The sequence below is a fragment of the Giraffa tippelskirchi genome, chromosome 11 (genome assembly GCF_054371585.1).
Source record: "Giraffa tippelskirchi isolate mGirTip1 chromosome 11, T2T-mGirTip1v1.2.pri, whole genome shotgun sequence".
In the NCBI taxonomy this organism is placed as follows: domain Eukaryota; kingdom Metazoa; phylum Chordata; class Mammalia; order Artiodactyla; family Giraffidae; genus Giraffa; species Giraffa tippelskirchi.
Window position 1 is genome coordinate 17,798,717 of NC_137285.1, and position 71,296 is coordinate 17,870,012.

Consider the following 71,296-nt stretch of genomic DNA (forward strand, 5'->3'; position numbering starts at 1 on the left):
CAAGGAATGGATCCCCCCACTCCCACCCCCACCCCCACCCCCACCCCAGCTCAAGTTTTCATAAGAAATACAACCCAGCCCTGCCAACACCTTGACCGGCCTGGACCTCTGACCTCCAGTGCTTTGCTGTTTTAAGTGTTATTTTTGTGTTATGTTAAGCCACTAGGTTTGTGGTAACTTGTTACAGTGGCCACAGAAACCTACTAACAGTACAACTCCAGGGAATTGTGACTGCCCCCACCCACCACCACCAACTAAACCAGGAGCAGGGAGGTGTGTAGAAGACAGATGCCTTCAGGTCTTGGATGTTTGGGACCAGTGATACTTTGGGGGAAGACGGAGGCTAACGGAGTAACTGAGAACCATCCCAGAAAGAAGGTCTGGACAGAGTGCTGGGGAAGCCTGGGAGAGGGAGGGCCGGCAGGGGAGGAATGGTGCAGCTGTGCCTGGGGGTGAGCACTAGTCACAGAGTAAGAGTGCGCTCTGCCTCCAGGCCGGAAGGCTCCTCCCTCTTGTCAATACCAGCACCCCCACTTCACTTCCAGCCTTATCCAGTCCAGGGGCTTTCTGACAGCTTCGAAGTTGGCCACCCGCTTAGGGCATTCTACCCACCTTCCACCCCCTGCCTACAGATCCTGTTCAGGGGACACTCAGATCACGCTTAAGTAATCAGGAATTGGGGAAGGGAGATTAGAGGGAGCGAACCGGGGCCAGCGGGGCTTCACCAAGTGTGTGGTGGGGAGGGGGTGGACCCGCGGGCAATATATCCCTGTCGGAGGAAGGAAATGGCTCCCTCCTCCTGCCCCTCCCCTTAGGGTCTCCTGGGCCAGGATTCTCGTGATTCACGATTGGCTCCCACGGGCGGGACCTTTGTCCGTCTGCGGGATTGCAGGAGGCCCAAGCCAGGCTCGGGCCTGAGGAGCGGGAGGGGGCCAGGTGGGGAGAGGCCAGAGACCAGCAGGAAGATTGACAGACACGCAAGAACGAGGGCAAGGGGGCCGAGAACCGGGCCGGAGCTCCCCGCCAGCCGCGGACTGAGAGGGCGGGCTGCCGGAGGGGGCGGGAGGAAGGAGCGGGCGGGGCGGCCCTGCAGACGCCGAGCTCGCAGTTGCTGCGGTGGCCGCGGGCAGGCCGGGCGCAGGGTAAGTGCTCCGGGGCTGGCCCGGGGCTGGCCCGGGGCGCGTGGCCCTTTTTCGAGTCCTCCCAGCCCGAGCCGAGCCTGCCGGGGACGCCCCGCGGGATCCCAAGGATCCCCGGTTGCCCGCGGTTCTAGCTTTCCCAGCTCAGGGCAACACGGGCGGGCAGTGATAACCCAGGGCCCCCCTGTAGAGGGGAAGGACAGGAGACAACGCGTGCACCGCACCTTGAAAACGAGGGTTTGGACGAAAGCTACCCTTTTGTATGGAGTGATTCCCTGGGCCAGGTGCCTTCACTTCCTCACATGCCATGAAGCAGCAGCAACAGGTGAGCTAGGTACCATCCTTGTCTCCCTCTTACAGGTGAAGATACCAAGACTCAAGGAGGCCAAGCCACTCACCAGGGGTCACACCACCCACAGAGGCAGAGCCGGAACTCACCCAGGTCGGTGTGAACACCTAATCCCTCTTACTCATCAGGCCTGCTCTGCCTCGGTCTTACACCCTTGGGAGACGGCACGGAGAGACCTGTGCTGGGAATAGGGGAAGAGGCCAGGGTGAGCCTACCTGCTCATCACTGCAAAAAGAACCTTGTGGACAGCAAATCCTTCACCTGGGTAGGGAGTGCCAAGGAATAAGAACAGTGCTTTGGGGCCAGGTTAGACTCCAGGACAGAGAGGAGCCCCCTGGTCCAGAAACTCCCAGGCCTGTATTAGCACCTGCGCTGGGCACAGGACTCTTAGCGGGTTTAGAGATGGGACTTCAATTTTCCATGCCTCAGTTTCCTTGTCTTTTTCCTTTGCTTATCCTTAACCTCGGGATTAAGCATGGTACCTGCCTCGGAGTCTTGCTGAGGAGACTAAATGAGATGGTTGGTGTGAAGGCCTAGCCCAGTGCCTGACTCAGGCTGGGCCCCATCTCCACCCATCCCTGCCCATCTGAGAACACTTCTCTGTCCTTCAACCTCAAGTCGCTCAGAGCTATCTGAGGTCTGCAGTATTTTCGGCAGCCCCACTAGCAGCTGAAAGCTTCTTGAGTAAGACCGAGGCTGGGAGACACAACACAAGGCCAGCAGGGACAGGGTTTTGAAAATCTTCAGGCTGAGGCTTGCACAATTCCAGAACTGCCCTGTAGCCCCTGATCCCGCCCTCAGCACCAGTTTAGCAAGGAGGAGGAAGGCCTACTGTATTCTTGCTCCAAAACCTGCTCTTTTCATCCCCTCCATCTCAGCCAGACGCAGGTCCTACGCCTCAGCATATTGTGCATCTGGTCACTCCTCTGCATCCCCACCTTGACCCACAGACCCTTGGCACTGTCTTCTGAAATCTCTGCACAGCCGGGCCTTGATTTATTCCTGACTCTTCTCCTCCCATGCTCATTCCTCTGCTTACTGCAGCCATACTGGTGTCCTCTTCCTTCCTTGGACATACGAAAAGCTCTCTCAGGGTCTATGCACAGGCCCTTCCTTCTCCCGGTAACACTCATCCTTTCCATCTTCTTGTGACATACCTCCTTGCAATTCAGAGGCCACCATGAAAGTCACCTACTTGGAAGCCTTCCCTGCCCACCCCAACCTGCAGGAGCCACTCTTTGCCTGCCCTTTGTTGCATTACTGTTCTTCCTTCCAAGTGATGTTACCTTGCTTATGTGTTTCTTGGCTAAAATGTCAGTCTACCAGGGCCCAGACCTTTTTCTTGTCTCTTCACTTTGGATTCCCTAGAAGCCAGGGCCATGCCTTGCACTGAGTTGTCATTGTTGTTTAGTTGCTAAGTCGTGTTTGACTCTGTGACTCCATGGACTGTAGCCCACCAGGGTCCTCTGTCCATGGATTTCTCCAGGCAAAAATACTGGAGTGGGTTGCCATTCCTTTCTGCGGGGGATCTTCCTGACCCAGGGATCAAACCTGTGTCTCCTGCATTGGCAGGCAGATTCTTTACCATTGAGCCACCCAGAAAGCCCCTTGCACTGAGTAAAAGTTTTGATAACTTTGTACAATTGCAGGCAGTGTGTGCAACCATTACAGTTCTGCTTCTCATTGCTTAACAACCTTCTTTCTACATTTCTACACAAACCTCAGAATTGTCATTCCTCCCACTGCCTTCTTCAGCTTTTCCCTACCATGGGACCTAGCCACTGTTTCCAGGTTCTAGCCATTATCCAACTTTGCTTAAAACAGTGTGATCCAAATTGCACTTTTTTTTCTTGCTTTCGAATTTCTTTTTAACTTTATTTTATGTTGGAGTATAGCCAGTTAATAATGTTGTGATAATTTCAGGTTCAAATGATTTTTGAGTCACAGTCTCCAAACTGGTGTGTTCCAGTCAAGAGTCATCCTAAAGGCGAACACCGCTTATTACCAGGTGGCTGTTTAGAAAATTATCCCCAGCAGTGTATGCAAGTTTCCCTACAGTCCCATGAGCATGGGGCTTTTTTTTTTTCTCATTTTTATTTTGTCTAGTATAATGGGGAGGTCATGGCACGTTTAAATTTTCCGTTGCTTGAATGAGTGAATCTGGGTGTTTTTCTATGCATGCGCTAGTTCTGTTTCCTGTCCTGTGAAGGAAGGAAATCTCCAGGGCACCTGAATTTTTCCCTTCACCTTCACTTGTGGTGGTGGTTCCACTTGAGCCCCATCTCGTGAGAGCAGGGTAAGGGCCCCGAGGGGCTGGAACAGGAACACACCCAGGTGAGCTGTGCTTGTTGCAGCGGCTGCTCTGCCAGTCAACCAGCAAGAAACTGAGAGTCCCTTGTGCCCTGAGCATGCTATTGTGGGGAGAGAAAGAACTCTTTTTTTTATTTTATTTTTTTAAGTCTTCGTGATTTTTTTCAAAATGTTAATTTTTTTAAGTTATAAAAGTAGTACATGACATATAGGCGCTTCCCTGGTGGCTCAGATGGTAAAGAATCCGCCTGCCAATGCTGGAGACCAGGGTTTGATCCCTGGGTTGGGAAGATCCCTCGGAGAAGAAAGTGGCAACCCACTCCAGTATTCTTGCCTGGAGAATCCCATGGACAGAGGAGCCTGGTGGGCTACAGTCCATGGGGTTGCAAAGAGTCAGACACAACGTATAAGTTTATTCATTGAAACACTAAGGCAGCAAAAGATTGGGAAGCAATCTAAATGTTGGTTGCTAGTGGGAACTACACACCCCCTCAGGGGAATCCCACGCAGTCACCCAAAGAGTGCATTTGCTCTAGAACATCCTGCGAAAGACAGTTTCTGGCTCACTGTGTTAGTCTCCTGTGGCCACTGTGACAAAGGATTGAAAATCTGATGACTTAAAAGAACAGAAACTTATTATCTTAAAGTTCTAGGGGTCTCCCATCGAAAATCAGTCACGGTATGGCGAGATCAAGGTCTTGGCAGAGCTCTGTTGCTTCTGGAGATTCCCTAGAGGGGAATCTGTTTCCTTGCCTTTACCAACTTCTAGAGGCTGCCCTTACTTATTTTTTAAATTTTTAATTGGAGTATAATTGCTTTGCACTGTTTGCATTGTTAGTGTCTGCTGTACAACCACACGAATCAGCTATATGTATACACATACCCGCCAATTTCACTCTTCTAGGTCATCACAGAGCCCCGACCTGAGCTCCCTGTGCTACACAGCAGCTTCCCACGAGCTATCAGTTATATCTTATTTTTTTTTTACTCATAACCCCACTCCCTCAATCTTCAACACAGCATAACATCAAATCTCACTCTGACTCCAGTCCCTGCTTCTGTCATCACATCTCCTCTTCTTCAGGTTCTCTCATTCTACTTGTGAAGACCCTTCTGATCACACTGGGTCCACCTGGATAATGCCCCATCTTGACGTCCTTCATCTCATCACACTTGCAGAGTTCCTTCTGCTACGTAAATGGGCACATTTACAGGTTCTGGGAATTTGGACCGTGCATCTTTGGGCAGGGCATCTTTCAGCGTCCCACACCCTAAAGGGAAATAAGCAAGATTGAGAGCAGTGTGAGGGCTCACATTTAAAGGGAAAAAAAGAATAAATAAGACTGTGCTTGGGAAGACATAGAATACCTCCAAAGGCTACATGGGAAACTGATAGGAGAGAATGTTTCTGGGAAGACCAGAACTTATCATAGTGTATCTTTTTGTGTCTAATTTTGTGTCTAATTTTTTTTTTTACTGTATATGTCACCTACATTAAAAATAAGCTTTAAGAAGTCACACATAGTCATTGTAAAAGTTCAGACCTTTCAGAAAGAAGCCAAGAGAGAGAAAATACCCACCACACCCTCAAATCTCCAGCAGTAACCACTGTGAAGAATTTGGCTCTATCCTTAACAGATTTTTTTTTTTAATGCATATATCATCTTTTCACATGGATGGGATCATATTACGCTATAAAGTGATGGGAGACTTGTTATATTCCTCAGATCTTTCCTCATTCACCTATGGACATTTAACAGTACTGGATGTACCATGGATGTACCATGACTGACTTGACCAGACCCTCAGTGGTGAACATTTAGTTAGATTCCTTGCTGCTTTCCAGAGCAGTCTCAACACTAACATATGTCTGCCTGATTCCTAATTGGAGTGAAATGCACATCAAGTTAAATTTTTTAAAAATTAAGTTTTAAAGTGAGCAGTTCAGTATCCTTTAATACATTCCTGATGTAGTACACCTACCACCTCCATCTAGTTCCAGAATATTCTCATCACCTCAAAGGGAAACTGTGTCCCCATTAGGCAGTCACTCTCCTATTCCCCTCTCCCCCAGTTCCGGGCCACCACCAGTCTGCCTTCTGTCTGTATAGATTTGCATATTCTGGATATTACACATCAGTGGAACCATGTAATATGTGACATTTTGTGTCTGGCTTCTTTTACTTAACATAATGTTCTAGAAGTTCATTCATGTTGTAGCATGTGTCAGTACTTCACATCTTCTTTCTTTTTTATTAAAATATAATTGACATACAGCGTTAGTTTCAGGAGTACAACAGAATGATTTGATCAATTGTATGTATTGCAAAAGTACTTCATTTCTTTTTATGGCTGGATAACATTCCATTGTATAGATATAACATCTTTTACTTATCCATTCATGTGATGATGGGCATGGATTGTTTCCATCTTTTGGCTGTGAATATTTGTGTGCATGTATTTGAGTGCCTGTTTTCAGTTCTTTGTGTATATACTCAGGAGGTCATCCTTCTACATACGGCTTGAACTTTACTATTTACTGTTTTCAGACACCATTAACTTAAGAAAGTTAAAAATAATTTGTAAGAAAGTGTCGGAAAACACATACCAAGGTAAATGCTGGCAGGATGACAGATCTGGACAAATGTTTTCTTATTTTCCAGATCCTGAGAAGACAGGAAAATGGCCACCTGGAATGAAAAGGTAAATCAATTCAGGTGGACTAGTAGAGTTAATGGACCTCCCAGCCTTGAGAAGATAATTGTTTGATGTTTCTAACAGGATGGAGGGAAAACACGTGTTAAGCACCATACCAAATTGTTTAAAGTCACAGAGGTGAAAGCTATGGGAGGAACCTCAAGATAGCCTCAAAATCAGAAACAGACTGTTCAAAGCCCAGGTCTGCATTTTAATAGCCCTCTATCCTTTGGTCATGTGCTTTACTTCCCTGAGCCTCGGTTTCCTTATCTGGAAAATGGGGCCAAGTTACCACCCTGGTTCCTGAAGGCTCGTCCAGAGAAGTTGAGGAGACGATGGTCTCAGAATGCTAGGCCAATACTGAGCTCATCACGACTCCTCCTGACCACTTATTTTACAGGTAGAGATACTTGGGAACAGAGAAGGAAAGCTACTTGCTCAAGATCACACAGGAAGTGGCAGAAATGGGCTTCCAACCTAGCCTGATGGCAAAGTGAATGCTCTGCCTCCTGTATTGTGTGGCTGTCCAGAGTAGGACTAATAAATTCTGTCCTTGATATCTGGGGCGCAGGCTTGTTGGATTTGAAGAGACATTGGTTGTGAAGGTAGGGCAAGGTAGAAAGGAGATGTTGGCTTCCATTTCAGCTGTTCTCTTGGAGTTTCTAGAGGCCTGGTCAGGTGGACTTGTCAGGGCAGTGCCAGAGGCTCAGGGTAGCAGCAGAGTAATGGGGCAGAGGACCATGGGACAATGATGATGATCTTGCATTTTGTCAAATCGGTGGCCCCTTTAATTGTAAGAGTATTTCAGATTTAAAGCTGTTTACAGTGTGGGAGGGGAAGTGACCAATGGCGCTTACAACATGCTACCAATTCTGATTTCAGAAATGTTGAAATAAAGGGAAAATGCCCATCTTTGCATTAATGAAATTCGGTGGCATTTCCAGTAGAGGATGACAATCACCCTTTGTATTGTTGTGGCAATTCCTGGTAAGATACCATAAGCTTAGTGCCTGCCACCCAGTAACAGGTGCTCCCTGAGTTTCAGCTATGATTACTACTCACAGAAAGGCAAATGGAACAGTTTCCTTCATTTATCGCTCCCTACTAGGCAAAACAAAAAAGCAAGCGGAAATTCTCAATGATGGTTATGCTGTGGTGAAACCGGCTCACTGCTGCATCTCACGAGGGGCTGGATCAACCCACACAACTGCTGGAAAAAAATTTGACTGGGTGTATCAGGAGTCATGAAAATGGTCATAATCAAACCTGGTCATCTCACTTACAGGACAGGAAACTACCCACAGAAAGGCAAAAGTATCATTTATAGCACAATTTAGAAATGTATGTGTTTCTTAGTCCATAAGATGCCCTTGACTGTAAATGCACCATTATTTCATGTGCTATGAAGAAGAAAAGGGCCAGCCTGTTTACTGTGATCTAATGTGACACAACACTGACACTGGGCAATTGTAGGACAGATTTCAGAAATGTTAACGTGTAAAAGTGTGGCCTTTGAATTGGTGATAAAGATGCTGAAAATGAACAATCAGAAAATACAATAATGAGAGCACTTCTGTGGTTCAAAAACCTTGGCCATTAAAAAGGCATAAGTCTGATGCATATAAGTAGTGGGAGAAAAAAAAGATACAAAGTTGTCTGCAGCCTTTGATTATAATTGTAAAAGACAGAGTGAGATGGGTGGATAAGTAGATGATAAATTTGGTGTGTTGGAATTATGAATTTGTTTTTCCTCATGTTTTTGCAAGAGTAATACTAAAAGAAATAGATGTGGAGTGAAGGTCTGCTCATTGGGGTGAATGACAGCAGGTAAAACTTGGGAGTCTGGGTGGGTCAGGAGGTCTGGCTGCAGGGACAGGTCACAGGAGTGGGGGTGAAGACATAGGAACATCAGGGCAGGCAGAGTGTTGGAATGCAGAATTAGGGACACACCTTAGGGGAACCCTGGGGGTGGGAGCCTGTCTCTCATTGCACAGAGGCCAAAACAAGGGGTGGTCCCAGCCGCATTGTTGGGCAGCTGGGGAAGATTGGACCAGGACCACTTGTAGCAAATAAGCCTCTTACTGGTTCTAAAACACGTTCCTTTTAATAATTTACCCCAATGAAGTTAATTATGTTTTTAAAAAATTGTTTTAATAGGATTGCATTTAGGAGCTATTTAATCATCCAGCCCCTCTAGCTTTAGGGAGCAAAATAGCGCTGTTGTAGGAGAAACCGGTTGGATTTTTAGCCATGGTTCAGACCTGATTTGCTGTAGCTGGCTCTAACCAGAGGGGCCCCCAGCAAGCTCTGGACACCTGCCCTCCTGAGAGGCCGTCCCTGCCCCTGCCCACCTCTCTGAGCCTCCCTTTTCCTTTTTTGTAAAATGGGAACAGTGAGGATCAAACAAGACAGCGCCTGGAGAGCATGTAGCAGCATGCCGTCCTAATACACAGGAGCTGCTGACGCCGTCATGAGGATCAAGTGGGTTTTCGGCCCATCAGCTGACCTAGTCCTCAGCTCAGACAGTCACCTGTCACCAGCCACATTTGGGTAACCTGGTTGCCAGGTGTGCTTAGAAATCCTTGTGGCCCTTTGGCACCTTTGGCACCTTTCTCATAAGGTGTTTGGAGGCACCAGGTTCATTCATGATGCTGGTTCTTGAACTTGAATGCACACTGGAGATTCCAACCACCCAGGCCATTCCCAGGCCAACTGAATCACAGTGTTGGGGCCTGGGAGCCAGGCACTGGGGTTTGTTTGTTTTTAAAGCATCCAAGTGGTTCCAATGTGCAGCAGGTCTGAGAGCCATTGGGTAAACTGCAGCTGCACTGGCCTCCTTCCAAGGACTGAGCCACAGTGGGGCAAGAATGAGGGGCGCCCGGAACCCTTGTTTATCTCGTCTTTTCCACAGCTGAAGCGTCACTAAGATGTTGGGGGATGGGGTGGCCCAGATGATTCAGTCATACTGGTGATAGGTCCTAATTTCTAGCTGGGTAACTATATATTTTTCCTTCTATGCTTTCATTTCTTTCTATGCTTTCAAAACACAAATAGCAGCCTGACTTATGCTTCCCAGTTAACATGGCCAAATCACAAACTTGGGGCAGGACTGCCAGCTTTCCAACAGCTATCCTCTCCCTCCCCCAGGGAAACAGACAGGATACGTCCTACTGTACCAATGTGTTTCAAACTCAACCCATTGGTGATTCCTGAAATCCATTAATGGGCTTCAGTCAGCCTTTTAAGAAATAGAACAAAGTGGAGAACTGAAGTCTCTCACATGTTAACTTTAAAGTTGATTATAGAATGTATATATGTTAGCGTGTCCTAAGTGGCAGGGTATAAAATGTGTTTCTTATTGAATAACACCGGGTTGAACTCCCGACTCAATGTTGGCCTTCTTCACCAGCAGTGAGCTGAGTCCAGAGCAGCGTTCGTAGAGGTCATGGAGGAGGGAGGGGATTCCGGGCCAGGCAGCCTGGCTCGGAATCTGAATTCTGCATCTCACTGGCTGTGTGACCTGGAGCAGGTTACTTGGCCTCTCTGTTCTCAGTCTCCGCACCTGTAAGTGAAGAGGATTCTGTCTCTACCTCATAGAGTTATTGCTGTGTGTTGCCACGGGCTTCGCACAGAGCTCAGAAAATGGCAGGTGCTTTGGTGATAGTTCCAATCTCGACAGTTTGCACTACCTTAATAACTCCCACATCGCCTCCACCCAGCCTCATGATCATCTTGCCAGGTCAACACACTCTTCCATCAAGGCAGGAGAGATTCTGACCCACAGGAAATGGAGAGGAAAGTTGGAGAATGCATCTCTGGGGGCACATGGGCTGCTGGTCAGGCTTCTCAGTCTGCAAGCAGCACCCCCCACCCCACAATCTAGTCAGCCGTCACAGTGGTTATTTTCATGAACCTCAAACTTCCTCCCCACCCTAGAGAAGGAAAAGCTGCTACGCTTATTTAAAGACTTCCCCGATTTTAAAAATAGGCATTCCTCAGAACACAAATCCCTGGGGACTAGGGGGTGGGGAGGTGGTGGTAAGAGAATGTGAGCTGCTGGGGTGCAGGAGTCCACCAGGAGGAGAGATTTGCTCGAGGGATTCGTTCCACCTTCCAGGTATGTTTAGTGGGAACCTGCAGTCTTCCAGGCATGAGGGCTGTGGAGAATGTAGCATGAGCAGGAGCCCACCCACCCAGCCCACTAACAAGTCGCGGGGGAAGGAAGCAGACTCCATTACACAAATGAGTGCATCCGTCTCTATTGCGGGAGGTGTGGGCCATGCGTGAGTGCAACAGGGGAGGTATATGGTCAGCTTCCTGGAGCTGGGGTGCTTGAGAGAGACCTCCTGCAGGAGGCAAAGAAAAATGATAAGATGGCATTCCTGACAGAGAAAATCACATGTGCAAAGGGCCTGTGGTTGAAGGAACCTGTTGAGTATGAAGGGCTAATGGAGACCATGTGGCCAGAACAGAGACTAGTGACAGGTGAGATCAGATAAGCAGCCAGAGGTCATAGCCTGTGCAATGGCTGTAGGTCTCTGGAAGGCACTTTGGTCTTTTTTTTTTTTTTTCTCCTTACCATGCCACATAACTTGTGGGATTTTAGTTCCCTGACCAGGGATTGAACCCTGGGCCCTCAGCAGTGAAAGCATAGAGTCCTGACCATTGGAGTATCAGGGAATTCCCTGTGTCTTTAAGATCAGTGGGAATCCCAAGGAGAGTTTCAAATGAGGGAGTACATTTGGGCCCTAAGATCACTCCAGGTTCAGTGATTCACTGGGAGGGCTCATAGGACTCAGCACACAGTTCCACTTATGGCTAAGATTTTTACAAGGGAAAAGGGAAAAGGTACATAAGGTGAAGTCCAGGGGAGATCAGGCACAAGCTTTCAGATCCTCTCCCATGGGAGTCACACAGGACTTACTTAATTCCTCCAGCAACAAGTTGTGACAAGACATGTGAAATGTTATCTGCTGGGAGAGCTTGTTAAGAGACTCAACACTCAAGGTTTTTATTTGAGAGGTGGTCACATGAGTGCCTTCCAAACTCCAGAAGTTCCGGACTACCCTGAGGAAAGCAGGTATTCAACATAAACCACAGTGTCTTTTACAAACAGTCCAGGCACAGTGAGCTGTTCTTACCAGATGAGAACCCTCCCGAAATACAAGTTCCCAGATTCCAGCCAGGGGCCGGGCAGACTTTTCTAAGGCCACAGCCCCAGGCCTTTTCTGCATAGGGAGTGACATAATTATGTTTCAAGGAGTGCTCTCAAGCTGTTGACAGGAGTGTAAGAACGATGGGGAGAACAGTGAGGGGCTGGTACATCTTCCAAGTAAAATGTGCAGGCTGGGGCAGGGAAGTGGCAGAAGATGAGAGAAGTAGGTGATGGATTCAAGGATTATTTAGATGCTAAAATGCACAGGACTTAGTGATTAGGTGAGCTTTGCGGGAGAGGGAGGGAAGACAGGGATCAGGGCAAAGTCTCTGACCCTGCCTGGGTGGGTGTTAAGACCCCTGGACCCAGAAGGTAAGAGATGCAAATCCATCGACTGTCCACTGGGTGGTGGTGATTGCCATGTGGCAAGTCCTCATTTTCCCCTACTAAGGGAAGGAGGATTGCATCTCAGAACTTTGATTCCACTTCTTTCAATATCATCATTCTTGTTGCTTTAAAAACCAGCTCTTCTGGCATGTTTTCCTCTCATTGACACAGCGTCTCGGAAAGAACAAAGCTGGTAGAATTGAGTTCTTGTGCCAAGTTTACTACTTATGTTTGTTTTCAAAAACTGTATGTGAACAAGTTCTCAGTGTAAGAAATTAAAACAACAAACAGGTAGATATTAGGTTGAACCACATAATTGTTGGTTTCTACCAGTTTTGACCTGCAAAAGTGGTAATTTAAAGAAGTCTTGTTTCAGTAAAGTTTTCTTGAATTATATCTTGAACCATTCTGTTCCATCGTTTTGGTTCTCTTATTTAGGGATTCCAGTTACGTATATATTGGATATATTTGTGTGTGTGTGTGTACATATATTTTTTTAAAAATTCTTCCTCACTTCTCCCCTCACCCAAATGCATCATTCTCTGTAGGTTAGATCTGACTCCAAAAATGGCTATTTCTTACTGTTAAACCTAACAGAGGAAAAAAAAAGTTTCTCTTCAGCTTCCTACCCAGTCCCAATTCCTTTTGCTTCACAGAAGTAACAGTTTGATTTGGGTTGTTCATTTTGTTTTTAACAAACATGAAATTATACACTGTGGTCTGGTTAGGGTTAAAGTTAGTACTGTGCCAATTTTCACTTGACCATAGTTGAGAGACACATTTCTGTGCCAGTCCCGAAGCCTCACTGACGTAGGGCATTCTTAACAGCTGTGTGGTATTCCATAGTGTGGGTCTACCACAGCATATTTAATCATGGACCTTAAGGTTGTAACAGGACCACAGTGAGTACATGTGTGTGTCTTTGTGCTCGTGCGTGAGTCCCTTGTGTCAGGTCAAACAATACGGACATTTAAAATTTTGTAGAAACGAGTTTAAGGCTGATCCTTTCTTTGCTCCCACACCTGGCACATTGGGGAGACTCAAATATCCTTTGAAAAGATGAAAGAAACAGCCTCATTGCCCTCCTAAGAAGGACGTACCCATTTCCATGCCCACCAGGTGGTACAGAGACGTGCCTTCCTTCCTCCACTTCTGTCACCCTGCTACACCAGGTGACTCTGGGCAGTAGATCTCTCCTCCCTGAACCTCAGTTTCCCCTTCTGTAGAATGGAGACACTGCTCCTCCCTGCCGAGCCAACTTCTCAGGATTATTGTCAGCATCCAGTGAGAGCAAGAGGAGATGGAGGTGGCCGATACACTGCAAGCTAAAAGAAATAAGCTTCTTCCAAGTGGTTTTGTTGACCTCCAGAGGAGCCTGCTTTGTCCCAGGAGTGCGGGATGGGTGTGTGGCCCATGAATATAAAGGGAGAGAGAGAGCACGTGGTCTGTGGCACCCTTGAGCTGACTCGAGCACACCCGCTCTGTCTTAGCTTCCTGGGATTGCCATAACAAATGACCACAAACCAGATGGCTTAAAACAACAAATTTATTCTCTCAGTTCTCAAGGTCAGAGTTCTAAAATCAGGGGGTTGGCCAGCTCAGTTCCTCTGGAGGCTCAGAGGGAGGGTCGGCTCCATTTCTCCTAGCTTCTGATGCGTGCATGCCAAGTTGCTTCAGCTGTGTCTGACTCTGCAACCTTATGGACTGTAGCCCTTCAGCCGCCTCTGTCCATGGGATTCTCCAGGCAAGAATACTGCCATGCCCTCCTCCAGGGGATCTTCCTAACTCAGGGATCAAACCCGAGTCTCTTTGTCTCCTGCATCGGCAAACAGGTTCTTTACCACTAGCACCACCTGGGAAACTGAGCTTCTGGTGGTTTCTGGCATTCCTGGGCTTGTAAAAGCATCACTCCATTCTCTGCTGCCATCTTCCCATGGCCTTCTCTGAGTGTCCCCTCCTTTTCTTTTCTTTTTGTAAATATTTATTTATTTATTTGGCTGTGCCGAGTCTTAGTTGTGGCATGTCGGCTCTTTAGTTGCAGCATATGGGGTCCAGTTCCCCAACCAGGGATCAGACGTGGGCCCGCTACGTTGGGAGCTCCGAGTCTTAGCCACTGAATCACTAGGGAAGTCCCCCCTCTTTTTCTTATAAGGACACCAGTCACTGGATTTAAGGTCCGTCTTAAATCCAGCATGGTTTTATGTCAAGATTTTTTTTCTTTTTTTGACTGCACTGTGCACCTTGTGGGATTTTAGTTCCCTGACCAGGGATTAAAGCCCAGGCCCTTGGCAGTGAGAGCAGGGAGTCCTAACCACTGGGATCTCCAGGAAATTCCCAGCAAGATCTCGACATCTGCAAAGGCTTGTATTCCAAGCAAGGTGACATTCTGAGGTTTCAGGTAGACATGGATTTGGGACAGCTGCATTTGAACCCACTGCACCCTCCTAGTTGGCAGATCTCTGGTCACAGCCTGCCTGGCCTTTTCTCAGCTGTGTCTTGTAACATGGGGGCCTCCAGGTCATACAGCCCAGCCCAAGGGCAGGTCCTGGCTCTGCCGTTTTCTGAGTGTGTGACTTTGGACATATCACCTTTTCCACCCAGACCCCAAATGATGACTTTGACCTCAGAGAGTTATTAGGAATTAAAATGAAATAGTGCATTTAAGGAACTTACCAGTGTGCTGCTATAAACAAATTATAAACAATCAGCAATAATAGATGTTGCTGCTATTGTGTCTTGTTTGGGGGTGGGAGTGTTGATTAATGGGGCTTCTCAGGTGGCATTATTGGTAAAGAACTCATTTGCCAGTGCAGGAGACATAAGAGACGTGGGTTTGATGCCTGGATCGGGACCATCCCCTGGAGGTGGGCATGGCAACCCACTCCAGTAATCTTGCCTGGAGAATCCCATGGACAGAGGAACCTGGCAGGCTACAGTCCATAGGGTCACAAAGAGTCAGACAACAGCTGAAGTGACTTAGCACACATGCACGCACATGTTGATTAATAAGCAAATTAAGTCCCCAAAAGTAGGCTCTGAGAGGGAATGGGGAAATGGGGACTTAGCAGACATTCGGCCCTGGGAATCAGCAGTCAGATGAATTTCTTAAAAAGTACCTATTTCAGTGATTGCTGGATGACCATGAAATAGGGACTTTCCCCCTCCTACAGATGACAGCTTCAGAGTCTGAAAAATAGACATTCACAAGAACATTTTCTTCCACATCAATTGTAGGTCTGTTTTTTTGTTTGTTTGTTTTTCCCCCTCTCTCCCAGGTAGTAATTTTTCTGGTATAATACCTGTCATGTGTAAATGAGAAGTAGGCAATTACCTTTGATGGGTAGCTCCTGCGGTTTTGTTGTTAAATCGTTTCTTAAATATTTATTGAGCCCCTCCCTGTGACTGAGGGAGGAACATCTGCCCTCCTGGGGTTCACAGACTAGTGCCAGAGACAGACAACCTTGAGATGTCATAGTGTTCGTTAGTGGCTTGATGGGGAAGTAGAGGAAGGACCCTCACCCAACATGTGGCAGTTAAGGAAGGCCTCCCAAGGGAGGTAAAATTGATTCTGTAAGACCTGAAAAAGAACTAGGGTGAGGCAGATGGTGGGTATTCCAGGCAGGGTGGGGGTGGGGGGGCACGCAGGTCGAGTGAAGTTCTAGAAGCAAGAGAGAGTGGTTTAGTCCAGAACCACAGTGCATTTAGTGTAACGAGTGTGGTGGAGGCTGGGGAACAGACCAAGAGAGCTCTGACCTTGTCCTGAAGGCAGCAGTTGGCAGGGGGTGAGGGTGGAGGGACTGAAAGTAATGGGAAGAGGGGAAGGGAGATAGGCAGGGGGAGGGACACAGCCAGCACAGCACTGGAGGAGGGTGAGCCTGGCCACCAGCGGGCAGAGAAAGGGCCAGAGGGAAGAGGCCGAGGCAGGAGGTTGGTGCAAGTGTCCCAGAAGCGGTGGGAGTGGCAGGTGCAGCGGGAGTGGTGTTCAGGAGGTTAGATCGCCAGGCCTGATGGGGAGAGAGGAGCCAAGAGTGATCTTCAGTTCTGGACTTGAGCGGCAGGGTGGATGTGACTCCATGACCTAGGCCAGTGTGGAAGGAGAAGTGGATCTGGGGGGAAAGAAAAGAAATTAGTTCAGTTTGGATCACAGCAGACTAATGACCTGGCAGGATATCAGACAGCAGGCTGGAGAACACAGATGGGCAGAGACCGCCAAAGAGGGGAGTCGCCCTGTGCCAGGGCAAGCTCAGGGTTGGGGACTCGAGGACTTGCAGTGGTGTGGGGGCAGGGACGTGGTACAGGAAGAGCAGCCAGAGATGGGAGAAAAATCAAGAAGAGGCAAGATTGTCAAACAGAACCAAGTCCACACTGTGAGAGGATACAGCCCAGTCCAGGTGGGAACCACAGTTGTGGGCTTTGATACAGAAAAGTGACCCCAGAGAAAGCAGGGCCAGAATCTACTGGGACGGCAAGGGTTAATGCAGAAGCAGTGGGGACAGTTCAGTGCCAGGGACTCCACTGGTCTAGATTCTCCGGATTGCACATGATAGAAGCAACTAAATCTAGCTTCAGCCAGAAAAGGAATCTTTCAGTTCATGTGACTAAACACATGGGGTTGCAGAGGCAGACAGTTTGGGCCTGGTAACTAGTGAACTGAGATATCCACAGGTGATGAAGAAGTTGGAGGAGTAGAGGTGAGAGTGTTTGTTATTGAGGAATAATAATACCAGCGGGTGCTTACAGAGGGTCTGCTCCTGGCCAGGCACTAAGGCTGGTGGTCCCCACAACTCGCTGAGTCAGTCCTTCCATCTGCCTGGACAAGGTGGGTGGGGGGATTCCAAGAGCTGAGAGTCCAGGGTGGGTGGTGAAGTTGCCGAGACTCACAATGTTTTCATGATCTTTGTCCTTTTCTGGAACTTTGCTGCTTCTGGCTTGACAGATTTTTGACTTAAAACTAGAGTTGTTTTCTGCTCTGCTGGGTGCCATATTTTCATTCCAAATTACTGAAAGTTGCTTCTTTACTGGATGCAAAGTTTCAAAAAAAAGTTTTCTGTATAAAATATGAATGTGGTTTTTGTAGCACACCCTGAGGTTCCCACATGCTGAGAATTAGTGCAAGAGGTTTCTATCTGCCAGATGAAGTGTTTTGGTGGAGGGGATCATGGCCACTAACCACCCAGAAAGATTCAAGTTGGCTGGGGGCCTGGTCCTTGGCCAACCTTGAGAACCCAGCAATTGGAGGCACCAGGCCCCTCCGCCAACAGGCACTTGATGGGCTTCTGCTCTAGGTCAGGTGTCACGTGGTACTCTGGGGACTCAGAATCTTGGACCTATATGTTTATATTAAATTTAGAGAGTTTTTCTAGGTGTTATTTATCCAAATATTTTCCCTCTCATCTCTTTTTGGTACTCAGGAACTTAATGTCCCTGAAGCTCTGTTTTTTTTTTTTTTTAAGCCCTAGCCTTTTTTCTCTTCTTGCTTCCGCTGGATAGTTTCAGTTTTTTAAGTTCCCTGATCTTTTCTTCTGCAGCATCTAATCAGCTATTAAGCCCATCCAGGGATTTTTCATTTCATATATGTGTTTTTCAATTCTAGAATATCCATTTAGATTTTTTATAGTTTCTATTTTTCTTTTGAGATTCTCCATTTGTTCCCTCATTAAGTTCATGTTTTCCTTGAAATCCTTGAACATATTTATAATTAACTATTTTCAAGTCTTTGCTGGCCAATTTCATTATCTCCATCCCTTTTGAGCTAATAAGCTGATGTTTTACTGGTTTATGACCACATTTTCCTGCTTATTTATCTGTCTGGTAATTTCTTATTATATGTTGGACATTATGAATGTTATGTTATTGAGGGTATTTTGCTGTCTTCTTCAATAGAGTACTGAGTTTTGTTCCAGTAGGCAGTTAATCTACTTAGAGATAAGCATGATCTTTTTAAAAGCCTTATTTTTAAGCTTAGTTGGGACAGGTCTAAGGTACCCCTGACTGGGGGGCTAGATTAGGTTTATATATAAGGCGTGGCTTTTCTGGAATTTCTATTGAATACTCAAGAGTATTCAACAAGACCTCTCTACTTTCACTGTTTGGAACTCACAGATCTCCCCACCCAGGCCTATGTAAATAATCTCTGGTAGTTGTTCAGCTCACAGCTCCCTGAGAGTTTTTGTGTTTTGTTTTCTCCTGAAAGTTATATTTTGCCCTGTTTCATGGAGTCTTGCTATGCACATGTGAAGTTTAGGACTCAGCCTAAGTCCAATATTTGGAGTGTTTTCTCTGCACTGCTTCCTTTTCTTTGGTACCTTGCCATGCAAATTCCTGAGGAAGTAAAGTTCAATAACCCTGAACTATCATCTTTGTCTCCACAGTCCAAAAAGTACCTCCAGGCAGAAAGCTAGAGTGATTGTGGGGCTCATCGTATTTGTTTCTCTTCTCTCAAGGATCACAGTAAATTTCATACATTTTACCCAGTTTTAGAGTTATATTTTATCTAGTCTTATGGCAGGTACTCTAACTGGTATAGTTACTTCTATGGCAGTTGCTCTAACTGGTATAGTTGTTTATGCCAGTTACTGTGTCATTGGTCAGAAGCAGAAATCTCATTCTTTTGTATGTTTATGCTCACATTTTCACACATTCCAAAAACAATATATGGCAGTATTTGGTAGCCATTGAGGTAGCAGGAAACTCAGAAAGTGGAATTTGAGAAGCCAGTGAAGGAAGTTTTTGAAGAAAGGAAGTGATATTTCTGTGTTCAGTACTGTGTTCAGTATTGCTGAGGGGGTACACGTCGATGTCATCAGTGATACACAGAGACATGGTTCATTCATTTTAACTGCTGTATAAAATTCTATCACATGAATAGAGAAAATTCACTTCTCTATCTCCTACCATTTAGGTGAACATTTGCAGTGAACATTCTTGAACATGTCACTGATTTGAGTACGTGTGGGCGAGTTTCTCTTTGAAACCTATCTAGGGGTGGGATTACTAGATCATTAACTAGTATAATTTCAACTTGACAAAACAATACCAGATTGCTTGGAAAAATAGTGGTGTCAGTGTCTGTTCCTACCTTCAGGGTTCAAGAGACCCCCATTGCCTCACACATGCACCAACATTTGTTACTGTAGATTTTAAAATTCTTGCCAATCTGAGGAATGAAAAGGTGTGTGCTTGTTACCTCAATTCACCTTTTCCTAAATATTAGTGAAGTTGAGTGTCTTGGCTCTCTAGGTTTCCTCTCATGTGACCTGACTGTTAATATCCATTACCTAGTTTTCCATGGAGTTGTCTGTTTTGGGTAAGATTTCTTTCTATATTCTGGATACTAAAATCTTAGTCTGTTAAATACATTGCAAATATTTACTCCCAGTCTGTGATGTGTCTTACTTTGTACAGGTATGTATGTGTGAGAGACAAACATTTTTAGCTTTGATGAGTCAGTTCTATTGATTCTTTTGTGTTTTGTGTCTTATTTAAGCAATCTGTCACGGTACTGAGGTCATAAAGATACTTGTCTGTATTTTGTTCTTAGACTTTTAAAGTTCTTTTAAATGTGTTTATATAGGTTAATACAACTGAAATTTATTCTCTGTGTGGCGTGAGGTAGGATTTTTTTCCCCCTTGTTGGAAAAGCCAAATGTCCTAACCTCTCCAGTGTTTTGTCACTGATCTGGACTGCCATTGCCATCACATCCTGGTTCTCACAGTGACCTGGGTCTGTTTGGGGCTCTCTTTCCCTGTTATTCTGATCATATTGCCTCTTCTCTTAACCATACCTGAAAGTTTTCATTATTGAACTTTATAAAAAATTTGATGTCTGGGAGGGTAAGTTGGGTAAAGGAGTGGGAAGCTTATTTGCTTTTTCACTTTGAAGCCATTAGTCTTTTATGTCTATAATTATTTAAAACAGCACTGGCTGAACTTACGAAAAATCCACTTGCTGCCCAGACCTTTCTAGGACTGATTGGTGGCAAGGGTGGCTTTGCTTTTGTGTGAAACTTTGGGCACTTTTACTTCTGCCTTTGCCCTCTCCCTGCCCTGCTAACTCTCACCTCTGGGTTTTTAGGGTGTGATGTCTCTGAACCAGGGGCTGCTATTGGGTCTTCCGGTATTTACATGCAGGCCTGTGGTGGGTGTTTTGTGACTGGGCGGCAGTACCTCTCCTGTTGGTTACTGCCAACCAGAACACAGTGGCAGGCCTGACGGAGTCTGGGGTTTCCTGTTGCCTCACCGGCGCTGAGACCCTGGATTCCAAAAATAAATGCACAAAAAACCACTGTGACCTCACGGTCTGCGCTTGCACAGTGCTCTGAATGCCGGACCGTCTTCACCTCAGGGCCCAGCCTAGCGGCGGCTCTGCTCCCCCAGAGACTGACAGACAGGCTGCCTGAGCTCTTGTTCTCTGTCCCCCTTTCTTCAGGCAGTCACCCGCAGGGCCAGGGTGGCTCCCGCCGAGAGGATGAGCAAGTTCTTGAAACACTTCACCGTTGTCGGGGATGACTACCATGCCTGGAACATCAACTACAAGAAGTGGGAGAATGAAGAGGAGGAGGAGGAAGAAGAGCAGCCGCCGCCCACTGCAGCCTCTGCCGAGGAGGGCAGAGCCACTGACCCCACCCCGGCCCCGGCCCCTGTCCCCAGGCCCCGCCTAGATTTCAGGACCACTTTGAGGAAGCTCTTCAGCGCCCACAGGTTTCAGGTAGGTGGGCAGAGGCCCAAAATGCCTTGGGTGGGTCAGAGCCATCAGCCCAGAGTCACGAGGTCAGGTGGGGGCCCATCTCTGTCACCAGTTCCTTCACTCCGCAGATACCTACCCAGCACGGATCGTGTGCAGGGCAGGTCCCCTGTTGTCAGGGGCAGAGTAAGTCCTAATTCAATTAAAAATTCATCACCTGATGAATACATTAAACAAAATGTGATCCATCCCTACTCAGCTGTAGAAAGGAATGGAGCACTGACACGTGCTACACTGTGGATGCCCCTTGACAACATGATCCTAAGTGGAAGAAACCAGACACAGAAGGCCACATGTCTTGTAATTCCGTTTATGTGAAATGTCTCAAATACATACATCCACAGAGACAGCAGAGTAGAGGGAATGGAAGGGGGAGTGACTGCTCAATGGATGTAGCTGCCGGGTGAGGTAACGAAAATGTTCTAGAACTAGATACCAGTGATGGTTGAACAACCTTGTGAATGTGCTTAAGGCCTCTGAACTTTATGATAACCTTAAAGGAGTAAAAATGTTAAGTTTTGCAATGTTAAACGTTAAGTTATGCAAAATTTACCCCCTACACACACAAAGGAAATGAAAGGATAAATTGGGTGGAGGGACAGTCTCTTCTTTTGTGAAGTGATGCTGAAAATATCTGCCTGGTGTAACCAACCCACCACCAATCTCCAGGTGTGGTTATGGGGAGACCCTGAGAGGGAGACGCAGACTTCAAAGAGTATCAGAAGGAATAGGACTTCCTACAGGGTTCAGGGTCAGTTCCAACATGAGTGGAATCTGGCCAGCCCTGTCTGAACCCCATCCCGCCACCCCAACGTGGGTGAGCAGGTGTCTGGAAGCATGTTCTGAGACCCAGCAGGAAGCGGGAGGCTCCTTATCAGCACAGTCCCTGAATGGAACTCTTTGGGGGCCCCTGATGCAGGTTACCCCCCTTCAACCATGATAACCCAGCTCCTTCCTGGAACTGGTGTCCCTTCTGAAAGTAGAGAGAGGCAGCCCTTGCCTCTCCCATCACTGACTTTGTTCCAGGGTAAAAGAGAAACTAGGAATTATTTTGATCTTTTTTTTTTTTCCACTCTTGTGTGACTTACAGAAACAAAGCAGGCAACCCAGCACTCCTGGAAGCTCAGCGCTTTCCTCTGTAGCTCTGACAGAAGAGGAAACGTGGTATTATGTTGTTGGGGTTGAAATCCCAAACCCTCAATTTCAGGAGTAGAAGGAAGGAGCCAGCTTCCTCCCAGCTGCAAGGGGAGCCCTGGGGAGGTCCCCCCTCTCCTGACTGGGCCCCCCAGGCCACGTGGCTCTGGGGAAAAGCAGAGGAGAGGTGTTTATTCATTCACTCAACAGTCGCTTCTTAGCTTCTGCTATGCACCGGGGACACGGCAGTGAGCGTGGTGGACGCATCCCTGCCCTCACTTGCAGAGGATGGATGCTCCGTGAAGAGGCGGGCATTCCAGAAATCAGACAGATGCTGGATACAAGTGGAGAGAAGCCTTCTGCCGGGAAACAAAGCCGGGGTGGCTCTGAGAGATCCTGGGGGTGGGGGAGACCCGATCGAGGATGTGAGGCAGAGCAGGTGATACTTCACCTGACACCACGAGGCTGGGCAGGAGTGAGGCCTGTGGATGGGAAGGGAGGAGCTTCCTAGGCAGAGGGGCCATGTTTGCAAAGGGCCCGAGGGAGGAAAGGGTCTTCAGCATTGGAGGAATTGATAAGGGTCCATGGGGTTGTGTGTAGTGGGAGAGGAGGCACGGGAAGTCCACCCACTGGCAGTGGGCAGCCATCGGAGGGTCCGAGTGTGCAGTGGGGCGGCAGTGACGTCAGCATTTTGTAGAGGGGCCCAGAGTGGAAGCAGGGAGGCTACCTCAGGGTAGGGAGTAAGGATTCAAGGGTTTGATCTCTGCAGATAGAATCTGCATACAAGAAGATTCTGAAATCCCCTCTCTTGGGTGCAGTCTCCACCTGTTCCCATGGTTTGAGGTGACCAAGGTGACATGATACATAGTTGACTGTTGTCACTTCTCACAGGATGGCACAACCAACCAAAAGAGAGAACTTGGGGTGAGTCAGGCCTCCGTGGTAGCCACAGACAGGCAGGAGAGCATGGCCAGGAAGGCCAGGAGGAACCTCACTTTTATCACCTGCTGACTGTGGCCAGGCCGTCTGGTGAGCGCACCTCACACTTTACCTCACTCAATGCTGCCATTGTCAGTCGGGGTGGAAAATGCAGCCAAGTCCCATCTCCCCCGGAGGGACACTGAAGCTTGTTAGAGTTAACGCCAAGGCACGGCAGAGCTGACAGCTGTGCCCAAGGTCCAGGCTAACAGGAGAGCCAGCCCAGGACTGGCCGCCCCACAGCCCGCACCCTGCACCTCTGGGTGCTGCTGCTAGGCATGGCTGTCTTCCAGTGAGGATTTGGAATTAACCAACTTCCCTGAATTCTCTCCGCTTTCCCTTGTGATGTGGCTCCCCTCAGAACTAGTCCTGCCTTGTGAACTGGTGGATTCAGAGCCTTAGGGGTCAGTTCATAGAGGCCAGGATTGCGACCCAGGCACTGTAGTTTTGTGACCTTGGGTCTGTCTCTCGATTACTTTTTAAACTGAGGTGAAATTAAAATTAATTAAATCATTTTATGATAAAATTAAACATTTTAAGGTGGATAATTCAGTGGCATTTATTTAGTACATTCACAATGTTGTGCAGCCATCACCACTATCTAGTTCCAGAACACTTCCATAACCCCCAAAGAGACCTAGTACCCATTAAACAGTAACCCCCAGTCCCCGACAAACCCTAATCTACTTTTTGCCTATACTGGACATTTCATGTAAACGGAATCCTACAATGTACGTGATCTCTTGTGTTTGGCTTCTCTCACTTAGCATAATGTTTTCTAGGTTCATCCACACTGTAGCGTATGTCAGTGCATCATTCCTTTTGATGGCTGAATATCCAGTCTGTTTTTAATATCTCTGTGCCTTGGTTCTAGACCAGACAAGCTCTTAGATCCCTTTAGCTCCAACATGAAACCAAAGAGTGAGGGAGGAAGAGGGAAAGACGCCGTCTGAGGCTTGAGTCTTCATTAAACTACTGAATTTGGATTTGAGTGAAGATTTCATTACAGAGCACTTTGCCATACAATTTTCAACAATAAACCATGTCATCAAATACTTTAATTAGTGACACAGTTGTTACAGGTCGAAATGGTCAAAAGGTTTAATAGTCCATTCTTTATAGGCCTGAACTTGTACAGTTGGGACCTGAGACTGCAGAAACTGCCAAGATAACGGCAGACTAATTCTCAAAGGTCAAGATCTATCTGCCTGACAGTGTAAGAGGCAAGGCCCCCAGGGAAGTGACAGTCCAGTATGTTCAAGGGAAGAAAGAGGTCCCACAAGAGTCAAGGGAAAAAAGAGGAACCCCCCACTTGGGGTTCCTCCTGTTGCTGCCATTTCCACCACTCCCACGTCATCCCTGTGGTCTCCCCAAATGCCATCACCTCCACCCCACTTTTACTAGCCAATTCACCATCATCACTGCCTCTGTTACCATGACCACCCCCACCGCCATCGGTGAGACCACCTACTCACTTCACCCTGGTCCTCCCGGCTCCCACTCCCCACTCCAGCAGGTCACAAAACCCATAAGATTGTCTTTCCCTCAGCAGCTCCTCTCTGTTTCCCAGGAGACCCAGAACTCCCTCCCCTCTCGCCCACAGTGAGCACATGGGGGTTGGGGTGGGCACCTCAGGTCTCCAGTCTGAAGCTGTTTGAGGGGCACAGTGGACGTCACCCAAACCCAGCTGCCTGGAGGAGGCGTCCCTAGAGATCCTCCTGCGACTTAGCTCTCTGAGGCTGGATGTTTTATTTATTGAGCCTCTGTTCTGGGTGTACCCTGGCAAGAGCAATTCCCAGAACTAGAAACACAAAAGCTTTAAAAAACATTACTACTTATTTTTTGCCATCTAGGAATTAGCAGTTTGGTTCGAGAGATGCTGAGAAGCAGTGAACTTCCGAGTTAAGAGAAAGACCAGTGGTGACCAAGGGTCAGTCAGTGAGCTGCACCAAGGCTTTAGGAGGACCGGCACGGCCCCGGGCTGGAACGAGGGGCTCCTGTGAGAGGAGCCGGCCTCCAGCAGGCCTCCTGCAGGGTGCTGGAGCTGCTGTGGGCAGCTGGTCTCCCATCCTTACCATCCAGGTGTTACCAGGCCTTAGAGATGGAAGGAAGGTCTCTGTTTAGGTCTCATGGTTTCTTGCTTCTTCCCTCGGTCCACAGGTTATCATCATCTGCCTGGTCATCCTGGACGCCCTCCTGGTGCTTGCCGAGCTCATTCTGGACCTGAAGATCATCCAGCCCGACAAGAATAACTATGCCCCCAGGGTAGCGTGTCCACAGCCCTTTAACACGGTTCACTCTTGTTACCTGTACTGAGGGTGGGTGGAGGGGGCAGCACCTGCAGAGAAGCAACCAGGGCTTCTCGGGGAGTAGTTTGATGGGGTGCTTTGAGTCAAAGAGCAGAGCACATGTCTTCCTTTCCCAGTTGTGGATATGAGTTCCCTACAAGCAGGAGACCTCAGGTCACTTGATGGCTTGCAGGCTTGCATCTTGAGCTGTCCAAGACACTGAGCTGGAGTCTGTCACTGATTCCAAACCAGGAGAAGGATTCCTTCCCATTCCCCAGAGGAGGACGGGCTGTTTTTCCTCCTGTCAACATGCTGACGTGGTCCCTGTGCTGGAGCCACTGGGAGGACGCGCTCACCATTTATTCCGATTCACAGTTACTGCCTGGCCCGTCCCAGACAGTCATCCAGAGGGCAGTGGGTGCACTGAAAATGTATCCTGTGACCCTATCACCAGTAACTGGGAGAAGGCCAGGGGCTTAAAAACATCTCCCCACACTCTTTGAAAAAAAATTCAGTGGACTGTGCATAAGTGTCTTTTCAATTGGCCAAAGGACAGGAAGAAAACATTAAACCTCCTTCCTACTCGTGGCCCTTTGACCAAGGCAGCCATTGACGTTCTCTTCTGTGACACTTGAGTCCTCCCGTAGATAGATAATCTTTTCTCTCCCTCTACTGTTTAATAGAATCAGTAACTTACTACCTGTGCTCACTGTCTTGTGCCTTTTTCCTTTACTTTTTATTATGAAAAATGGCAAATATACATTTTTCTGTATTTGCTTTCTTTATACACATACCCACAAACACGCCCATATATTTTTGACCATTTGAAAGTTAGACATCATGACACTTCATCCCTGAGTATTCACCCCTGAGGCATTCAACAATGCCTAAGAATGAGGTTTTTCTCCTATAGAACCATAATAGCATTATTATACCTAAAAAGGTTATAATTGCATAATATCTACTAACCAGTTTTCATTCAAATTTCCCCTTTCATAGTGCTTTTTTTTTCCCAAACTAGATTTCTGACATTATATTTGAGCTCCTTTAAAGTGAAAGTCGCTCAGTCGTGTCCGACTCTTTGTGCCCCAAGGACAATACAGTTCATGGAATTCTCCAGGCCAGAATACTGGAGTGGGTAGCCTTTCCCTTCTCCAGGGGATCTTCCCAACCCAGTGATCGAACCCAGGTCTCCTGCATTGCAGGTGGATTCTTTACCAACCGAGCCACCCTGTTCCTTTATTCTGTTTCCTGTACAACACAGGTTAGGTCAAGAGGCTCAAAAAGCAAGAGTTCTTCTAGGGTGGGCTATTTTTTATTTATTTTTAAATCTCATGGCACCTTGGGCCAGGGACCCACTATTAGTCTGCTGGATCACTTGATTCAGGTTGTAAATGCTGAGCTGTTCCACGGTCCAGGGGCACTTTTCCCTTTGCAGTTGTAAATAATCCACACGGTGACACTTTAATATCATACAAACTTCTTCCCCAGTTAGCATCCACTGATGATCAATGTGTGAGTCTGTGAACACACTGGCTTGCAAACCGGTGATTTCTAATTCTGCCTTTCCTTCTACATCAACTAGTCAGTATCCTTTTATCAGTTCAGTTCAGTTGCTCAGTCGTGTCCCACTCTGCGACCCCATGGACTGCAGCACGCCGGGCTTCCCTGTCCATCGCCAACTCCTGGAGTTTACTCAAACTCATGTCCATTGAGTCTGTGATGCCATCCAACCGTCTCATCCTCTGTCATCCCGTTCTGCTGCCTTCAATCTTTCCCAGCATCAGAACCTTTTCAAATGAAGTCAGCTCTTTGCATCAACTGGCCAAAATATTGGAGTTTCAGCTTCAGCACCAGTCCTTCCAATAAATACTCAGGACTGATCTCCTTTAGGATGAACTGGTTGGATCTCCTTGCAGTCCAAGAGACTCTCAAGAGTCTTCTCCAACACCACAGTTAAAAAGCATCAATTCTTTGGTGCTCAGCTTTCTTTATAGTCCAACTCTCACATCCATACATAACTACTGACAAAACCATAGCTTTGACTAGATAGACCTTTGTTGGCAAAGAAATGTCTCTGCTTTTTAATATGCTGTCTAGGTTGGTCATAGCTTTTCTTCTAAGGAGCAAGCATCTTTTAATTTCATGGCTGCAGTCACCATCTGCAGTGATTTTGGAGCCCTCCAAAAAAGTCTGACACTGTTTCCCCATCTATTTGCCATGAAGTGATGGGACCAGATGCCATGATCTTAGTTTTCTGAATGTTGAGTTTTAAGCTAACTTTTTCACTTTCCTCTTTCACTTTCATCAAGAGGCTCTTTAGTTCTTCACTTTCTGCCATAAGTGTGGTGTCATCTGCATATCTGAGGTTATGATATTTCTCCCGGCAATCTTGATTCCAGCCCGGCATTTTGCATGATGTACTCTGCATACAAGTTAAATAAGCAGGGTGACAAAATACAGCCTTGACGTACTCCTTTCCCGATTTGGAACCAGTCTGTTGTTCCATGTCAGGTTCTAACTGTTGCTTCTTGACCTGAATACAGATTTCTCAGGAGGCAGGTCAGGTGGTCTCGTATTCCCATCTCTTCAAGAATTTTCCAGTTTGTTGTGATCCACGCGGTCAAAGGCTTTAGCATAGTCAATAAAGCAGAAGTATATGTTTTTCTGGAACTCTCATGCTTTTTTGATGATCCAGTGGATGTTGGCAATTTGATCTCTGGTTCCTCTACCTTTTCTAAATCCAGCTTGAACATCTGGAAATTCACGGTTCACGTACTGTTGAAGCCTGGCTTGGAGAATTTTGAGCATTACTTTACTAGCGTGTGAGATGAGTGCAATTGTGCGGTAGTTTGAGCATTCTTTGGCATTGCCTTTCTTAGTGTGTATCACAAGAACACAGTCATTCTTTACAGTGTTCATTTTCAAATGGTCCCAGATTTGGTCGCTGTGAGCCTCTTTGAGCTGACTGCTCTGTCCTTTTGACAAGACTCTGTTGCCTTTGAGTGTTTCTTGCTTTCTGGGCCAGGATGATGTCTCGGCTCTCTTCATACTTTCCCTGCCCCAGAATGGAAATGGTTACTTTAGTGAAGACTAGTATTTATAAATCTAGATCTGGGAACTCTCTTCACTTATCATCCACCTTGGTGATCATTTCTAGTCAATACTTATGGATCAGCCTTGGTCTTTTGAACAACTGTATAGTACTCCACAGGGAGGTACTGTAATACTTTTAAAAGGACCCTAGTCTAATGAACATTTCTGTTGTTCTACAAATAATGTAGAAAATCGTCTGTTCTGCAAATGGTGCTGCAGTAAATATCCTTACTGTTTTTGTGCACATGTGAACTTAGCTCTATGATAAATTCCTAGCAGTGGAGCTGCTGGGCCAAAGGGCATGGTGGATGTTTTCATTTCTGCCATTGCCCCATTGCCCTTCAGGGAGCAGTGTCTGTGCTGTTCCTAGCTACAGTTGGAGCCCGAAACCAGTGCCTGGTGCTGGCAGGAATGCGGGATTGGTCAAGGGAATGGATTCTCTCTGGTGACTGGGCAGGTACATTCAAAGCTGGCTCATCCGTGTGAACCACCTCAGCCCGTGATCAGCCTGAGTCCGCTCTCATGTGTCTCCTTGTTCCCTTCAGGTGTTCCACTACATGAGCCTTGCCATCGTGACCTTTTTTATGATGGAGATTTTCTTTAAAATATTTGTCTTCCGCTTGGAGTTCTTTCACCACAAGTTTGAAATCCTGGACGCCATCGTGGTGGTCATTTCCTTCGTCCTCGACCTTGTCCTCCTGTTCCGGGAGCATGAGTTTGAGGCTCTAGGACTGCTGATCCTGCTCCGGCTGTGGCGGGTGGCCCGGATCATCAATGGTATGTCCCCTGCGCTCTTGAGCTAGGGAGCTGGGGTTAGGTGGCGGGGGGTGGGACAGTGGGTAGAGCCTGGAAGGGGCGCAGAGCCCCCGGTTCTTCTCCTGGCAGCCAAGAGAAACATGAAGTGGTCTGCTTTGGTGTCCCACTGCCATCTCTGTGGTTACAAATTGACACCAGGACATGTGCTCTGAGAGGAAGGGCCCTTCTTTAGGCTCTATTTTCATGATTAATGAAAGATGTTAATAGAAAGGGTTATAGACCAATCCCTGATCTGTTCCCAAAGTACTTGTTTCTCACGAGGTGTTTCCTGAAGAGTGTTTTATCAAACTCCGTCGCACCCTGGGAGGGACACCATCAGGGAGGGGAGCAAGGAAGCTGAGAAACACTGTACATTAGATTCTGCCAGCTTGGAGAAAATCACAACACGAGTGAGCACGATGAAGGCTCTGAGAACCGTCGTTGTTTTCCAAGTTGACACTTTGGGAGGAAATAACACCTGTCAGCCTGCTGTAGACTCTGGCTCTGGAGAACACGCTGGGGGAAACACCGCTTTCCCGGATTTAGGCACAGGTCCTGTTCCTCACACACTCCCTGCTGGTGTGGGGAGCCTGTTTCGGAGACGCTGTTTGTGTTGTGATTTTATGTGGACTCAGAGACTGGTCAGTGGGTCAGCTGTCAGTGAACGCCTGTCCGTGGACCTGCCGCATCAGAATCACCCTCAGCACTCTAAGTGGTGAGTCTGGCGCGGAGGAGCCCAGGCACGGTGTCTGTTCGCGAAGCACTCCCAGGTGATCGGTGTCCAGCAGGTTTGGGACTCCCTGGACTAGGGCCCAAGCCGATGGGCTTGTGGGTGGTTGTCAGGAGACCAAGTGAGCAACAGTGAGGCCTGCTGGAGGCAGGCCCGTCCCCTGCCAGGCGCAGTGAGTCCCAGGGCGCCTCCTGTGTTGGGTGCTACCGGGCAGGGTAAGGGCCTGTGCAGTGGCTCTGTTGGGCATGTGGGCTTTGGAACCTGCCAGTTCAGCTCTAGTGATTTAGAGTAAAGCCTATTAAGAACATTTATTTGGGTTCTGTCAAAGGAAATAAAGGAAGCTTTTCAGATAATGTGGAAGATGCTTATGCCAACTGATTTTTTTCAGACAGAAACATACTCCGTGCAAAGGTTATATGAGGCAGCTAGACTGTGACAGACTATAAATGACTCATGAACCAGCTACTACCCAGTACTCTTCACATCACACTCTTGTGAGAAGTGTTCATTTTGTCTAAAAAAAAAAAATGGCTGCGAGGTGTAGGAGGACTGGCTACTGCCCATTATTACACTGCTATCAGATTTTAGCGTGACTGAACATAGGCTAAACCAGACTCAGTGGGACAGCCAGGAACACTGTGAACCAGGAATGGCTGCTTCCAGGCTTAGTGGGCACCACACACATGGGTGACAGTCCAGACTCGATCACTCACACTTGGAAGGGGGCAGAATAGCCCCACTGCAGCACAGGCTTTGAGGCCTCATCCCCACTGTGGTGTGGGCATCGGGGAGCTCTGTCCCCACTGTGGTGTGGGTATCAAGGAGCCCTGCCCCAGCCAGGGTTCAGGTTAGTGCCTGACAACTAAACTGGCCACAGCTCTGGAGGCAGGAAGTGGGGAAAGTGACAACCCCAAGCTTGAGCATTTCCAGACTTGTACTTAGTGCCTTCTGGGCAACTGCTGCTAAGTAGCAGAACTGTTATGAACAAGGTCCCTTAAGGAGCTTAACCCTCATCTGGTCAGTGATTATTTTTAAGGATTTCTCACACCAAGCAAGCTGAAGAAGTATGTCTCAGCTGGGTACTGAGTAGCTCAGAAATGAAAAACCTGACCCTCCTACTTATGATGCCTTTAAGCCATGATGACTGTTTCACTTGTCACTGCTCTTCCCAACTGTATACATTTATAAGGAATACAGGGTTTTTTTTCCAAGTGGTTAAATCAGAAACTGGTATCATGGAGACCCTCACCATTATTTTTCAGGGATAATTATCTCGGTTAAGACACGTTCAGAACGGCAACTGTTAAGGTTAAAACAGATAAACATACAACTGGCCACCAAGATCCAGCACCTTGAATTCAGCTGCTCTGAGAAGGTAAGAAGGTGCTTGGGAAAACACCCTCTGTTTACAGATTGTTCCCTCCCAGCCAGGCCTCTGCTCTCATGGGGCCATTAGCCCAGAGCCCCACTTCCCTCGGTCAGGCCTTCCTTGTCCTTTCAGATTCAGCTCAGGCACTGCCTCCTCCCCTGCAGCTTCACCAGGAACCCCCTTCCCCTAGTGTCTCTCCTCACTGCTGTCACTGTTGGGCCCCGACTGAGTGATTTCCACGAGGAGTGTGGTTTTCATTCAGCTCTGTGGCCCAGTATGTGCCTGGGGCTCACTGCATGACTGCCATATCCCTGGTGAGGCTCAGAAGGTAAATCGGTTATTTGTCTGCTTTTGTAATAACAGGAACAAGAAATTGAGAGACTTAACAAGCTATTGAGACAGCATGGACTTCTTGGGGAGGTGAACTAGACACACACCTTTTCCAGCCCAAAGGGAAGACCTGCCTCATGGGCTTGTGACGAGGAAGACAGCCGCCCCTCTGGGGCCACGTCAGGGAGAGGTTTGGTTTGATGGCTTTGCCTCACTGCTGCCGACTCGGATTCTGGGGGAAACAGCCTTTCAGAGGCTCTATTTCTTCCTTGGTGTGACTGAGAATGTCCCACCCTACCCTGTGTTACAAATGTACCATAAACTATACTTTTCTCATGTTGAACACTTTACTCTTGCTTGAAAATGAACAAGCTGGACAATTACTAGCCATATATAAAATTTAATCTCATCAAATGTACAGTTTTCACTTTTCACATGTATATTGAGGGATCAGTACATCCTTTCATATGAGCACTCTGAAAAACAAAAAAGAAAGCTATCTTAGCTATCAGCACATTCTAGAAGTCTTTCACATGTCCAAGCTGTTCTAAATAGCTAACCACAATTTCCCCCAAGGAGGCCGTTCTCAAGTACCCAGCCCCCTCCTCTGCATCCTCCAGCTTTTAGCTGGCTCCACCTAGTTCTGCCATCTGACAACATTTTCCTCAGTTACTGTACAATTAATGTAGAAAATAAACTCTCTCCTTCCCTTGGGCCCTCCTACTAGATCCTTTCCAGCTTCAATTGCTTGGAATCACTTGGTGGCATCCCAGACCAGCCCACTAACTGGAGAGCAAGCTAGCTCTGGTGCCTGGTACAGAAGTGGCAATTAGACCCAAGACTCTACTGTAATTAACATGACATTTGGGGGAAGATCCCCTTGTGAGGCCTTGTCCTCTACTCACATGATTTTAAACAATTTGCTATTTTTGTACTCATTTCAGCAGGACCTGAAAAGGAAGAAAACCTTAACTAAAAATAATATTTTAAAAATAACTCACATTTAAAGCAGGGGATGAATAAACTGGATAAACCCTCAATGCCTGCACTACTTGAAGGGCTGTCCTCTTGTCTTCTCAAAGGTGCAACTTGGTTTCTACATATAACCTATGTGTTGAGAGTACTGGAACTAGCTAAGACCAGACGATGCCCCCTTCTAATGTCAGACCAAGTAGAATGACATTTCCAAAGGGAGACGAGAGGAGGGAAGTGAGTGGAGAGGAAGTGTGCTGGTCTGGGGACAATCTCAAGGGTTATAATAAAGTGGAATGTCTCCGAGGGACCGTGGGCCCCACACATGCTGTATTCTGCAGATATGGTGTAGTTTCCTTATTTAACGACTTACATCAAACAAATGGGAAGAAGAAATTAAAGGGCAGCCTGGCGTTGATGGTTGGCCGAGCTCTGAAGCCTGCCTCTGCAGGTGCAGACACATCCACAAAAGTAACCGCAGTGGAAATAAGAATCGTCCTTTCATTTCCTGAGTTGGTCTGTAATACAAAATCAGAGTGATGCAAGCCCTGCCCTCCAGTGTGTTATCAGGATAACAAAGATGACACAGCTTCCATGCCCTTCCTCACCCAACAGCTGTCAGTTCATGAATCTGATAGGTACGTGGAAGGCTCATCAGTCACTAACTCAGAGGAGAGAGACAGTTTCCACTCAGGTTGTCCCTCACACACTGATGTCCTTCATAACTCAATTCTGAAAAGAATTTTAAAGATCAAATCTAAACAAGAATGCAAATGTGAACAAAACCATTTTGTTCAGTGGAGGTTTTTCCTCTAAACAATGACTGCTAAATTGTTTTAAGAATCCAGATTGTTTAAATTTTAATTATTATTTTTTACAAAATAATAAATTTCACCTATCACAGTTGAGTTTTGTCTGGCCTTGTGTCTTAACCTGTATCTTTAAAATTAGGCCTACCTCAGGAAAGGAAGATGAAATTAGATTTGCAGTTACATTGACTATTTTAGCCTGTGGGTTCAATAAGGATCCGTATTTAGTCCACTTCACTTCTACCGTCAAAGCCACTGGGAGCTGGCAGGAATCCTGTACAATAATATGCCATTAATCAATTTGAGTATTATACAACCTTAAGTCAAACTTAATCTGCAGTTCAGAGTTTTAATTATAAAATGTTTCCCATATTACAAAATGTTCTGAACAAGAGAATGAATAGACTCTAGAAGTTCAGATAAAAACAGCTTAGAAGCAGCATGTATTTTAAAAGTACTCAATGCTCCAAAAAATTTTTAACACCTAAAGCATAATTTTTCCAGCCCTTCCTGTTTCTAAAGAGACCAGCATTACCTGGGAGTTGTGGTACCCCCAACTATGGACCCTCCAGGGCCCTGACAGGTCTAACTGCACCCACCCATTTACATCTACCTCAGAGATTCTTTAGGAAAGGAGTTGGTATGGGGGGAGGAGGAAAAGGGAATACGGTATTATTAATAGTCAGAAATTAAACCTGACTGCATATCATGTTAACATGTTCTTAGAGGAAATTCAAGTCCTTTCTTCACTTATCTGATTTCATTGGTTGGCAATTAAGATGCCACATCGGGGTATACAGGCACTGTCTTAAGTTTTCAAAGAAGTTAACTCTCACTCTCAATCAAGGGCACTGGTGCCACAATGGAGCTGCCCAGTTCAGGCCTGGACACTGGGAGCTGGGCCTGAGACCTCTGCCCCAGGATCTTTGTTTGCTCAGCCCTCAGGGGAACATGGGTGAAGGGGGCCTTCCAGACCTCTTTCCTGTCTTTACAGTTTCTTCAATTGGCAAATGTGATCATGTTAAAGCTGCCCGATGGGGAGATGGAATTCCACTGAAGTATTCTACTTTTTGTGTATGTATGTGTGAAATCTTTCCACAATGAAAAGTTCTTAAAAATACATTTCTTTGGGGCATGCAAAGTTAGCATACCTGCTAAATTTGGTGCCGGCCGAAAAGGCAAGGGTGGAATTCCTTGGCTTAGCACTGTCTCTTAAGAAATCTGCAGGCTCAAAAATCCTTGAAAATATCCTGTCATTAGGAGAAGCTGCAACACGCAGCTGGTGTCAACTGAGCCCAGCAGATGCTCTCGTGTCGGCTCTGCCTAGAAGGCTGGGATGAAACCTGCTCCGGGCTCTCTAAGCTCCCGACTGGCAGAGAGCCCGGCAGTGCTTGTGTCCATGCTGCTGCCTCTCCCGCCACAACTTATGTCTTCCCTTCTGAGGCAGAAGTAACAACTGGACATCTTAACCCATCTGCAAGAAGCTGGAAGCAATCTGCCTGGTTCACTGAGGCGGCAGAGCTGAACCAAGACTTAGCTGAACCACAGGGACTGAGTAATCACGGGTCTCTGCTGGGGACTCAGTGGGGAGGGTGGGACCAGAGCTAGTGAGCTAGTCCTCACCTCATTGTCCCCATGCTATAAATGTGCTAAGCAGATAATGAGAGGCCTGAAGAAACAGTGACAAGAAAAAGCCGGGCAATTAAAGGATAAAGATGGAGAGCACGCCTCCGCTGACGAGCCAGCCCACACTCTGACTGCTGAGACAAAAGAAAAAGGTGGGCAGAAGAACCACATGTGATCTGGAACCTATTTGTAGGATGTCAATTTCCATTAAACCCTTCTGGGAACTTTAGAATTGAAAGCTCTCATGGGTGGAGTGCTTTTATAGACCAGGGAATAATGGATGGGACAGCTCTGCAGATGGTAGTAAGTCTTACTGAAACAGTCCTTAACACTTCACCTATTATATCATGATACCTAGAGAAGACCTTGCCTAACACTAACAAGGAACAGGATGGTGACTGGTAGTGGTCTCCATTTATAGAGTGACCACTAGGCACCATTAATGTTACCTGATTTTAACTCTCAACAAGCCCTGAGGGCAGTAATACAGCTATGAGGAAAAAGAGGCTCAAACTCGTAAAATTGCTGGCTGAATTGCTGCTAACTAGGGGCAAAGTCAGTATTCAAGATCCAGGCCTATCTGACAACAAAGTCCAAACTCCCACCCACAGCCACCCACCCCCTCAACAGGTGCCCCCCGCCTCCCCACTGCCTGTGTCTCCCCACAGTGAGAGGGGCAGGTGCACGCTGGAGACCGCTAGCAACTGGCCTTCAGCTTCTCCCCCTTTACCTTCACATGAGACGTCCAGGTGATGAAATAGATGGGCACCCAGTCCAGCACATCCTGGGCCTGGGAATTTCCAAAAGGGGCCACATAATCTGGAAAGCCCTGACCCTTTAGCAGACTCTTCATCTTCTGCGCTACCAGCCGACATGTGAGAGCTTTGGTCAGTCTTTTGGGAAGGAGAATGAGGTCAAATGAGGTGACTATTCAAACCTACAGTTTCTCTTTTTTAATAAATGTCAAGGTCATGTTTAATTATGACATTTCTCTAGCACACAAAAAGTACTAAAATTAACAAAGGCATCTGTCTCAAGGTATTAGCCATCTTTATGTTATATCTGCCAAATACCTCACATTAATACAGTGTTAGTACCCATAATATCTTTGATTATAGAATATTGTACCTGCAGTGTTTTTTTTTATTTTTACATTCCTCAACAATACACATGTTCTCTCTAGTTTCTTTTTCCACTCTCCAAAAAGGGGATTATTTGAAGTTAAAGTGTCTCTCACTTTGTGAAATTTTGGTTACCCAGGGAGATGAGTCCAAAACAAAGTTTCCCAAACTATATTCCATGGAGAAGCTCTGTACAAGAAGGGTTCCATGGCCAAACATTTGGGAAATATTACATACCCATGTCCCCACTGAAGTACACTGACATACTAAAGACTCTGAGAAGTGCTTACTTAATAAGGAATCATGTTTTGAACTTTAATTTGGTGTTTCCCAAACATATTAAACCACAGACTTACCCCTGCTGACATTATGGAAATGTATCCCACAGAACCTCCTTTCAGAAATGCTAGTCTAACATGATCAGAATAATGTAAATGGTGAATTTTGGTCTAACCAAAATAATGATGTAGATACCCTGGGAAGATATAAGGATGGGCAGCAAGTGGCTTGTGGGGTAGGGGACCAAAAGAGAAAGAGCCAAATCTTCATCTCCCATAGTGGGAACTCAAATAAATAAAGTCATAAGAAAATAAACAAGGATCTACTGTACAGCAAAGGGAACTACATTCAACATGCTATAATAACCTATAATGGAAAAGAATCTGAAAATAATATAACTTTGAGAGTCCCTTGGACTGCAAGGAGATCCAACCAGTCCATCCTAAAGGAGATCAGTCCTGGGTATTCATTGGAAGGACTGATGTTGAAGCTGAAACTCCCAATACTTTGGCTACCTCATGCGAAGAGTTGACTCATTGGAAAAGACCCTAATGCTGGGAAGGATTGGGAGGAGGAGAAGGGGACGATAGAGAATGAGATGGTTGGATGGCATCACTGACTCGATGGACATGGGTTTGGGTAAACTCTGGGAGTTGGTGATGGACAGGGAGGCCTGGCGTGCTGCAATTCATGGGGTCGCAAAGAGTCGGACACGACTGAGCGACTGAAGTGAACTGAACACTGAAACATTATAAATCAACTTTATACCTGAATAAATAAATAAAAACAAAAGTCATAAAACCATAAAAATCAAGAAGAAGCATTTATATGGGTTATTTAAAGATTTGGGGACAAATTTCCAAAAACTCAACCATAAGAGTTGAAAGTGATTGACTCTGGGACTCTGGGATAGGGAAAATGAAGGTAAGAAGTGCTGTCTTTAGAGCAAGCCACACAGAGCTGTTCAACATTTTACATTATGTTTGACAATAAAAAGATAAAACATACAAAGCCTTTGTATTTTTACTCTGCCATATCTGATAAGCAAAAAGGATTTTAACAATTTTCCTTGGAATCGTGACAAATAGTTTATGGTTATGAGAATTAAAATTAGAAAACCAGAAACTACATCATTGTAAAATAAATTACTGTTATTATTGCTGCTACCCACTAATAATATGCTAATTAGCTTGTCAGCTGATGCAGAGGTTTGATTAAAATGGGAAGGGCTAGATAACTAACAAGGACCTACTGTATAGCACAGGGAATTCTAATCAATACTCTGTAATGACCTATATGGGAAAATTAAAAAGAGGGGCTATATGTATAATGACTCACTTTGCTGTATACTTGAAACTAACACAACATTGTAAATTAACTATAATAAAAATTTTATCTATATATATATATATAAATAAAGGTACAGTGGGAGAACACAGGGAAAACAATGGGAAGAGTAAGAGTGTTTTTCTTTTTCTTGATCAATGCAAATAGGCTCCAACAGAAGCAAGTTACTCTCTTACCTGAGTTTACAGCCAGATTGCATGTTGTAACCAAATAATACTGGGGCCCGGATCCCCTCTACTGCTAAGCAGTCTTGCTCAGTTGTGCTACGAAGAAGAGTAAGTTGTCCGTATCTATTCGTGGTCTGAATGATCCCAGACATTCACAGAAGGTTAAGGGAGTAGCAGATGGTGTCACGCGTGTGACATGAGATTTGAGTGAGACCCAAATATCCCTTCTCTAGGCCTTGGGGATTTTGACAGTTATTTCCCAGGAGAAGGGAAAATAGTTGTAACTGTTTTCCTTGATTAGGAGAGCCTCAGAAGAAAAATTCTCAGAAACTGGCCCTTCAAAATTAATTCCACGTTTTCAAAACCACTAATTTAACAGTCTCAGTTTAAGTGTAAAATCAAATAACTCTAAATGTCTGTCAACCTTTCTGTCTGAAGGCTTTCACTGTAAGACACTGCCGGTCCCCTGGGCCATCCTACCCCATCAGGCACCACACAGCCCTGCTTGCTGTGCAGGCCAAGCCCCCCGAAGGCAGCTCTGGCCAGACCAGTCTCTCCAGCCCTCAGGACCCTCAGTGATCAGGAGAAGTGCAGCCCACACGCGCGGACAGGGAAATGAAGCTTCTCTACAGAGCCAAAAAGGATATCCCTTCTGAGGCTGGAATCCGGCAACTAACGGGAGCCCCACCACATAGCCAGGGTTTCCACTGAGAGGAACTGGCTTTGCGTTTTGCTGAAAGACAGTGCAGAAATGCCCCCAAATAAGTCTCGTTTTAATAAGGAAATGGCAGAGGGAAAATGAAACGGTTTTCATAATGAAATGTGGGACTACCAACCAATGAAAGAGTTTCTCCCCCTACTCAGAACTATAAATATATCTGCAGAGTGTAGGAGTACATCATGCTGTATAAGGACAAGCTCACAGGGAGGAGAAGCTTATTCCCAAGTGGAAAAGACACAAGGACTCTGGCTGGATTTTGTGACAAGCTTCCACAGGCTACATGCGAGCCCTTTGTTCTGAACAAATGGCTGTAGTAACACTTCTAATTTGAGATTTTTTTTTCACTAATTCATGATTTCTTTATACTTGGCAATTATTGATACTTTTATGAAAATTGATCAAACTTACCTGAATAAAATAAATCTCAAACTTTTGCTGAAGTGGAACCATTGCATTGCTCACTGCTCCCAGAAGAAGAAAGAGATCAGCTTTTATTACCTCACCTGCATCTGTATATGTGAGGCTGTACGTCACCTAAAAATAAAAGGATACTTCAGATACATCTGTTCCCAATATGTTTCCGTAGCTGTATTAATAACTCACATTAAAAAAATATACATCTAGGAGGCTATCCCTTCCCACTTCTCATGCAGAGAGAGAAGTGTATCTCTCCTGTCCAACCGGATTATGGGAGGTGTTAGCTCAGCATCAGCCACTGACAGTGGCATCTGAGCCTTTCTGGGCCCAATCACAGAAGGTACAAGTCAGCTGGCCTGAGCAGAATGTAAGCAGCCTATCTCTGTAGATAAATGTGTTAAAACAACAGCAGCAGTAACAAATTATGATGTATTCTTATAAGTTACTAGGTTTGTGGAGAAAATTCACACGTGATTACTTCAGGGACAAAGAAGTGACCTCTGATGAGACAGGATAAAGGCAAGCAGGAGGCCAAGACAAGAAAAGCAATACCATCAAATAGGCCAGAGGGTGGCCAGTTACCCCTCAGGACCACACCCAGCTTGAGCCGGCCACAGACAGAGTGAACTTTCAAAGCCAAACTGGGTGCCTACCTCAAGAACGACGTTAGTGCAGATTTTAATATGCCCCGCCTCAACAACATCCTGCTTTGATATCCTCAGTATTTCCATGTCTTCCAGTCGGGTTAGTGTTTTATTTAGAGACCGAATGACAATGGACTGAACCGTGATAGGGACCTGCAAAGTAAAGTCCTCGGTTACCAAACACACACCTGAACAGAGGAAGTTAATGGGTAAAAATAGTATAAAGCTTGAAACACACCTCCACAGATACACTGCCAAGGAGGGAAAAGCACGCTATAGACCAATATGCATACTAGAATTCCACACTTGCAAAAACACAGATATTTATTTATATGTAAATACATGCACACATTCACATAGAAAATATCTGAGATGGATATAACCAAAATGTTAAGTGATTACCCCTGAAAACATGTTCACACAAAAACATGTACACAAATGTTCACAGCAGCATTCATAATAGCCCCAAACTGAAAACAACCCAAATGTCCATCAACTGATGAATGAATAAATAGAATGTGGTCTATCCCTACAAAATGATATTGTCCATAAAAAGAATCATCCATAAAAAGGAACGAAGCACTAACACATGCAACAACACAGGTGAGTCCTGAGAACGTGGTGCTGAGTGAGAGAAGCCAGACACAAAGGCCCACGCACTACATGATCCCATCTGTGTGAAATGTCCAGAATAGGCAAATCCATAGAGACAGAAAGTATATACAGTGGTTGCCAGGGGCAAGGGGAGAAGGCTGGGGTAGAATGAAAAGTGATAGCTAATGAGCACAGGGTTTCTTTTTGGGGTGGTGAGAATGTTCTGGAATTAGATAATGGTGCTGACTGCATAACCTTGCGAATATACCAAAAGCCACTGAATTGTACTCTTTAAAATGGTAAGTTTTATGGTAAGGGTATTATATCCCACACACGCACACATCTCCCATCATACCATCAAAGGCACACATACACTCTCACCTCCAAACCACAGCTCCTACTGATAAATGCACTTGCTCTATACACGCACGTGCACATTCTTCATATAGTCCCAGAATCCATCCTCCTAAACCCCCACAACCTCTCTGAATATATGCTTGACCCAGTTTATACACAACTTCTACACACACCCTTATACACATATATACTCGTGGTGGGATCATGAGGAAGAAAAACAGAAACAAATTTTTTTAAGCAGAATCAAGAAACCCTGGTTAGATCAATGCTACTAAAGGACATTTTTCACTTATGGCCATCGCCACTGGAGTGACAGAGCACCAAGCAATCTTTCACTGGCTTGAACCTCTAGATCTTTTGGCCTCTTTGTATCATGAGACAAGTCTGACGTTTGCTCTAAATATCTGCTCTTAGAAACCACTGTTTAGGAAGGAACCTAACTTGTATCCGTTTGTTTATATTGCTTTGAACTTTGCCCTCAACCAAGTACTATGCTGTTTATAATTCAAACTCACTATGTATTTAAGCTGTCATTTTATACATAAACAAGTAGTTCTTATGTGTCTGTTCCCATGACCAAGAAGACCTGCAACTGTCCCTTGATAGTCAAACCTCTAATACAAGAACATGATATTGTTCAGAAGCAAAGATGAGCTGTCATGCGACAGAGTCGCAGGTTGGCAACTCCAGTCACTACAAAGTCCTCTGCATAACACGAGTTCCATGCTACCGGTTAATTAGCTACCGGGTGATTAGCTCTTAAGGAAGCCATCAAAAGATAACCCTGGATTCCTTTATCTGAAATGCCAATTCAGCAATGATATATTGTGTTCCAAGCAAGCGCACGCCTTTCCATACCAGCCTCTGATGAAGCCATCCCCGCGGCGTGTGGGTGTGACTGGCAGAAAGCAAAGGGCTCAGTTAAACTAGCTTTGTCAAGACTGAGGGAGGAGGGTAACGGCAAGAACTGCACAAGCCTACCAATGTGCATTCAGTCACAAGAATGAAGATGGTAGGGCCGCCCTGGTTTCCTGAATGTCCTATTCAGTCATATCCCATTCCCAACCTAACCACTGGCAAAGAACTAAAGCCCACTTAACAACAAAACTACAGGGCCAAGACAATCTTTTGTTGATGGTTCAATAAATACTGACAACAATTCCAAGCAATCACAATGAGCTTCTATTAGTGGGAAGACTGGATCCAACTTTTATATTCCTGATCCTCTAACAGACTTCGGAAGCTGCATTAAAAAAAAAAATTTAGACACACCCCTGATATTAAGTGACATTCTTCGGAGCTTTGATGCCACAGTCCCAGACTGCCATGGCTTGACTGCGTGGCCACAGGATACAAAGACAGAATGTGTGCGAAACTTCTAACTTGGGGCTTGGCACACAGTAGAGCTGGTCCAGTCATTGCTAAGAATAAGGTCTCTGGAGCCAGACAGCATGGCTTCTTATCCCAGCTCTGTACTCCCCCGCTGTGTAGCCTCGGGCAAACCAATTCATCTCTCTATGACCCATGTGCCAGAGAGTGCTAACAACAGGACCTGCCTCCTAGGATCACTGGGACAACCAAAGGACTGCAGACACGCAGAGCACTTGGAACAGCACTTGGCACACAGTATGTGCCTTTGAGTAAAGTCCCATTATTCCTCACAATAGGTCTTCCCTACTTGACTGAATCAATCCTTAGTCATTCAATTAACACCCAACCCATGAAGGGCCCAATACCTTCCAGGAACACCTTAGTACCAACGCTATATGGCGGACAGGGCAGCTGTCCCCACAGGCAGTTCAACTTTGAATGGTATAATAAATGCACTTTTTAGGACTTCCCTGGCAGAATCAGCCTGCCAATACAGGGGACACGGGCTCGATCCCTGGTCCAGGAAGATCCCACATGCCATGGGGCAATTAAGCCCATGCACCACAACCCTTGGGCCCATGCTCTAGAGCCCAGGAGCCGCAACGAGAAGCCACTGCAATGAGAAGCCCTCCACACCACAACTAGAGAGTAGCTCCTGCTTGCTGCAACTAGAGAAAGCCCATGTAAGGCAATGAAGATCCAGCACAGCCAAAAATTTTAAAATGTAAATAGTTTTTTTTAAGTACTTTCTTAGTGATCAGAGGTATTTGAGAGCTAGTCTATTATATGACTCTCAAACCAGGTCCCTGGGAGCTGTAGTGTTCCTCACAAGGGACCAGAAAGTAGAAAGATGGGGAAGTTGGGCAGGTAAAGGGTTTCTGACCCCACCTCTGCTCCAACCAGGGGCTTTGGATTCAATCCATATTACATACTAGGCAGGCTCTGCTTAAGATTTCACTTGAAGAAGCACTGTAACTAAAGTAAGTTTGAAAGCACCTTCATAGATGAAGAAATCCAGGGCCACACACAGCTGTGTGGAGTCCAGGGTCAGACGACTATCCCTTTCTAAACGTCTACCTCACGTTTGTGTCCAGAGACGTAATGAACTCAGTCATAGCAGGTACTGTGGTCTGCAGTGCTTCCTGGACAACAGACGCCTTACCCAGAGCCGAGCCTCACATCATGTGGGTTCTCTCCCTCCAGCCTTACATCAAGCCTCTGGGGCAGACACTACCATCCACCCACTTGCAACTAGGGAGACTGAGGCAGGTATCATATGAGAAAATAACAGCAAAGCTGAGTTTTGAACCAAGGCCAACCAATTCCACAGGCTCTGGGAGCTGATGACAAGGTCAATGCCTCGGCCTCCTTGGGGACTGTGGTATTCACAGGGAGGAGCAGGGTACAACCCCAAGAACAAGAACAACCCCACCATCTTTCTGACATAGCTGCAAAGAGACCGCAGCCTCCTGACCAAGGCTCTCCAGGGCCACTGGGCTGGGGCCATGGCTTTGACTAGAACCTACCTGCAACTCAACCCTGGAAGCTATCCTGACAGTGCTCATCTCCTACACAGGTGTGTACATTCACTGGGCACAAGATCTCCTTCTATTTTCTATACTGGACAGACAGCATCCTGGGAGCTAGCCAGCTCTCCTGACAAGAGGCCAAGAAGACATAAAGGGATGCCCTGAAAGCACAGAGGCCAATCACACCCCTTGTCAGTCAAGACACCTAGCCATTTAAACATGAACAAGTGTGGACTACAAAAACTAAAGGAATTTGAAAGTCTGACCCTTTCGCGATAATAAAAGAATGGTCTACTAAGGAATTTCCCTATTTCATTTCTGTTTGCTTTTTGACAAATGTTTTTGTTATTGGCAGTAAGGTACTGTTCCAGCTGTAAGTGTATTCATTTCAAAGGGCTCTAAGGTAAGACAATAAGTCCAGTAAGTATTCTTACCTCTATTCCTGAACCAGGCACCTAGATAAAAAAAACAACAAATTTTGTTATGTACAACAAAAAGAAGCACTGTTACTGCTTTTTCAGATGGGCATTAAAGGGCATATTCCTCTTATTAAAGAATTCTCAAAGAGAAAAACAGAATTTCCTTAATCAAGCCTTGCCATCTATATATTTTTGTATCTGTGTCATCATAAAACAGGTAACTTTACATTTTCCTTCTATATTCATTACCTTCAGATTGGGAGCTCAATAACACAGCCCAACAGAGGGTGTCTCAGGAAGCCTCCATGCTTCAGTGTAATTATTCAGTATTTTTCACATGGTCATCAGTGACATAACACTGTAGAGAAGACACAGCTCCTCTCCTTCTGGTCACTTGTGCTGTGCCTGTCCTCATGGGAAGGACACCATCGCCTGCCCAGGTGGCTCCACAGTCTCCTGGTCTTCCTGTCTCTAGCCTGAGCCCCCTGGAGGCCAAGCTCCTGACTCCCCAGCATGGCTGGAGCTCTCTTCCTGAAGGACTCTGCTGCCCTCCACTCCTGTCCCTACACCCCCAATCCCACTTCTCCAACCACAAGATGCCCTATAGGCCAATAGGCGCTTTTGGGGAGGGGGTTGAGTAGACATGTCTGGGGGTGGGGGCTCTGAGATGAAAGAGAATTGTGCCTGCATGCCTGGGGGACTGTTTACAGGACAACTGTGAGGGGTCACATGAACTGGAAGAACTCACAGGCGCAGATGGCTGACTTCGAGGAAAGAAAGAGGGAAAGGGTGGGAAGAGGAAAAGATCAAACTTGATTCTGAAAAGTGAAGTTCAGATGAATACAGATGCCATGGAACCCCCCATCCCCCGCTGCCATCACCACACTCCCCTCTCAGTAGAAGGAAAGCAGAAGGGGGTGGGGGCTTTCACAATAATCATATGATTTTTAATCACTGAAAAACGTCTTCTCCCCTTGTGACCCTCCATGTCACCACCAATTGGGCCAGTGGCCTCTCTCATCTATTCAGTTCAGGTTTCAGTCACCACAACCAGGATAAAGGGCCGCTTCTCTTTCTCCAGCAAACCTATTTCCTGTCCTTTACTGGGTATTTATCTGCCAATCAGAAATATAACTTTTTGGTGCTAGTATGATCATTTCTGTAACAGACATTAGATGTTTTTATAATTCTGAAAGTTTTGGTTATTAATAGAGGTTTTTTTAATGCAGGAGACAGACATTAGTAGTTACCATCAAAATGAATGAATGCAAAAAAGAAAAAAATGAAAGCAAATTATGAGCTAACTATATAAAAATAAAAATTATTTTAAGTGATTATTTCAATACCTTTGGTATCAGTACACCAAAGAACTGGAGAAGAAAAATTCTGAGTGTCAATCATGTACTGAAATGATTCTCTACTTGTCATATTTTAAAAGGGTACAAAGAACAGAAAATAAACCCAATGAATCAAGTTTTACTTCAAAATAATTCTTACCCTCAAAATTTTAGGGCTGCTGTAATAAGCCATGCTCAAGGTTTCCATTTCTTCACACTGTTCCAAATTTACCCTCCTGGTGCACGTAACAGCTTGGTTAACCAGAAATGCTGGAAAGCATAACGTTCCCAAGGGAAAAGGAAAAAAAAAATTAGAAAAATTTCTAACTGAGAAATTGTAATCTAAGTAAAACTGCAAAGTTATGACACATATACAACATGCTTAAGATAGGGTATAAAAAATTATTTTTCAAATATGTAATACAGTCACATGATTCAAAATTCAGAAAAAGATTTGAGGAGTTGTCTCCCTCCAACCCCTAACACTCAGCAACCACCAGTCCCCTTCCCCAGAAAGAGTCTGCATGAAGTTTCTTGTGTATCTTTCTGGAAATATCCTATGATATTTTCAGAAAGTGTGTGTCAGTGTCTGTGTGCACACACACACATTTTTTTTTAAGTATTTCCTTCCCCTTTTGGAAACAAACTCACAACATATATTCTGCCCTTTGTCTTCTTCACTGAGCAACGTATCCTGGAGTTCAGTCTATCTCAGTATGAAGAGCTTCCTCGTCCTCTTTTTAGGGATAACTCGTAGTCTATTACAGACACACCATAATCTATCCAACCAGTTCCCCACTAATGGAAGTTGTCTCCAGTTTTGCTCTAACAATGCTGCAATCTATCATTTTGCATGTGGGCCAGAGTTTCTGTAGGACCAACTTCTAGAAGTAGAACAGCTAAGTTAAAGGGCATATTTGTCTGCAAATTTGATGCATATTGCCCAAGTGCCCTTTACCAAGGCTGTACCAATTTTTAGTCCCACCAGAGAAACAGACAAGCACCTACTTCTCCACAGCATTAATTTCTTTATGCTTTGCAATCCATTAAGTGGAAATGGTATCTCAGTTTGGTTCTAAATTACACTGCTCCTGCTGTGTGAGCAAGGTTAAGCCTCTTCAACAGAACACATTTTCCTTCATGTAGCAAGTGTTGCTTCATGAGGCCACACGCTATCATCCATGGCTTAATGGGCTTCGGCATAGTGAGGCTGGCTAAGGACGGGAAAGCCAGGCCTATTGCCTTCTGTTGCCAAGAGTGGTTACTCCATAGAGTCTATGATGCTCCTGAAGGGGAAGTAGGACCCATGGGAGGCAGTTGCGTGGGTTGCATCCTGCTTCACCACTGCCTGAGGAAGAAACTGAACTCAGTTTCTCAGTTTCCTCATCTAAAGAATGAAGATAACCCTCCCTGAGAGGATCATCGTGAGGATCAATGCGAAAAACACATGCAAGCACGTAACACAACGCCCAGCACACAGTTAATCAACGTTAGCTATTGACAAACTTTAGCTCCAGTGACAAAAGAACTTTCCAACAACCTCAACAGTTAAACAACTGAGTGGGCCGGTTGCAGGTAGTGAGTTCCCCATCACAACGAATGCTCAAGCAGTGACCACAGATGGCAGAAAAGATTCTGGCATCAAGCAGGGGTGAGGGGGAGGGACTGAACTATCCCACCTCTGAAGTGTCTTTCAACTCTAAGACTCTGTTTCCAGTTACAAAGTTTGTTTATTATGATTGCTATAAATTTAACTAAGAGTAAACTCTGTTTGCAGAGAAAAAGAAAAACGCCCACTCTCTTACCTGCAGGGTTATTATCAGTGCACAGAGATGATGTAAGGGGAGAAGGAAATCTCAAAAATGAATCTGAAGTCTGCAGATGAACCCCATACTGCAAACAGAACAACCAACAGCTGTCAGGGTGCTACTAAGGCATCCGTTCAACACTCACTACACAGCTACTACGTGACAAGCAGCACTGCAGGGAAGATTAAAAAACAGATGTGGTCCCTACCTGCAGGGAGCAAACATCTAGCTGCCTCACCCTTTTCCTTTTAAGGCTGTGTGTTTCTGTGTATGCATGTTACAGAATTTGCAGGCTTTTTTATTCTAGGCTATTCTACTTCTGTCCCACTGGAAGGGTATCTAAGAGGCTGACACAGGTGCCAGCAAACGAGGAACAAGCCCTCTCTTTCACTAGAGCTGGGAGAATAAACTCCTGCAGTCTTTCTGGAGGGCAAGCTGGTATTGGTATTTTAAATTTCCATTCATTTTGACCAAGTTAACCCATTTATAGGAACATACCCTATGGATTTAATAAGACAAAAAAATATCTATAAGAATGTTTATTGTGGATTATTTATAATAGCAAAACCTTGAAACGAATGTCTGTTAGATAGCGGAATGGCTCAGTAATAAATAATGACACATCCCTGGAAGGAATACTCTGTGTCAGCAAAATGCAGCTCCAACACTAGCTCCTTCCTATACCTATGTTTTCCTCATCACTTAAATGGGGACAGTGAAGTATCCGTCCCAGAGTTGTGTACAATGATGTCTGAAGAGCTCTGCCCAGTGCCTAGCAGGTGGGAAATGCTCCAGAAATGGCCACTTTTATAGTGACATGGGAAGATGCATAAAATTGATCATGAATAAAAAAGGAAATTTATAGCACAATGTGGATAACTAGAAATTTCATTTCTGCACAATATTATATGTATATTTCAGTAGATGCATTAAAAAAACAGGAATATACACACATCTGTTAACAGTGATTTTCAGTGTGCAATGTTTATTTGTTTTTGGCAAAGCCGCATGGCTTACAGGATCTTATTTCTCCGACTAGGGACTGAATGTGCAGTGGAAACGTGGAGACCCAACCACTGGGCCACCAGGGAATTTCCTTGCAGTGTGCTTTAGTTTTAACTGGAGATGAGGACCTTTCCATTTTTACTTATGTACTTCTATACCTTCAACTTTTAGAACTAGCACAGGTTGTTTTATACTTCTCTTTTAAAAAGATGCTTCCAAAAATTACGACATTTAGTCAAAGTTAACACATAACATATTTAAAGGTTTATGAAGGAATGGATAACAAATACCACACATCTTCCCAAAGTCTGTACAACTACACACAACTCTGAGAAGAGGAGCCGGACTCCAGCCCATCCCCTCTGTTTCCAGCAGCATCTCTCAAGCACTTTGCTGCATCTTTTGAGGTAGAGAAGAAAAAAATTCTGCAGAGACAAACGAAAGCTTACAAGAGAATATATGCCTCAAAACTCTATGTTAGAATTCAACTACTCAATTTTAATTTTCATGATTTTTGATCTACAGGCACAAACATTGTTTTTTGGTTTATAATATCAATTCTGTGTCTCAGGGAAGCTAGCTTACTGGGAACATACTTATAAAGACAAGATATTTATGACAGGGTTGAGTGGACTTAAGTTCCTGGCTCACCTCATATTTTGCAGTTTGGGGAGCATCCAGTCTGGCTAAAACATTTGATTCTGCATTCAGTGAAAAACCATCAGGTGCTTTCATCAATTTATCAAAACTGCTTTCATCAGTCACTTCTGGATTAATAAAGGATAATGCAGGTTTATCTGTTTTTAGAGAAAGTATTTTAAATCAGTATAAAATATAATATGTATAGCATATACAGTATACATAGTATTTAGGAAACAATCTTTAGTAGCAGTAAGGCTGCTGTGAAAAAATTAAAATGTCTCTAAATATTCACTTCCCCCAAGATTTCTTGGATCTTATTAAATAGACTCCCCAAGCATGGCCTCTTTCTCTACTGTGGAAGCAAGAGTTTCTAAGGCCTGCAGGTAAACAGCACAACAGAAGCCAATAAAAATCACTCTCTTTCTCCAGTCCATGGACACATCAACTGCGTTAATCTCTCAGGGGCAACTCTCTCCAGATGGCTAGGGGAATGAAAGATCCTGTTTCTACCCTCACACAGCCACCTCCGAAGCCCAGGACAATAATGTGCTCTGTACATGAGAGGTGGGAGGAGGAGGGAACAGGCTGGTTATGTTCACTGGGCCTGTTACAGCTGACCAGCCATTACTGCAGATTACAAACCATAGAGCATCCACCTAAATTTTTAAGTGCAAGGGGACAAAACCAAAATATAAAGACATTCTGAAAAGATGATAAAGTTTAATTGATAAAACCATCAATGTATCTCTGATCTTGATAGTGTTTTATACTTTGGAACTAGACATCTAATTGAGCTAAATGCCCAGATAAAAATAAAGATCCTGTTTTCATGCAAATACCCTTAGTAAAAATAAAAGAGAAAAAAGGAAATTGAAACCAAAGCTGAACCTGACTCTCAACCATTAAATCAGGAGGAAATGCACACACACACACCCCCCCATAAATAAATCTAGATTCTTAGGCATGTCTACATTTTATAAACACCTTGAAATAAAATATGAGAAATAAAGCACGAGATTTCAACAACTACAAAACAACTACAAAAGCACAATTAAAGAAAACATGCACGGCCACAGGTTTATAAAGTTATGTGCAGTTGTCTGTGGAATGGCCTCAGGATAACCTCTAGTCAAACTGTAGAATAACTGCTTTAAATCTAACTTGATGTGACATTTTTCCATAAAACAACTCTTAAAAGAAAAAACTTTCCAGAATTTCACACAGTATACCAATATCAAATACTTACAGTTTGTAATATGAATGCAGAAAATAGATGGGTTGATCTGGTCGACAAGTTTAAATACTCTCTGAGGTGGGTCTGCTGTAAAATTCAATGAATAGACAGCTGCTTTTTGACTACAAAAGTGACTATCACCCCTGAAAATTAAAAAAATAATAATAATAAGACAAAGTTCTAAGGCACAAGCACACAATCTTAGCAAGATTATTTTAGAACTGTCAGATGCTTGCACTGTACTATGTTAACAACTACATGGAGGATATTTATGAAAGTGTGATGTTAGAATTGAATCCACTTTTATTTAGTTTATTCAGTGTTAAAATGTTCGGCATTTTAAACTTTCTCCCTCTAACAGTGAAAATATTAAGACAACCAGAATAACCTTTAAGGAAATCTTGTCAAGTATGGAATACAGATGAGAAATGATTTTGATGTAAATGAACCTTGCAAACTCTGATGTAATATTCAATTATATAAAATTTTGCAGAACTTCAGACTGTTTATAAGTACCCAGAATGGATCCAAATTCCTTGTCTTTAGAATAAAGCTGTCTTCATAAACGAATGTGAAAATGAGAAAAAGTAACATCATCTGGAAGTTTGGGGGCTTAGAAACTGCAGTATAGTCAAGTCTTCAACCAATCCCAGACTTAACAAACCCTAATCAATTTGATATAGATACAGACATGGTTTAGGGAGATACAACAAAAATGAGATCATATTACATACCACTTTAAGGCCTTTTCCCACTTAATACAGAGTGCCCAATAGTTTCCATATCATCAAATGTTTTTGTATTATTATATTATATGGTTTCACTGTATACCAATTTATTAAGCTATTCCCAATTTTTTTTAACCAATCCTCTACAGTTGACCTAGGCTGTTTATAATTTCTCCTGATTATATATAATGCTTCAGTGACACCCTCGTACATACATTTGTATTAATGTCTCCAGTTATTTCCTTAGGCGATATCTCCTGAAATGGAATTGCTGGGTCAAAAGGTAGGTACAAAATTTGAGGCTTCTGAGACTTACTACCATACTGCCTTCCAGGAAGGCAACGTGCAACCTCACCAACACTGTAGTAACAAGAGCGCCTATTTTGCTGCACTCTTGCCAAGACTGCATGTTATCAGTTTTTACCATTTGCTAATTTCATGGGCAAAAGCCTGTTATCTCATTGTTCTAATTTGAATTTTCTCTTTTACTAGTGAAGTTAAATGTTTGTGCATATGGTTATAGCTCACTGGTATTTTTTTCATGAGTTGATTAATTTTTATGAGAACGTTTGTCTTCTTGAGTTATAAGAACCCATATTAAGAATTTGAGTATTAGAAATATTTCTTCCCAGTTTGTTAACCTTTCAGTTTTATAGTGTTTTTTTGTCACACAGAAGTTTTGTTTTGTTTTTTTATGATCATCATTCCTCTTCTGAGGTATGATTAACTGATTTTTTAAAATAATGAAGTTGTCAACCTTTTCTTTTATAGCTTGCCTTTGGGTTTATCTTAAAAGACATTACCCGGGACTTCACTGGCAGTCTAGCAGTTAAGACTCCCCACTTCCATTGCAGGAGGCATGCATTCGATCCCTGGTCAAGAAACTAAGATCCCACATGCTGTATAGTGTGGCCAAAAAGAAAAAAGACATTTCCCTAACCCAAGATTATAAATATTCACATATATTTTTCATTCATTAATTTTTTTTAACATTTCACTCTTCTACCTGTTGGTAATTTACTTCAGTGTAACATTATGAAGCAGGAATCTAATGTTAGTTTTTCAATAATCATCCTGCATCATTTACTGAACAATCCAACCTTTACTCCACAGATGCGAAATACCATGTTTACAATAAATACCACATTTACATTAAATACTTAAGTAGAAAAAAATACTTTAAGAAAATTGGCTGGTGTAAAATCAGTACACACAACTGATTTTTGGCCTTCCTATTCTCTTTCAGTGATCTACTTATCCATAATGAATTCATACACATTATATTCATTATTATAGTGTTACAAATGTTTTAAACCTAGTAGTTTGCTCTTCTTGTTCAATAACGTCTTGGCTGTTCTCATCTGTTTGTTCTTCCAGATGAATTTTAGAATCATTTTGACACATTATCCCTCTCCCATCTGACTGGAATTACATTATAATAAATTGAAATGTATAAGTAAGTAATGATTCTACCCATCCCACTACACAGATTTTATCTCTCCATTTATTCAAATGTTTTATATCTCATTATATCTTGAAGTTTTCTTCACATAAATTCTGAATAGTTAAGTTTAATTCTATGATGTTATATTTCTATTGGTGTTATGATTAGAATCCATTTCCACTATATTTCTGGAATGGGTATTGCTGGGGGATTGATTTATTTTGTAACTGGCCTCTTTTCCAAATGCTCTGTATAGTTCTAATGGTAAATGAGTTGTTATCATGGGCATAAAGAGTATTTTGGAAAAACCATGAGTAGTATAAATAAGAAAAGATCCAGCACTGAAAATCTACGAGTCATACTGGGCCTTAAAAGATGGAGTCAGACAGAGAGGGAATGGGAGGGTAATCCAAGTGCAAGAATGGCATTGGCCAAGGATGGGTACTGTACTGATGGTGTTTAGAAAACAGAGTACCAAAGCTGCGTTGGATGAAGGATTCCAGATGGGGTTGCTAGGAAATAAGATGTGAGAGAGCCTGGGATGGATATGAATTCAGGTTATGGATTCTATAGGTAATGAGAGTTTTTGAAGGTTCTTTAGAAAGGGAGTCACAAGATGAGGCATGAGCTTATGAGGAGGAAGGGAGTAGGAACGGACAGACATGAGGGCAATCATGGAGGAAGATTCAGCAGAATGGGACTCTTGACCCCTCCCCTTCCAGTCAGCAGCTCTCTAATCCTGTGCAATGAATCAGCATCACATCCGTACATGTCTCTCTAGTCCCACTGTCACAGCCTTCTGGGTGAGAGGGGAGCACTTATTAATGCTCATCTCCAATAACTTCCTTCTTGGTTCCCTGCCACCAGGCCTGGCCCCTGGGATCCACTGTCCATGCTGCTGCAGAATTTATTAAATTGGTAATCAGATCCCCTCACTCCCCGGCCCCCTGAAGAAGTCAGGAAAAATCCAAACCCCTCAGCATACACACAAGGCCCCTGAGGACTTGACCCCTGCCCTTCCCCACACTCCTCTGGCTCCACCCTTCCTCAGCCACGCTGAGCTACCTGCAGTTAGGGCAACAGGCTATACTCCTTCGGCCCCAAGACTCTGCCATGTGGCTCCCTCGGCCAGGAATGCCCTTCCTGATTCCATGCCGATCAACTTCATTTGTCCTTCAGGACTCAGCTCAGCTATTTTTCTATAAAGACCTCCCTAGTCCAGCTGTCTGGGTTAGATGCCACTCCTCTCAGTTCTCCTAGTGTGTGGTGCAGAAACTGCCATCCACTCATTTGTCTCCCTTAACTCAAGGAGCTCTTTGAAGACAGGACCATGTCTCACTTGTCTTTAAATCCCTGGTACTGTCACACGAGAAGTGCTCAAGAAAGGCATGGTGAACCGTGAAAGACAGCTTAGCCGTGAGAAGGCAAGGTAGCGGCACAAGTGAGGGGAGCCTCTAGGTTTCTGACATGGGTTTCTGCCTGAAAGAACAACGGCAGAGAAAGTCAAAGGGATACTCAAGGGTCACTTAAGGGTAGAGCAGAGAAATTCATTCATCTATTCAACTCACTTTTAATGAAGGCCGACTACGTGGTAGGAACTATCCTAGGCACTAGGGATAAATGGTATAGAAAAGAGATAATTCTTACTCTGAAGAAGCTTACATCTAATGAGGGGAAAAAGACTCTAATCCACTAATCTGAATGATAAATTTATAATTTTTTGAATGGTAAGACTAGTTTATGACAGTTCAGTATATGTAAATAAATCTTCTATGAACTGAAATCTATATAACAAGAACACCCAGTTAATTAGGGCTGTTAGTTTTCATTATTTCTACACTTCATATTTAGGAGAAGGTCACAAGCAAAACTAACTCAAAAAAACCCTGAAGTCCTTTCCTGAGGAGGGCACTACGAATTTAGTTCTAATTTCTAAACCATGGCACCACAAACCACACCTAATCCTGTAAATAAGTTTTACTGAAATGTAGTCACGTCCATTCATTACATGCCTGCTTTTGCTCAACAATGGCAGAGTTGAAAAGCTGCAACAGAGCCCACATAGCCTGCAGAGCTACAAGTATTTATTATGCGGCCTTCTACAGAAAAAGCTGGCTGACCCCCATTCTAAATAGTCTATACCTAAAATTACAGTATTGGCTATTTTTTTTTTAAAGAACTACATTCTAAATAATGATCGCAAATCTGAACAGATATCTCACTCTCAAGCTCTTGGAACTTACTAAATGCAGGAAAATAGAATGATTTTCAACAAAGACTGAACCACAGTGTAGTTCAGGTAGCCAGAAAAATAATCTGACTACAACACCCCATGCTCCAGGCATTTTAACAACATCAGAAGTAGACTGGATTTCCCACTGGTCAATAAAATAGTTTCTCATGGGAAAAACACACTGCACTTCCAAAAAGCATTCAACCTATCAAATTTCAACTGCTAAAACTTCGTACAAGACTGAATTTAAATTGGCTATCTCTGAATAATAAACTGGTCCATCCTGAATAAATTAACTTCTTATAAGTGCTGTTATTTTATCAAAAAGCTTTGAAATCAGAATTACAAGAACCAGGTAACTCAGAAGAAACTGTTTATCTTGCAATCGACTGGGAATGTCATTTTCCATTCTTCCCCTACACAATGTGAACTGTGAGAATTCCTGGTAGATTCATCTATTAGAAAAGTATATACAAAGCTTTCCTATCTAATTTTCATTAGAAAATTACGTCTACAACAAAAGCTGTAAAATTAAACTACACTTTTCACCCTAGGCTATACATAAGACTAATTCACAGATACAAAAATGTGACACCTTATTTGTTTACAAATCAAAGTGAGACATAATTCAATCTCTGAACACAGAGATTTCATTATAACTTTTGTGAAAAGTACACTCTCACTTCTCTTTCGCCTGCACTATCATCTGGCTGGATGCAAATAAGGGATAGATACTGTTCTACACAGGCTTCCCAGGTGGCTCAGTGGTAAAGAACCCATCCGCCGATGCAGGAGTTTGATCCCTGTGTCAGGAAGATTCCCTGGAGAAGGAAATGGCAACCCACTCCAGTATTCTTGCCTGGGAAATCTCACAGAGAGGAGCCTGGCGGGCTACAGTCCATGGGGTTGCAAAAGAGTTGGACACGAGGGCTTCCCTGGTGGCTCAGTCAGTAAAGAGTTGGACACAACTTAGCGACTAAACAGCAATAACTCTTCAATATATTGATTTCGACAGCATGGCTTCTGAATGATGCAGAATTCAGGAAACCAGCCTGGGTTGATTTGGGTTTTTTCAGCCTGGGGGAGTTTTTACTTTCTGTCCCCAAATTTTATTATCTTGGTCCAATTTTATCAAAACTTCATGTTACAAACTTACGTGACAACCGGAATTGAGCAGGCAGAAAAGACACTGAAATCCACGGAGCTGCAATCAGGATCACAACAGCAGTTGACATCACACTGTGCTGGAGCCAAGTCACAGACACACAGAGCAGCAACTACAGAAACAAGAGAGGTGCGGCACAGAGCGTCACAGTCTGCAGGTAGTGACTGCCCCCTGCCACTGCAAAGCACCAAAAATCCATCTCATACAAAGGTCCATTTCATTCTTCATATTGCACTTTGGGGGAAATCTGTGAAGTGAAATGAGTCAGTTTGAGTACTCCTCCATCCGAGCTTTTCCCAAAGTGGCCATCATCTGACTCACTTGGAAAGTTCTATTTGCACTCTCCCTACAAAGACTCTGATTTGGTAAGCTAACTGTGAAACCCAGACACCTGGGCTTTTCAAACACTTTCCAGGTGATGCTGATAATTAAAATAGGTTTAAGAATCAACACGGTAAATCACTTGCCTGACCATAAGAACCATCGTTTTAATAGTGCAGATTTCTAAGCTCCTCTGGAGATTCCAATTCAGAGGAAGGGCCCACTTAAGGCTACCAAGAATCAAAGTTCTCAATTTTGTTCCTCTCCTCAGATGTCACCTGCAGCTTTGAAGCTGAGTCCATGTTCACAGGCTATTGGCCAAGAATCAAGCTGGCTCAGGTTCCTTGTACTTGGGGTTCTAGAAATATCTTTGGTAATTCAGACAGTAAAAACATGGGAAGAGGTAGGAAGCCCCACTTAGCAAGTTTTAATTTTTAATAATGATGACCACCTGGATTTTTAATTCCCTGTTTCAGGCTGTCAAACGGGGAGGTGTGGAGGTGAGGGGAAACTTAAATAGCAGAGCATGAGAATGATAAACACTGAACTCATGGTAGTTTAATTATTGCTGGAAGGAAGGAATAAAATCAGTGCTTCAACCTTACCTGTAACGTTTCTTTTTTTTGAAAAAGGATTTCATGCAAAAAATAAATCTTAAAAAGGGATCTCAAGCAAATGCTGACAGACAATCCGTACAACATTCTTATTAGCATTTATGAATTATTTTATAATAAAAATGAGCTTTAGAAGGAATTCCCTGGCAGTTCAGTGATTAGGACTCAGTGCTCACTACCAAGGCAGGTTTAATCCCGGGTCAGGGAACTCAAGACTCCCCAGTCTGTGAGGTGTGGCAAAAAAAAAAAAAAAACTTTAGAAAATATATATCTTAAAAAAGATACAATAATAAACTCTAGGAAGATGAATGTCAGGAGAAGAGGAAATTTTTGTCAATGAATACACAATCCATTCTTAGAGACACAAAAGTTTCCCCCCTAGAGTTCACATGTTTCGCTCTAGCCAAGGACTCCCTTGTGTCCTTAGAAAATTATAACACCTCTCATGTACACTAATGTAAAAAATAAACAGTGTTGAGACACCCTGCCTATGTGTTCGAAATTAATCTTGATTTGTTTTACAAAACTTAAAACCTTTCAGGTAGGTAGCTATAAGACTGGAGAAGGCAATGGCACCCCACTCCAGTACTCTTGCCTGGAAAATCCCATGGATGGAGGAGCCTGGTAGGCTACAGTCCATGGGGTCGCTAAGAGTCAGACACGACTGAGCGACTTCACTTTCACTTTTCCCTTTCATGCACTGGAGAAGGAAATGGCAACCCACTCCAGTATTCTTGCCCGGAGAATCCCAGGGATGGCGGAGCCTGGTGGGCTGCCGTCTATGGGGTCACACAGAGTCGGACACGACTGAAGCGACTTAGCAGCAGCAGCAGCAGCAGCAGCTATAAGACTACTAGGGACAAAGCAATAGTATTTAATAACTCTACTTAGGAAAGAAAAAAGGATCTCTATCTAAGATGTGAGTGTACTTAATGAGCCAACAAGTATCTGCTGAGTACTCACAGGGTCTGAGTAGCACTCAGTTGCTCTTCCAAGCCTCTTCACAGCTACAAGGTACTAATGAACAGAGCTCAGATTTGAGATGAAAGTTATCGTCCTTCTCTTGCACCTGTGACCCATTCTGCAAAGGGTGGTCCAGTTCTCCACTCAAAGTCAGTCTCCTGCTACAACCTGTACCTAGGGTGTGACCTAAAATCAGGCAAGTAATTCACGAACCTGAAAAATGGCAATAACCTGGGGACTTCAAGACTCTCCCTTCCAGTGCAGGAGGCCTGGGTTCTAAGTTCCTACATGCTGTGCTGCTGCTGCTGCTAAGTCGCTTCAGTCATGTCCGACTCTGTGCGACCCCATAGACGGCACCCCACCAGGGTCCGCCGTCCCTGGGATTCTCCAGGCAAGAATACTGGAGTGGGTTGCCATTTCCTTCTCCAGTACATGCTGGGCAGTGCAGCCAAAAAAAAAAAGTTAAAGAAAAATGATGACAACCTAACATCATAAGAATGTTATGAGGATTAGAAGAGACACACCACAGATGAAATCCTTAGCACAGGGCTTGCTACATAGGAAGCAGTTAATAAATGTCAGCTGTCCTTTATTACCATTACTTGCACAGATCTAAACAGAGGCCCTTTAAAAGACAAAGGAAAAGTGCAAATTCATCCTCTCGTACTGGAAAAACAGCCCTGAACACATGACCTATTAATGATGGTTCAAGAATAGCTTCATTTGGGGGATAAAGTGTATTAACAAATGAAATACTTACATGGATAAAAGGCAACTCAGCCCAAAAAATCTTAAGAGAATTTCAGATATTGAATACTCTGCTATATTCTGTCCCAAATTATCACTTAACTTCCCTGCTAAGTCAAATCAACAATTTCAATATAAAACAAAGCTTTTTTATATTAAAATAGCAAATATGTTTCTCTGTATTTTTTTCTGACAGACTACACAGTTTATAAAGGAGAAATAATGGTTCAGTAACTTAAATCCTAGAGTTCAGAAGGTCAGCCAATGAGGACTTTTATTTACTAATACTGAGCCTGACTCAATTTAAGAAAGATCTTTCTTAAGAAGGGATAAAAAAAACAACACTGCATATCTATTGGGGTTACAGAGGACTTAAAAGGGATTTTTTTTTCGAGATTACAAACCCATTTGACAAAGTACTCACTGCTATGAACCTTCACCCCAGAAAAACGTATATTCACAAAAGTTAGCACTCGATTTTGGAGTCAGATATTCCCTGAAGTCATCCATGTTAAATCAGATTACAAAAGTCACTAGCTGTGTAACTCAAGGATTAGATCATTTTCTGAGAAATATGCTAATTATCCTTAAAGATGAATATTAAGAAGTGGGCATAACCCCTCACCCCATAACTCCCTACCTTCAACTCAACACAGGAGGACTTAACCTAGTCATTTTCTGTAAACTAGATTTTTTGCGTCTCTTTTTCATAATTGAAAAGCTCAACGTATCCTATGCACTTAATTCCCACAATTACCTAGAAACTTTCAATTTCAACTGCAAAGCTGCAAGCAAATATTCATTCATCAACACCTTTGGCATTAGTGTCGTCCAGGACCACAGCAAGTACTTCTAAAGATTTTTATAGTCTCACTTGGCTCTCTGAGCTTCGGTTTTCTCATCTGTATAACAGTGATAATAACATCTACCTTTAAGGGTTGTTGAGAGAATTAATACCTATAAAACACTTAGCAATGACTGCACACTTTAAGTGGTCAATAAACGTTAACTATCGTTATTACATCCTCACCCGGGCTACCAACCCCCGCAGGTTGAACCACTGTCGATCCCCAGGAATTGGTACTTGGTTACCCACCGTCCGTGACCGGGGCGGGTCTGGGGCCGGAGAATGGCCTGGAAGCCCTGGGGATTTCAGGGGGCTTAGAAGATAAAACAGGTCGGAGAGTCGTCGGGATTGGTTTGGTGGAGTTGAAGCTCTCCGTCGTTATCACCGGGGTGGTCCCGGCCTGGGCGCTCACGGAGGCCCAGCAGTCTAGGAGAATGAGCAGGAGCCGCGGAAGGGCTCGCGGGCCCATTGCTCAGCCGCAAGCCGAGCGGCCAGTGGCTGGATGGCTGGGAGACCGCGCGTTACCTAGCAACCGCGGCAGCTGGGCGCGGGGCATCACGGGAAGGGTCGCGCGAGGCCTGGAGAGACAGAGGGACAGAGGGCGGGGCCTGGGCGAGGCGGGCGGGGCCTGGGCGAGGCGGGCGGGGCCTGGGCGAGGCGGGCGGGGCCTGGGCGAGGCGGGCGGGGCCTGGGCGAGGCGGGCGGGGCCTGGGCGAGGCGGGCGGGGCCTGGGCGAGGCGGGCGGGGCCTGGGCGAGGCGGGCGGGCCCTGGGCGAGGCGGGCGGGGCCTGGGCGAGGCGGGCCAAAAGAGGAGGGGACGAGGGGCAGGGACCTGCCCTGCTTGTGAATTCCCCACGTGGTTTCCAAGAGGACTACAGTGTTTTAAAAATGTGGATTTCCAGGTTTCGTTTCAGGGGATTCTGATTCAGTCCAAGGGCAGGGTTCAGGGAGCAATATTTTTAACAAATGCACAACCAGTGCATTTGGGACAACACACACAACTAACACACAACTAACACAACCAGTGCATTTGGGACAACTAACACAACCAGTGGAGGGACAGAAATCTTGGGACCCACTCTCCTACAGCTACTAAATAGGGTTTTTTGAAGCACTGAGATCATATCACTATCCTTGAATTTTTCTCTATCTCATATCTGTCCACACTTGGTTTACCGATATGGTTTTAGTCCCCTTAGGATCTCTGAGCTGCGGTTTTATGTCAGGAATGATAGCTACCTCTAAGGGTTGTATACCAGGAGGTCGCCAGATAACTTCTGGTCGCTGTGTTGTAATTGTGATAAGGGGAACAGATGAACACTTAATAACTCTTTTACAGGCAAAAAAAGTGACAAAAATTAAATAGAATAATTTATAGGCCTTAAAAGAAGAAAAAGCAAATCTACTTTATCTGTACAAAAGGACTTGAAGACCACAAGACTCAGGGAAGCCCCTCAGTTCTAAACTGCTGTATTTATAGAAGTATTCCAGACCAGGGATGTTGGTTATTTTACCTTTGATACTTCATCCCCTTACAATGCAGTAGTGAATGTGAAAATACTTAAACATAGCATGGTAATTACTCAAGAAACGCGCTTTCCAATTCAGAAGAATGCTAAAGCAATATATATACCTAGTTTATTAAATTTATATATTAATAGCAAAGCTAAATCATCAAAATGACATCTTTAGTACCTTCCTATGGCATTCCAGAAAAGTATCTAAAATATAACTGGATCAAATGTGTAATACAGATATTTCCAATTCTTTTATACAGAGTATTGTTTTAACAACTACCTGACATTCTGAATTGATGTTTTTGAACTGTAGTGTTGGAGAAGACTCTTGAGAGTCCCTTGGACTGCAAGGAGATCCAACCAGTCCATCCTAAAGGAAATCAGTCCTGAGTATTCATGGGAAGGACTGATGCTGAAGCTGAAACTCCAATACTTTGGCCACCTGATGCAAAGAACTGACTCATTTGAAAAGACCCTGATGCTGGGAAAGATTAAAGGCAGGACAAGACGGGGACAACAGAGGGTGAGATGGTTGGATGGCATCACCGACTCAATGGACATGAGTTTGAGTAAGCTCTAGGAGTTGGTGATGGACAAGGAAGCCTGGCGTGCTGCAGTCCATGGGGTTGCAAAGAGTCAGACATGACTGAGCGACTCTACTGAACTGAACTGAAATTCTGGACCACTTTTAATAACTGATGTAAACTGATGTAATGCTTCTTTGTTTTTTTGGCCATGCCACTCGGCATGTGAGATCTTAGCTCCTCTGCCAGGAATCAAACTCATGCCCTCTGCATTTGGTAGCGGAGTCTTAACTACTGGACAACAAGGGAAGTCCAAACACTTCCCTTTTAAAAAAAAAAATTATTTTCCAAATCTTCATCTTACAACTTCTAAATCTGGGATGACTTGTTTTTAAATCTTCTCTTGACTTCCAGGTCTCCACTTTCTTTTCTATTCCTTAATATCTGTCAATCACATTGTCCTATTTTCTGCTTTGAATTTTTAGGCTGTTGGACTAAATTTTGATAAAGTGCCCTTCAGTTCTAACACTTTTGTGTTTATGGTTTGGGAAATGATCTCACCACCCCCTTTCAAACGAAAACACTGTATAGGTGGTCCAGAAGTAATTTTATGATGTCTTACACAGTCAAAATGAGGGTTGCGTCAACTCAGATTTTGCAAACCTTGGAAACACTGAAACTTTTCATTTCACAGGTGACCCATTTCTGCCAGGTTTTTTTTTTTTTTTATCTTTCAACCCAAAGGATCCTTTCTCCCTCCCTTCTCCCATGGTCTTGGCAGGTTCCCTCATTAAGATAGAAGGACACAAAGAAGGGCCAAGATCTATTTCCATATTTTGTCCAAAACTGCAGCATTTGGGTTGTGTGTAAATGTTTGTGATTTAAATGTCCATCTGTTTCCCTAGGATTATTGGCATTCTCAATTCCTTATAGTCTGTGCCAATGTTGGGACAACTGAAGACAATTTCAGCTTTTTGGAATTCTGTACTTGGAAGCTGCCACATATGAGAAGCCTGAAAAAACAAAGACAGGAGTAGCTCAATGGAAAAATGGCTGAGGCTAACTTCATAGAGCAGTGATAACCCCTCTGTCTTGGTCTTTGGTGTGGTTTGGGGTGAATTGACTCATTATTTTTGCTAAGGTCATGGCTTCTAATCTGTCTAAAATTAAGTATCCATTTTTGCCTATATTAAGTATATCCACCCATCTTTATTCATCTGAGCCAAATATTTTACAAATAGGGGTGCAGAATCATTAATCTTTATAAAGAGATTTCTTAGAACAACATGAGATCAAGGCTGTGTGAGGACAAAGGACTTACTCTATCGTTTTTAACCGAAGTGAACAGCTCAAGTAATTCGTTTCTAAATCAACATCCAGAAGAAAAGAAATCCCACTTCTCTCCTCCTCCCGTTTCCCACGTGCCTTGTCAACCACCAGATACTATTTCTATTCTTCAAATGTTTTCTGAAACATTATGGGGGCAGAAGGGCTGTTTGAGCAGGCTTCACATTCTTGAAAGGTCTCAAATTTACAAGTTTGACCTTTTCTGAAAATGAAACAATAAATACGGTCACAGACATACACTGACAAAAATGAAATAATTCTTTGTTTACCAGACAACTGTAAACTTGCATCCTATTATTGGACCATACTGCAGTTTGAATAAACTAATCAGCTTTTTAAGAATACCTTTAAAAATTTTCAAATTGAAACCGTTCAATCACAATAAAACATTTTAATCACAAAAAAGACCACTATACACTGCATCAAGATCAGATTTGACATTTTCCCATATTTACTCCACATTTGTTTTTTTTAATTAATTCATTTTAATTGAGGGATAATGACTTTACAGTATTGTGGTGGTTTTTGCCATACATCGACATGAATCAGCCACAGGTGCACATGTGTTCCCCCATCCTGAACTCCCCTCCCACCTCCCTCCCCACACCATCCCTCTGGGTTGTCCCAGAGCACAGGTTTTGAGTGCCCTGCTTCAGCATAAAACGTGCACTGGTCATCTGTTTTACATATGGTAATATACATGTTTCAATGCTATTCTCTCAAATCATCCCACCCTCACCTTCTCCCACATAGTCCTTTAGACAGTTTTATTGAGTGATAATTTATATGCAGTTTTTTATATACAGGTTTTCTCATGCATCAATATACAGCTTTTTTGGTTTACAGTTTTCTGATTTTTAACTAACACATACAGTTGTGTAACAACAACCACAATCGAGAAAACATTTGTATATGACATAAGGTAAGGGTCTAATTTCATACTTTTGCATGTAGATATCCAGTTTTCCCAACACCATTTATTGAAGAGACTATCTTTTCCCCATTATATAGTCCCAGTACCATTGTTAAAAAATAATTTGGCCAGGGTTTCTTTCAATTCATTCCTTTCTGTTGCTAACAAGTATTTCATAATGAGGGCTTCCCAGTGGCTCAGATGGTAATGGTAACGAATCTGCCTGCAGTGAGGGAGACCTGGGTTCGATCTTTGGGTTGGGAGGATCCCCTGGAGGAGGGCATGGCAACCCACTCCAGTATTCTTGCCTAGAGAATTTCATGGACAGAGTGAGATTCCTGGGTTGTCTGGTGAGTAGATGTTTAATTTTATAAGAAGCTGCCCAACTTTTTCCCAGAGTGACTACATTCTGCATGCCCATTAGCAAAGTTTGAGATTTCCATTTACTTCCCAGGCTCCTGACCACTTGGTATGGTCAGTTTTGTTTTCAATTTCATTTTTAGTTGTTCTAAGAATTATGCGGTGGTATCTCATTGAAGTTTTATTAGCTGACTTTTAATAAATCCAGTCATCTTGTAATGACACATTTACATGGCATTTTAACCATGGGGTGTAAAAAGAAATTGTTAAATATTAAATGAAGAACTGAATTCTTCATTCTTCTGTAAACAAAGAGCCTCAAAAAATGGCAGGGAGCTGACCTCTTGGTACCGCTTAGGGGCACTCCTCTCTCCTCCCCTACTTCCATTTCTGTTTCCCTGTTGTAAACATGTTTTCATTGTCCTCCCCAGGATCTGTAGGTAGTTCCCTTTTCATCCACCCCTTATTGGCAGCCTGTGAGTAAATTCTTCTTGAGCCCTGAACCTGCTTCATTTTGCCCCATCGTGGGGTCAGGCATTTTCTGCTACAGCTTGTTTAAAGCTTTTACCTCAAGTTAACCCAAATTTGTTGGCAAGAACATGGAAACCAAAGAAAAGCAAATACAAGATTGGGTAAGCCTGTGTCAAAATCACCAACCTCACACTGTTAGAGTATGTTTTCCATGCCCCAAATCAGAACCTGTGGCCTGACAAGTGTGCACATAGTTAGGAAGACAATTGAAAAATTGGAATGTCCTAGAAACGTCAGAATTATTGTAGTCATGTGTGCTGTGCTAAGTCAGTCGTGTCCAATTTTTTGTGACACCATGTACTGTAGCCTGCCAGGTTCCTCTGTCTGTGGGGATTCTCCAGGCAAGAATACTGGAGTAGGTTGCCATGCCCTTCTCCAGGATATCTTCCCAATCCAGGGATCGAACCCAGGTCTGCCTAATTGCAGGAGGATTCTTTACTGTCTGAGCCACCAGGGAATCCCAAGAATACTGGAGTGAGTAGCCTATCCCTTCTCCTGGGGAATTTCCTGACCCAGGAATCAAACCAGGATCTCCTGCATTGCAGGTGAATTCTTTACCATCTGAGCTACCAGGGAAGCCCAACTATTGTAGTCATAGTTATGAAAAATCTGGATGAAATTTAACCCTAAATTCACACTCCCAGAATCCCCATCTCTACATTATAGGCAGTTTATTTAGAGGGGAAGGAAAGATAGCCGGATGAGAAAAGATGAAGTTTAACTAGGTTAGTGTGGACAAAGACTCAAATTGATACCTCTTTTAGTAGAGAGGGCTTCCCTGGTGGCTCAGATAGTAAAGAATTTGCCTGTATTGCAAAAGACCTGGGTTCAATCCCTCGGTCAGGAAGATTCCCCTGGAGAAGGAAATGGCAACCCACTCCAGTATTCTTGCCTGGAGGATTCCATGGACAGAGGAGCCTGATGGGCTACAGTCCATGGGTTCGCAAAGAGTTGGACATGACTGAGCGACAAACATCTTTAGTAGAGATCATTTGTAAATTCCTTAAAACAATAATGAAAGTCCATCCAATGTAAATCCAGCTGCAGGTTCTCCCTCAGAGGGCAACTGCTTACTCTAATGAGATAATAAAAGATCAGTCATATTTTAACTTCTGTCTCCTTCTAACATGAATCAGCCTAAAACTTTCCTCTTAAAATGTTCTCTGCAAGACCTAAGAAGCTGATAATTATAACACTTTCTGGGGAAGAGAAGGAAAGGAGAGTTAATCTTTGATCTATTCTACATGTATTGCTTTTCACTTAGTAACTAAAATTTTGGGGGCCATGCTTCAAGGCTTGCAGGATCTTTGTTTCCCAACCAGGGACTGAACCCCGGGCCCCCACCAGTGACAGCAATGAGTCCTAACCACTGGACCACCAGGGAATTCCCAATAACTTATTTTTAAATTAAATGACCACAACAGTGAAACAAATTTAAAAACATGTTCTCTCTCTTAATCACATCATCTCTATATTTCATTAGGGGGAGCTTTTGGAAAATAAGGCACAAATCCTTTCCTCCTGCCAGCCTTGCCCAGCACCTACTGCTCAGACTAGACTTGAAAGCACATTTTAAATCTTGTGAACATTTTTCAAGTCTAAAAAAAAAATCAGACTCAAACAAATTGTGTAGTATTCAGTCCACGGGGTTGCAAAGAGTCAGACATGACTGAGCAACTTCACTTTCCATGGCTTTACTGTAAGAGGTGCTTACTTTGAGGCATCAGTGAAAATACATTTCACTTTCCTTGAAATTTTTTAAAGGGGTGGCACAGAGGGAAACCAGTTGGTCTGCCTCAGTGACGTCTGTTGGTCACCTGATCACAATGAATTGGAGACTGACCTTGGGTTTTGACATTTCAGAAAGAAACTATTTCCAGGTCAGCCCAGGATTCTTGGGTCATGGCAAGCAGATTGTCCATTGATCAAGAGAAGTCCATTTATTGCTCTTACTGAATCTTCAAATTTCACCTCCTCCAAGAGGCCCTCCTACCTGACCCACCAAGGAGGCAGACCTTCACAAATTTAGTAGCAAGACCAGGCTGTTATTTTTGTTGCATCCTTTATGAGCTGGGTGACTTTGAGCAAGCTAAATAACCTCTATGACAAAATCCATCATACTGATGTTTCCAATTGAAATCAAGACTAGAGGGCTTTTATTTAACTATATTGACTATACATATGTATTTTTTTTCTCCCACACCATAGAGCTTGGGTCTCAAAAACTCCAACATAATTTATTATTTGCTTTGTTCCAAAATACATTTAGCATAGTGCTAAGTCTAAGAATAACAATACCAATACTACCATCAAATACATCATTATTTTTTTTAATTCCGATTTTTTTAGCTGCACACCTTCATCTAATACCTCTGTTTTTAGTGTGTTACCTCACCTCTATCCTTTTCTCTGACTGTGATCTCTGAACCTAGAGCTATCATGTTTCAAATTCTCCAAAGAATAATCTTTGCAGGGATAGGAACAAGAAGTCACAAGAGGGACTCTGGGGTTAACAGCTCCTATTACATATGTACAATTAATGACCTGCTTTCAGAGGAATTGCCTGGTCGTCCAGTGGTTAGGACTCTGCGCTCTCTCTGCCAAGGGCCTCATCTTACTCCTCACTGGCTTTCTCCTCCATAAGATCTAGAGTTTCTCCACTCAGCTAAATCATCCATCCACTTTCTATCTTCCAGAAAGGATTTGACATCTCTCATGAGCAATCATCTTCTCTCCTGTTGTCTGTAGGCTCACACTCTGGATTCCCTTTCTATCATTTTCATGGTGTTTCAGGAGACAACAGAGATATTTGCATGGGTTTCATTCACCACACTTCTACGTGTTTTCTATAAACATTTTCCATATCAGGCATAGAGAGGTAGTATAGCGAAATGATTAGACGCACGCATTCTGAAGCCACGATCTTTAGGTTCAAATCCCTAGTTTTGCCAGCTTCTGTGTAATTCAGTCATACTTTCTGTGCTTAGATTCTTCATGTATAAAATGGAGATAGTGGTGACGTGAAAGTTGCTCAGTCGTGTCTGACTCTTTGCAACCCCGTGGACTATACAGTCCATGGAAGTCTCCAGGCCAGAATACTGGAGTGGGCAGCCTTTCCCTTCTCCAGGGGATCTTCCCAACCCAGGGATTGAACCCAGGTATCCCACATTGCGGGCAGATTCTTTACCAGCTGAGCCACAAGGGAAGCCCAAGAATACTGGAGTGGGTAGCCTATCCCTTCTCCAGTGGATCTCTCCAGGAATTGAATTGGGGTCTCCTGCAAGCAGGTGGAGTCTTTACCAACTGAGTTATCAGGGAAGCCCAGAGATAGTGTACCTACTGCAAAACTGTGTGTGAGGGATGGCGCTGGGCACTTATTAAGCACCCCAAAGGCTTTAAATGTTATTAAAGAAAGGGTACAGGTTTCCATAATCAGAAATGACAAAATGATATTTATTAATTCTGCCTTAAACTAAAGGAGAAAAAATTGATTCTGTGGTAATCCTGCCTGGAAGTTGACAGTATTTTCCTCAGGATTTAGCAGTTCTGAATCTTGCAGTTTCACCTTTTCCCTGCAGGTGTCAGCCTTCATCACCAAAACTTTGTTCCTCACATGGAGCTGACCCTGAGGGGAAAACAAACCCTCCACCTTTAGTGTTTCATTGGATCTATCATTCAATCAACAAATATTTTATTGAGCACCTATCATGTGCCAGGAACCAGGGAAAAAGCAGTGGTCAGGTACACATTATTGTTGCCTTCTCAAAACTTGCTGTTTTCAACAGCTGTAGAACTTAATTTCAAAGAAGCTGAGAGGACATCCCAAGAAAACTTTCCATATAAGTGTACTAATACTATAGGTATAACCCTAACTCTGAGACAGAGCGCTCTGTTGAACAAAATGACACTGTAAAGGACATTACTTAATACCAATTATTTTTCAGGCCTACTTTCAATTAAAAGGAGGTTTTCAGGGATTTCCCCGGTGGTCCAATGGCTAAGACTTTGAGCTCCTAATGCAGGGGGCCCAGGTTTAATCCCTGGTCATGGAACTAGATCCCACACACTGAAACTAAAAAGGTCCCACTGCGGCAACCAAGACCAAGTGCATCCAAATAAATAAATATTTTAAAAGGAGGTTTTCATAAACCACCGTCAAAGAAATGGGTTGGGAGGCTAAGGGGCATTGAGATTAGTCATCAGTGCACAAAGAGGGTATTGGGGTGTTCAAGTGGGTGGATGGAAGAACTTAGGAATTACAGGCCAGAGATGACAACTCTCCTAATGTCCCTCAATTTTTAAGCCAAACATCTTCTTTTTAAGAAAAATTAGCCATAATTTGCAAATAAGACCAAGATAGGGCAATGTAGTTCTTGCCATGTCATGGAGGACATTGTTCAATAAGCTCCCCTCAGGATTAATTCTCTAGCAGAAGCTGGCAAACTTTTTCTGTAAAGGTCCAAGACAGTAAATATTTTAGGCTTTGGGGCTATATGCTCTCTATCAACGACTCAGCTCTGTCATCATAGTACTGCAAAAGCAGCCTTACACAGTCAATTCAGTTCAGTCACTCAGTCATGTCTGACTCTTTGCAACCCCATGGACTGCAGCACATCAGGCCTCCCTGTCCGTCACCAACTCCCAGAACTTACTCAAACTCATGTCCATTGAGTCAGTGATGCCATCCAACCATCTCATCCTCTGTTGTCCTCTTCTCCTCCTGCCTTCAATCTTTCCCAGCATCAGGGTCTTTTCAAATGAGTCAGTTCTTTGCATCAGCTGGCCAAAGTATTGGAGTTTCAGCTTCAGCATCTGTCCTTCCAATGAATACTCAGGATTGATCTCCTTTAGGATGGACTGTTTGGATCTCTTTGCTGTCCAAAGGACCTTCAACAGTCTTCTCCAACATCACAGTTCAGAAACATCAGTTTTTCGGTGCTCAATTTTCTTTATGGTCCAACTCTCACATCCATACATGACTACTAGAAAAACTATAGCTTTGACTAGATGGACCTTTGTTGGCAAAGTAATGTCTTTGCTTTTTAATATGCTATCGAGGTTGGTCATAGCTTTTCTTCCAAGAAGCAAGCCTTACACAGTAGGTAAGCAAATGAATGTGGTTGTGGTCCAATAAAACTTATTATAAACGCAAGCAACGGAGTCAGATTTGGCCCACTGGCCATATATCCAAACCAAGGAATGTATCTCTGTTATCTTAGCTATTTGCTTTTTATTAAAGGCTCAGATTTTTGTCTGTTTTAAATTCCAAAGTATTTCTTTCCGGTATGAAAAAGGACCAAATATTACCTTGCAGAGATTAATCAGTTTAGTATTTAAGACTCCTCCTTCTTCAAATATTTACTTCCTCAAAATGCTCTCTTAACCAACTTTACCATCTTACTGTTTCCTCTTTAACAAGTTGAAGAAATTTTTGACATGTGATTGCCCTCTATTTGAATGAGTCATGTTTCAATGTTGTTGTTTGTTGTACTTTTGTTGTTCCCTAGTAATTAGCAATAAAACCTGTTACCTAAGAGCCCTGTGTTACGATGGAGAGTAGCAAAGAAAGAAAGAAGTTAGGAACTGCATCTCATCTAGTTGACAAACTCAGAAGACAGAGGAGGGAAACCCCTTACGAATGGGAACAGAGCTTTTGAGCCTTTAGTGCTTGTGTGCTCAGTTGCTCAGTCATGTCCGACTCTTTGCGACCTTATGGACTGTAACCCGCCAGGCTCCTCTGTCCATGGGATTATTTCAGGCAAGAATACTGGAGTGGGTTGCCATTTTCCTCCTATGGGGAATCTTCCTGACCCAGGGATCAAACCCGCGCCTCCTATGAGTTTCTTGCATTGCAGGCTAATTCTTTACCTGAGGATCTAGCAGGGAAGCCCTTTTGAGCCTTTGGCAAAGAATAAAAAGCCAACATAACTTCCTCCCTCTCAGCCCAAATAAGGCTTAATTACTCATACTTCCAAAAATGGACTATGGGAGGAATCCTTCTATCTTATCCAGTCTCAGAGTTGATCTCTAGGATTTTACTGTCACATATCAGTACTGAAGTCTTGGCCTTCTCAAATCGACATTTTTATTTTCTGTTTTTGTCCCTGAACCTTGTTGCTGCTGCTGCTGCTGCTGCTGCTAAGTCGCTTCAGTCGTGTCCGACTCTGTGCGACCCTATAGACGGCAGCCTACCAGGCTCCGCCGTCCCTAGGACTCTCCAGGCAAGAATACTGGAGTGGGTTGCCATTTCCTTCTCCAGTGCATGAAAGGGAAAAGTGAAAGTGAAGTCGCTCAGTCGTGTCCGACTCTTAGCGACCCCATGGACTATAGCCCACCAGGCTCCTCCGTCCATGGGATTTTCCAGGCAAGAGTACTGGAGTGGGGTGCCATTGCCTTCTCCGCCCTGAACCTTGAGGGAATCTTAATTCACTGACCAGTGATCAATCCTATGTCCCCTGAAAAAGAAGCACACAGTCCTGCCTGTTGGACTGCCAGGGAATTCCCTCAAATTGACTTTTTAAAACAAGCCCCACACTGAGGTGTTATGGACTGAATGCTTGTGTCCCTCCAAATTTGTATGTTGCAGGTGAACCTATTTGCAAAGCAGAAACAGAGACACAGACATAGGGAACAAATGTATGGACACCAGGTGGGAAAAGAGGGGTAGGATGAATTGTGAGCCTGGGATTGATTATCAAGGTTTGGATTGATTGTTGTTTTAATTGCTAAGTCATGTCTGACTCTTTGCAACCCCATGGACTGTAGCCCACCAGGCCCCTCTGTCCATGGGAATCTCCAGGCAAGAACACTGGAGTGGGTTGCCATTTCCTTCTCCAAAAGGAACTATAGAAAGAAAGAAAGTGAAATCACTCAGTCGTGTCCGACTCTTTGCAACCCCGTGTACTGTAGCCTACCAGGCTCCTCTGTCCATGGGATTTCCCAGGCAAGAATACTGGAGTGAATTGCCATTTCCTTCTCCAGGGGATCTTCCCGACTCAGCGATCGAACCCACGTCTCCTGCATTTGCAGGCAGATTTTATAAAACAAATAACAAATGAAAACCTACCATATAGCACAGGGAACTCTACTAAATGCTCTGTGGTGACAAAGAGGGTATATGTATATGCTGCTGCTGCTGCTGCT

General features: G+C 44.2%; 2 protein-coding genes across 7 annotated transcripts; one reads left to right on the forward strand and one right to left on the reverse strand.

Moving 5' to 3' along the window:
• Positions 1–813: 813 nt before the first annotated feature.
• Positions 814–32,540, forward strand: HVCN1 (hydrogen voltage gated channel 1). Of its 5 annotated transcripts, none has more exons than XM_081539958.1 (8): positions 814–936; positions 1,500–1,581; positions 6,462–6,501; positions 20,466–20,744; positions 25,053–25,157; positions 28,822–29,053; positions 31,064–31,176; positions 31,534–32,540. In XM_081539958.1, exons 3-8 carry the CDS (start codon positions 6,481–6,483, stop codon positions 31,597–31,599), a joined length of 816 nt encoding a protein of 271 aa, XP_081396084.1. In that variant the 5' UTR covers positions 814–936; positions 1,500–1,581; positions 6,462–6,480; the 3' UTR covers positions 31,600–32,540. The 5 variants fall into 5 exon arrangements, with proteins under 5 accessions (XP_081396084.1, XP_081396082.1, XP_081396083.1 ...); XM_081539956.1 differs by lacking the exon at positions 814–936 and adding an exon at positions 1,114–1,142; XM_081539957.1 differs by lacking the exons at positions 814–936; positions 1,500–1,581 and adding an exon at positions 1,114–1,464.
• On the reverse strand, positions 31,885–59,488 carry TCTN1 (tectonic family member 1). 2 transcript variants are annotated; one of them, XM_081539952.1, is made up of 17 exons: positions 59,211–59,488; positions 55,461–55,581; positions 49,912–50,042; positions 48,675–48,820; positions 48,314–48,448; positions 47,016–47,103; positions 45,371–45,480; positions 43,889–43,909; positions 39,613–39,756; positions 38,951–39,076; positions 38,469–38,554; positions 37,831–37,971; positions 35,638–35,800; positions 33,430–33,555; positions 32,846–32,990; positions 32,406–32,450; positions 31,885–31,976 (listed from the first exon to the last, which is right to left on the reverse strand). In XM_081539952.1, exons 1-15 carry the CDS (start codon positions 59,428–59,430, stop codon positions 32,847–32,849), a joined length of 1,902 nt encoding a protein of 633 aa, XP_081396078.1. In that variant the 5' UTR covers positions 59,431–59,488; the 3' UTR covers positions 31,885–31,976; positions 32,406–32,450; position 32,846. The 2 variants fall into 2 exon arrangements, with proteins under 2 accessions (XP_081396078.1, XP_081396079.1); XM_081539953.1 differs by lacking the exon at positions 48,314–48,448.
• Positions 59,489–71,296: the final 11,808 nt, after the last annotated feature.

What these genes read in the sequence shown, in the direction of transcription:
- HVCN1 (XM_081539958.1), top strand. Translation starts at nt 6,481, where the DNA reads ATGGCCACCTGGAATGAAAAG. An exon ending in TCAGCGCCCACAGGTTTCAG is followed by an intron (nt 20,745 to 25,052) that starts GTAGGTGGGCAG and finishes CTCGGTCCACAG; the next exon opens with GTTATCATCATCTGCCTGGT. An exon ending in GGTGGCCCGGATCATCAATG is followed by an intron (nt 29,054 to 31,063) that starts GTATGTCCCCTG and finishes ATTATTTTTCAG; the next exon opens with GGATAATTATCTCGGTTAAG.
- TCTN1 (XM_081539952.1), bottom strand. Translation starts at nt 59,430, where the DNA reads ATGGGCCCGCGAGCCCTTCCGCGGCTCCTGCTCATTCTCCTAGACTGC. An exon ending in CCCAAACTGCAAAATATGAG is followed by an intron (nt 48,449 to 48,674) that starts GTGAGCCAGGAA and finishes TTGTCTCTGCAG; the next exon opens with AATTTTTTTCTTCTCTACCT. An exon ending in GGATTCCAGCCTCAGAAGGG is followed by an intron (nt 37,972 to 38,468) that starts ATATCCTTTTTG and finishes CCTTCTGTGAAT; the next exon opens with GTCTGGGATCATTCAGACCA.